Source organism: Peromyscus eremicus, chromosome 10, assembly GCF_949786415.1.
Source record: "Peromyscus eremicus chromosome 10, PerEre_H2_v1, whole genome shotgun sequence".
NCBI classification, from domain to species: Eukaryota; Metazoa; Chordata; class Mammalia; order Rodentia; family Cricetidae; genus Peromyscus; species Peromyscus eremicus.
Window position 1 is genome coordinate 95,449,415 of NC_081426.1, and position 71,391 is coordinate 95,520,805.

At 42.0% G+C, this 71,391-nt stretch overlaps 2 protein-coding genes and 1 long non-coding RNA gene across 13 annotated transcripts; 1 reads left to right on the forward strand and 2 right to left on the reverse strand.

The window, feature by feature from the left end:
• Positions 1-534: 534 nt before the first annotated feature.
• Positions 535-57,881, forward strand: Brdt (bromodomain testis associated). Of its 10 annotated transcripts, XM_059274904.1 has the most exons (20): positions 535-710; positions 1,561-1,611; positions 11,722-11,862; positions 12,494-12,733; positions 15,347-15,484; positions 16,767-16,881; positions 21,178-21,350; positions 22,294-22,644; positions 29,141-29,269; positions 29,989-30,177; positions 31,184-31,356; positions 31,491-31,771; positions 31,900-32,025; positions 32,093-32,260; positions 41,687-41,748; positions 42,455-42,629; positions 48,973-49,085; positions 50,293-50,498; positions 51,101-51,317; positions 57,631-57,881. In XM_059274904.1, exons 4-20 carry the CDS (start codon positions 12,545-12,547, stop codon positions 57,697-57,699), a joined length of 2,874 nt encoding a protein of 957 aa, XP_059130887.1. In that variant the 5' UTR covers positions 535-710; positions 1,561-1,611; positions 11,722-11,862; positions 12,494-12,544; the 3' UTR covers positions 57,700-57,881. The 10 variants fall into 10 exon arrangements, with proteins under 10 accessions (XP_059130887.1, XP_059130884.1, XP_059130892.1 ...); XM_059274901.1 differs by lacking the exon at positions 1,561-1,611; XM_059274909.1 differs by lacking the exon at positions 1,561-1,611 and having other exon boundaries at positions 51,140-51,317.
• On the reverse strand, positions 940-1,643 carry LOC131920513 (uncharacterized). Of its 2 annotated transcripts, none has more exons than XR_009381666.1 (3): positions 1,550-1,643; positions 1,245-1,419; positions 940-1,040 (listed from the first exon to the last, which is right to left on the reverse strand). It is a non-coding gene; the product is annotated as an uncharacterized LOC131920513 (long non-coding RNA). The 2 variants fall into 2 exon arrangements; XR_009381667.1 differs by having other exon boundaries at positions 946-1,096.
• Positions 57,882-69,151: 11,270 nt separating the features above from the next.
• Positions 69,152-70,240, reverse strand: LOC131920869 (gem-associated protein 8-like). The gene has a single exon (XM_059275329.1). The coding sequence runs from the start codon at positions 70,086-70,088 to the stop codon at positions 69,372-69,374; it is 717 nt and encodes a 238-aa protein (XP_059131312.1). The 5' UTR covers positions 70,089-70,240; the 3' UTR covers positions 69,152-69,371.
• Between the last annotated feature and the right edge of the window lie 1,151 nt (positions 70,241-71,391).

The following is a 71,391-nucleotide window of genomic DNA, read 5'->3' on the forward strand; positions in this document are numbered from 1 at the left end:
CAAGGAGACGACCCAGGCGTTAAAGTAACCGGCCACACCTGATGACTGGAGCACTATCCTCGGGACCCTTATGGTTGGAAGGTGAGAACTGAGAACTGACTCCTGGAGATTGTCCTGTGCATAGGCAAGCGTGTACACACACACACATATGCCAGTTGATAAAAACATAATAAAACTACCATTTTCATCTGAAAAACAAGGCATAATGAAGACCTTGGAACTGGGCACAGTAGTACATGCCGCCAGTAAGCCCGAGGATCAGTCCAAGGTCCCCCCAGGCTAACTGAGACTGTGTCCAGATAAATAAATAATAAATGCAAAACCCAAACCAATCAACCAAGCAAGCAAGCAGTAAACCCCTCACAGCAGCCCTCTACTCGCAAGCCCACAACTTCCCGGGGTGTGGAGGTCGGGAGCGAAGGCACCCAGGCTGCGAAACCTATCTTCCAAGCCTCGGCGGCGCCTTGCCTCAGGCCAGACTCACACCTCCGCAGTTTGAGGCGCAGGCACAGCCACGTGGCGAGCTCCGGCCAATCAGCAGGCCGCTCGCGGCTGAGTCCCATAAAGGCGCCAGTCGCCTGCTGCTGACAGCCGCCATCCGGGCGAGAGCTGGCGGCCACCGGAGGAGGACCCGGAGCGACGGCCCCGCACTGCTTCACCTAGTGCACACCGACAGGGCGATCGATCGGACAAGGTCCCTTTCCTAGGAGGTAAGGCCGCTGCTGCAGAGGCTCGGCCCTGGGGGGCGCCCCCGACCCCCGGGGTGCGAATAACGGCCTCCCCTCTCCCCTCCCCCCGGGCGCTGGGCCGCAGGGAGGGCAGTTGGAGGCCATTGCCCCAGCGGGTGCGAGCCAGCCTGCAGCTCGGGTGGGGGAGACCAACTGCGAGCTTGTGGTCCCAAAGGGCCGCTGCCTCGGGTTCTTTCCACGCCTAGTACTTACTCGGCTTTCCTACGCGGGGTTTGGAAGGAGATTGTCGCTCGGTCCAGGGTTTAACGGTTTTCGTGGTCGGAGGGTCAGGCCAGTCTCCGTACTGTAGTTCTGGGAGGGCAGGAGACTAGAGAGAGCGTCTTGGTTGTGTCGTGTCTGTGTTCGGACTGTGAAAACGGGGGAAGCCTGGTCCCCGACTCGGCCCTGTGACCAGGGTGTGCCCTCTCTCCAGGCACTGGCCCGTGCATGGGCAGAGTGCTTGTGCACCGACGGGAAGGAGCAGGTGGGTGGGAAGGGACGAGGGAGGCTTCTCACCGAAGGCAGCTCAACTCGATCTTGAAGAGCAGCTGGAAGCTGGGTTGTGTAGAGGTGATTCAAAGGCAAATGCTTGGAACTGGGTGGAACGGTGGATGGTCTGCTTCGGTCGGGTAGTCCATCGAAGTCCACTTGTTACTCACCAGCACGGGATCACAGATGTTTGCCACAACACCTGGCAAGATTTTTTGAGGTTTAAAAGGAATTTGTATGTGTGTGAGTGTACACCCATGTGCCTGTTTGTCCCCTAATGCCCCATTCTCACTCTGTCAAAATACTAATTATATTTGTCAAATGATAATTACCTGTTCACAAGGATCTGAAAGGAGTCTGCAGCCTCAGTTCTAACATCGGACTTGGCATCCCTGTAAGTGATTTATAAATATTTTATAAACGAACAAATAGAATTTGGAAGATGGTATCCTGGGAACCAGATAAGAGTTTTAAGAGTGTCACAATAATAGTCTAGTGAGAGACACTGACGAGACGTCTAGTCAGGTCAAATACAGCAAGAGTCTGTGGACTTAACAACTCAATGTGGTGAGTGTTAGTTAGGGTAGGGGCAGTTGTCAGGAGTGAGGAAGCCAGGGGTGAGGCAGGCAATGCAGACAATGTAGATTTTGGGGGCGCTCTATATGAGATGCCCAAGCAAATGTTGAGGCTCCAAGGAGGCAGTAGGAATAAGATAACAGTGTTTTAAGGAAGAATCAGCATCATCCGTGGTGTTTTGATTCCTGGGTATGAAGAAACATCGATGTCGTAATGCTCTAATCGTTGGGTCTTTGAAGGGAAGTTTGCTTTGTTCTGAGACAGGTCTGCTATGTAGTCCAGACAGGCTTCAAACTTGGGGTCCTCCTGCTTAAGCCCTCCTAGTGCTTGAGTTGCTGGTCTACACCACCACCTCAGACAGAGATTTTAAGATTTCAAAGTTTTTCTTTTTTTGGCTTTTGGAGACAGGGTTTCTTTGTGTAACTGCCCTGGCATTCCTGGAACTCACTTTGTAGACCAGGTTGGCCTTGAACTCGGAGATCCGCCTGCTTCTGTCTCTGTGCGCTGGGATTAAAGGTGTGCACCACCACCACCACCAACAACAACAACAACAACAACAACAACAACAACTGGAAATCTCCACGTTTTAACTAGCATAGCTGTCCTTGGCCGAGTGCCTAGTGGAGACTAAGAGTTATCAGACAGGAAGTTTCCTCACACTGCGTGGAAGGGATGGAGGAAGACTGGATGCCGAGATTGCATCACTGTGAACATTATCTGTTTGTCCTGATGGAAGCCAATATAATTCTGAAGAAATGACTTTCTCTGAGACTGCTTGTTCCATACCTGGGTGCTGGAGGTTGAATGCAGGTTTGACATGCTAGAGGCTTTGGGGATGCAGGACTCATCAGAGGCACGGGAGCTCTGTCCCTCAGAGCCACCCAGGATCCAAATGCAAGTTCCCTCTTTCTAGGCTATGTTGATTTTCTATGTGCACAAGTTCTATAAAATTCACCCAAAATGTTGTTAGAATATAGAAATAGAGCTGCTTTTTGTATGCTTATTTTTAAATAATTATATAAAAATGGTTTGTACACCATCTCAGGCAGGCATGGTGGCTCATGTCTGTATTTGGAAAGCAGAGGTAGTAGAACTCGCTCAAGTTTAAGGCTAGACTGGTCTACATAGTTTATTTAGGCATCTCTGGCTGGCTTTGCCTAAAACAAACTGTGTAGACCAGTCTAGCCTTAAACCTGAGCGAGTTCTACTACCTCTGCTTTCCAAATACAGACATGAGCCACCATGCCTGCCTGTGCGTTGACCATCTTTATTTTATAACTTTACCGAATTTATTAGTTCAGATAGCTTTTGGGTAAGGCTTTAAGATTTTTTTCTTCTTAAAAAACATGGTTAACAGCCGGGCGGTGGTGGCGCACGCCTTTAATCCCAGCACTCGGGAGGCAGAGCCAGGCGGATCTCTGTGAGTTCGAGGCCAGCCTGGGCTACCAAGTGAGTTCCAGGAAAGGCACAAAGCTACACAGAGAAACCCTGTCTCGAAAAACCAAAAAAAAAAAAAAAAAAAAAAAAAACCATGGTTAACATATGCCAGCTTATACCATCTGCAGTAGAAATTTAACATCTTGATTTTCAATTTGGATAGATACCTTTTCTTTCTTCTTTCATCCTCCCTCCCTCCTTCCCTCCTTCTTTCCTTCCTTTCTGGTCTAATTTCTCAGGCTAGGATTTCTGAGCAGATTATTTTAAATTTTATTTTTATTGAAAATATATTTTTTTCATATATTCTGATTACAGTTCCCCCCTCCAGCTCCTCCCTATTTACCCACCCACCCAAATCCATATCTTTTTTTCTCATTTTCATTAGAAAACAGATATTATAATAATAATAATATTATTATTATTATTATAAAAGATAAAATAAATAAAAACAAACCAGAATAGGACAAAACAAACAAATAATCAGGAGAGCCAAAGAAAAAGCACAAGAAACACACACAGATGCTGAAACACGTATATTCACACATACAGACAACCCACAAAAATAAAACCATAAACCATAAAATATAAGCAAAAGATCAACAAGGTTAAAAAATTTGCCCAAAGAGTTATGAGATAAAAGCCCTCCAAAAGTACTATTGAGTTGTTTTGTGTTGGCCATCTCTTGCTGGGCGTGGAGTGGCTTAAGTTTTACTCCCTTGGAGAAAACTGAATTTTCCTTTGCAGGTGGTTATTAATTGAATATAGCTTCTTCGTTATGGATATTTCTGGCTTCTTTATAAAAAAAAAAGGGAGTCCATAGGTGTGTAGACTTATGTCTGAATCTTCAATTCAGTTCCATTGATGAATGTGTCAGTTTTAATGTTAATGCCATGCTGTTTTTATTACGATAGATCTGTAATGCAATTTAAGATTAGAGATGATGTTGATAACTCTAGCAGTTCTTTTATTACTCGGGATTGTTTTTTAGCTTTCCTGGGTTTTTTTGTTTTGTTTTGTTTTTTGTTTTTTGGGGGTTTTTTTTGTGTGTGTATGTGTGTGTGTTTCCATATGTCTTAGTTAGGGTTTCTATTGCTGCAAAGAGACACCATGACCACAGCAACTTTTATAAAGGAAAACATTTCACTGGGGCTGGCTTCTAGTTTCAGGGGTTAGTCCATTGTCATTATGGTGAAAAGCATGGTGGCATGCAGGCAGACATGGTGCTGGAGAAGGAGCTGAGAGTTCTACATCTTATCTGCAGGCAGCAGCAGCAGGAGACTATGTGCTGCAGTAGATGTGTCTGGAGCATATGAGACCTCAGAGCCGGCCCAGCAGTGGCACACTTCCTCCAACAAGGCCACACCTACTCCAGTAGTGTTTTGTCTTTATAATTTTGTATTCTATTTGTACAAATATGTATGTTGTACTTGTATTTGTATAGTATGTCTGTATTTCTTCACAATCTGTTACATGGAGTCAAGTACAGAATTTTCAGGGTATTGTGTCCGATTGATGCTCAAGGCTTCACTTCGGTTGTTAGGTTTCGACGTTCAGCCTGTAGCAGTGGGTGCAGAGTGGAAGAGTGGAGAGCTGATGTGTTGGACCGAGGGAGGACAGGATCTGATGCCTTTTTAGAATGTGACTGTGACTATATCTGGGGCAAGAGCACCTCAAGCCTGACGGTGAAGGCTCAGAGGCTGGGACACAGCAAAAAACTTCAAGAAAGGTATGGCCAAAGAGACATGAGGAAGGAAACATGGTAAAGAGCAGTAAGCCTGGTCCTGGAGTTTTAGGACAGATTAGAGACTGTGACACACTCAGTGATGATTACTGGGGCTAGGAATTCAGTGGTGAAAGGGGTTAAAAATGGAGGTTTGTTCTGGTGCAGGTAGTAAAGGATTTGCCAAGGAGTTCACCAGGCTGTGGTGGGCAGGTGTGAGGGAAGGGGGCTACAGCAGACAGCAAGGCTTTGGCTGTCAGCAATTGGCTAAAGGATAGTGCCTTTCTCTGGTAAAAGTGAAGCTAGGCAGGAGGAAGCGAGGGAGGTCTGGGCTCTTTGATGTGTCTTCCTGGACTAGTGCAGAGAAAGCCCTCCTCGAGCACCTTTTCTACAGCTGCTTTCTGCTCTCATCGATAATAAAGTTCACATTCTTACCAAGCACCCCACAGAGTCTAGCTATGCCTGCATTTTTTCTCTTTTTTAAACTCTTTCCATTTCATACTTCACATTTTCTCTTCTTTTTGCTTCCATTCTTCCTGGAAGCATGCCAAGCCTGTTCCCATCTGAGGCCTTCCCACATACCGTTCCTTCTGAAGAGAATTCTTCTGCATCTTTGTAGGCACCTTGTAGCTCATATGCCTTCTCAGGGGGGGTTCCCTGCCTGCGTTTCCCGCTCTGTTTCCTTCACAGTACTTGGCATTTGCTGCCGAAAAATAAAACCTCCCCGTACTGTTGTCGCTGAGGTGTTGCCGTCTTGTTCACTGCTGTTTGAGCACCAGAGCGCCGTCTGGCCTCAAACCTGTGTCAGCAAACGTGCTGTCCACTGAGTTTGGTAGCCTGGCTTTGTAGCTTCTGGGATCCAATGAGAAGGTGTGGGGTTTACTCACAGCAGAGTTTAGACTGAAAGATGAGACAATGGAGATAAGTAGACATAGAGTATAAGAAGGAAAATTACAGAAATAGATGTTTGAAGAAATGTTTGGTACAGACTGTAGTAGGAGAGAGAGGAGAAAGCACTGTAGGAAGCACTGAAGGTCAGTGGCAGGCACATTACTACTACACAGCATTGCTGGCCAGCAGGTGGTTTCCTCTGTGGAGTCTGTGTGTGAGTGCGTGCGCATGTGTACGTGTCTATCTGTCTCCCCATGCATGTGGAGACCAGAGGACAACCTTGGATTGCGTTCTTACATGTTATGCACCTTGAGACAGGATCTCTCACTGGCCTGGAGCTCACCGAGTGTGCAGAGAGCCCCAGGAGTCCTCTTGTATTCACTTCCCCAGCACTAAGATTCAGGCAGCTGCCTCTGCCACTGCCTGCTTTTTAGTGAGGGTATTTGTGTGGCCAAGTACTTCACAAGCAATCTCCTCAGTCTCTGCAATTTCTTTCTTTTTAATGATGCTATCAATTTTATTTTTTACTCATTTGTGTGTCTATATAACATGGGTGCAGGTGCCCACAGAATCCAGAAGAGGATGTTGGATGCCATGGAGCCAGAGTTATGTTGTCAGCCACCTGATGCCAGTACAAGGAACTGAACTTGGGCCCTTGGAAAAGCAGTACATGCTCTTAACCACTGAGCCATCCCTCCAGCTCCTGTAGTTTCTTATCATAAATGCTCTGTGTCTGCAGTGTCCAGTGTATAGCCACTAGTCACGTGCAGCCAGATGTTGGGACTTGAAGGTGACTAATCATATGTATGATCACTTACAGTACCATATCAATCATCAACCAATTTGGGATTGTGTCTCTCTGTTGATGGGGAGCAAACTAGGGACCTCACTTACAAGGCAAGTGCTCTTCTCAGAGCCACGCCTCCAGCTCCTCAAACAGTTTTAGGTTAAAGAGATAGAGATAGAAGAGATAGAAGTTTTTTTTTTTTCAATAGAAGCTGAAAAGAAGACTTTTAAAGTAAATTTATTACATATGAGAACTTCAGGATTGGTCAGACGATCAGGGTTAAGTTTCCAGAACCCACATGATGGAGAGAGAACTGACTACAGGTTACCCTCTCACCTACATAAGCATGCTTTGGGACACATGTGCAACCACACAGGTGCTCATACAATAATAAATAACTTTTAAAGCTGGTTGTCTAGGCTTCCTTCTCATTGATACTTTAAAATGTAAATTTTGCAGATAGCACTTTCAAAAGAGTTACTTTCCCTAAGAGACTGCTTCTAGTCACCCTATATTTTAACTAGATAAATGTACTTCACAAACAGAACCTTCCATTTCTCTAAAGACACCATTAAGAGTACAGGTGGTTCATGCCTGTAATCCCAGTACTTGGGAGGCTGGGACAGAAGATTGCCTTTAGTTTGAGGCCCTTTTGGGCTACATAATAAGACCCTGCCTTAAACAAACAAACAAACAAACAAACAAAAAGCTGACAATTGGGAGGTAGAAGCAGAAAGGTTAGGAATTCCAAATCATCCTAGATCATATAGTAAGTTTGAGATAAGCTCAGAAATGTAAGGCCTTGTGTCCCCCAGCCCCCCTCTCCACGGTCCAAGCACTTGGGAGGTAGAAGCAGTAGGATCAAGAGTTATAGATCTTACTCAGCTTCATGAGGTTAGGTTGGGCTATATGAGACCTTGTCTCAAAACCCCAAAAGAAGAGAACACTATGTAAGCCACCGCCTGCGAGAAGATATTTGCAGTACATAACAACAAAGGTTTTGTGTTCAAAATATATGAGGATAGTTACAGACAACCAAGTAGAAATGTAGTTACAACATCTCAAATGTGCTTGACAGACAATGCCCATGTGGCCAGTAAACATTAAAAGGGGCTTTATATCATGGGTCATCAGAGAAATAGCAATCAGCATCACACTTTAGCATCTTGTGCACCTACAGATGGCTAATGTGGAAACAGGATCGGAGGCTCACACAGAGATGAAGTGGCTGGAGGTTGGTTTGTGCCTTTTGGACAGCAGGTGGTATCTTTAAGGTTAAATTGATGCATATGATTCTGTGACTTCACTTCTGGGTTTATACATGGCATAAGCACACACACACACACACACACACACACACACACACACACACACACACACACATCTTCTTAACAGCAGTAACAAACAACCCTAAAGTTTCAAATAGAACAAATAAGGTAGGTATGACAGCACATGCTATAGTTTCTATACCTGGGATGCTGAGGCAAGAAGCTTCCTGCAAGTTTAAGGATGATCTGATTTACACAGTGAGACCCTGCTTCCAGAAAACTGAAAAAGGAAAGAGAACATTTCTATTACAGTAAATTAGTGTACAGTAGTGTAAATAAGCAAACAACACCTGAATAAGCTTTATAAACATAATGAGGAAAAAAGCCAAATGAAGTATAATACATAGTAAATAATGCTGTGTCTATGCCAGCCTTGAAGTGATACGTATAACACAAGAGAAAATTATGAGATGGAGTAAACTGTAAGATTGATAATGACCTCAAATTCATTCATTCAATGTGGTGGTATTCCATCTTGACTGTACATCAGAAACACAAAGGAACTTCAGAAACTAAAACTGATTCTCATACTCTAGAAGGAAGAAAAGACAAACAATTGCCATGTGATCTAGCAAGCCTACTGTTGTGCTCTGGTTATACATCACCAAAATTTTTAAAAAGGAAGAGGAGGAGGAGCATAGGCTTGAGAGAGCTGCATGTCTCTGTCATAGCAACACTGAACAGTGTCTCACTTGTGTGTTCATTGAGTACAATCTCTAAAAGGCAGAAGTGGCCTGTTTGATGCTGGTAGATGAAGGTAAGCAAAATGCAGTACCTAAAATGGAATGTCACTCAGCTTTAAAAGGAAGGAAGGGGCTAGAGAGATGGCTTAATGGTTAAGAGTTCTTAGCTGGGCAGTGGAGGCACATGCTTTTAATCCCAGCACTCTGGAGGCAGAGGCAGGCCGATCTCTTAAATTCGAGGCCAGCCCTGATCTACAGAATGAGTTCCAGGACAGCCAAGGCTGCACAGAAAAACCCTGTTTCAAAAAACAAAAACAACAATAAGAGTTCTTGGTGCTTGCTGCTCTTCCAGAGTTCAATTCCAAGAACCCAGGTCAAATGGCTTATCACCCAATACCTTCCTGACCTCTTCTGACCTTTGAGGACACCTGCACATATGGCTACATACTCAAACACACACATACATATAAATAATGAAAAAATGAAAATACAGACTTTAAAAGAAAGGAAACTGAGGCTAAGGTCATATGTAGCTCAGTGGTAGAATTCTTACATAACATGAACACAGCCCTAAGTTCAATCTACGCCGCCACAAAAAGTATGTGTGTGGGGGGTGGGGTGGGGGAGTGGCAGCTGGCACATACCTATGATCCCAGCTCTCATGAAGCTGAAATAGGAGAGTTGTAAATTCAAGGCTAACCCTGACTGCAGAGTAGGACCCCTATTTCTTTTTTTTTTTTTAATTTACATACTGACTTCAGTTTCCCCTCCCTCTCTTACCTTTTCCTCTTCTTGCTTCCCATCTACCTCCCTCCCCATCACAACTCCATCTCTATTCAGAAAGGAGAAGGCTGTCCATGGGATTAAACAAAGCATGGCACATCAAGCTGAGGCAGGACCAAGCTCCTCCCCCTGCATCAAGGCTGGGCTAGGTAATCCAGCATGGGGAACAGGTCCCCGAAAGCCAGCTAAATGCCAGGGGCAGGTCTTGATCTCACTGCTAGGAGCCTTACAGACCAAACTACACGACTGTCACACACATGCAGAGGGCCTAGGTCGTCCCATGTAGGCTCCCTAACCATAGATTCAGAGTCCCTGAGCTCCCAGAAGCTTAGGTCAGCTGTCTCTGTGGGTTTTCTGGTCATGACCTCGACCCCCTCTGGCTCGTACAATTCCCCTTCCCTTTCTTAGGAAGACTCCTGGAGCTCAGCCCAGTGCTTGGCTGTGGGTCTCTGCATCTGCTTCTGTCAGTTACTGGATGAAGGCTCTCTGATGACAATTAAGATAGTCACCAATCTGATTACAGGAGATGGCCAGTTCAGGCACCTTCTCCACTATTGCTAGGAGTCTTAGCTGGGGTTATCCTTGTAGATTCCTGGGGGTTTCCCTGGCACCAGATTTCTCTTCTATTTCGCCTTCCCAGGGAAATCTATGCATCCCTCTTTGGGCCCTCCTTGTTATCTAGTCTCTCTGGGGCTGTGGATTGAAGGTTGGTTATCCTATACTTCATTCCTAATATCCACTTATAAGTGAGTGCATACCATGTTCGTCTTTCTGGGTCTGAGTTACCTCACTCAGAATGATTTTTTTCTAGTTCCATCCATTTGCCTGCAAATTTCATGAGGTCATTGTTTTTTACAGCTGAGTTAACACTCCATTGTATAATGTACCACATTTTCCTTATCCACTCTTTGGTTTGAGGGGCATCTAGGTTGTTTCCAGGTTCTGGCTATTACAAATAATGCTGCTATGAACATAGTTGAGCAAGTGACAAGACCCCTATTTTAAAGGAGAGAGAGGAAAAGAAAATCTGACATATTTTATAAACATGAATGAACCTTGAGGATTTTGAACTAAGTAAAATAAACCACTTATTTAGAAGTATAATGTGCCTGCAAGGTAGGTCAGCAGGTAAATGTGCTTGCTGCCAAGCCTGGTGACTCAAGTTTGATCCCTGGGACCCACACGGTGGAAGGAGAGAAATGATGGCCTCCACATGCACCCCCCCCCCACAAATGTAATTATAAAAAATAAGGTGAATGCTGTGCCGTAGAAACAAGAGCGAGCATTGGGTCTGGCACTGCAGGCCTGTGACCACAGCTGCTCAAGAAACCAGGGCTCTCCTGAGCATAGTAAGGGGAACCTTGTTTCCAGAATCATAGCAGGAATAAGAGTGGTGATTCTAAGGGTGGGGGAAGGTAAGAATTGGAGGGGCAGGGATTGTTTAATGGATGTGGGATTTGGGTTTTGTTAAAATGAAGACATTTTGGAGACTGGTTCCAGAAAGACCTGAATATACGCAGCGAAATAAGGACTTAAAATAGTCAAGGTGGATTTTACCACAAGTGAAACAGGGAAACATGATCGATCACGAGGCAGCAGTGGCAAACCAATGCCATTTCATGGATGTGGCTCCTGGCTTAGTTGTCACAGGTCCAAAGTGGACAGCTCCTTCTCATGTTGTCTACAAGTGCATGTCCTGAAAAATAAAAAACCAAGGACTGTGAGGGACTGTGTGTGCATTCCTAGCATCCATACTTTATCTCCATGGTAACAGTGCTGTCCAGGCATCGCAGACATAGCGGTGTGTACCAAAGAGCTGCATCTCAGCCCTGGCGCTTCTCTTCCTAATGCATTGTTGTCCACCTACTTAGTTATTACTGCTGGTGGTGTTGGGGCTCGGGCCGGCCCTGCCCCGACTAAGCCCATGTCCCAGGCTCTGTGAACTGGGGTTTTGTTTTGCGTCTCCGTGGAGCACGTATGGAGATCAGAGGACACGTGGCAAGAGTCAGGTCTCTTCCACACTCATGTCCTCAAGCTTTCCAGCAAGTGTCTCTACCTGCTAAGCCATCCTGACCTAGTTATTCATGTATGTGCGTGAGTGCATGCAAAGGCCAGAGGACAACTTGTGGGTGTTGATGAATTTGGATTTTAAATAAATTACTTTATTTAAATTAGTGAGAAAATTTGGGGGAGGATTAGCCAAAAAATCCTTTATGCTTTCCCCTACATTCAGTGAACAATTACAGGATACCTATACACCAATGGTACCTCTAACATTCCTGGTGCTTCTTTTTATTAGGAATTTGTAGACTTTCCTGCTAAGACCTCAATTTGTATTTTTGAAGAACAGAAAGAAATTCTGTGAAGTGTGGAAATAATTTAAGCCATCTAAGACTAAAACATACATAATGAAACAATGTATACTATTTGTATAAAAAAGGTTAGTATTTGTTAAAAAAAATTGTCATTTGTCCTTTTTGTCCCTGGCCTAAGATGTAGTGGGGTTTTTTAGAGGAGAGGATGTTTTTGTTTCTGAGACAGGATTTCACTGTGTGGCCCTGGCTGTCTTGAAACTCACTCTGTAGCCTTGGCTGGCCTTGAACTTACAGAGATCTGCCTGCCTCTGACTCCTGAGTGCTGGGACTAAACGTGTGTGCCACCATGTCTGGACATTTGTAAATGAACATTTAAACAACTAAAATGTGTCTTGAAGTAGAGTAAATCAGCTGTGTGTGATTGTTGTGTCTGTAAAACTCAGGAGGCTGAGCAGGAAAGTCTTGTCTGAGGCTGGCCTGGACTACATATAAAATAAGACATAAGACCCTGTCCCAAAATAATAGCAGCAGCAGCAGCAGCAGCAGCAGCAGCAGCAGCAGCAGCAGCAGCAGCAGCAACACAAAGCCAGGCATGGTGGTGTACTATGTATTGAGCTCCAGGCCAGCCTCAGAAACATAGTGAGACCCTGTCTCAAATTCAGAAAACAAAACAGCAAAAGCCACTCTTCTCTTGAATAAATCCTTTGGGCTCTTACAAACAGCGATTTTTAAAGTCCTCGGTTTTTTATTTCTCAGGACATGTACTTGTAGACAGCATTAAAATACCAGGATCTGAAGTGGTTGAGAATGTCTCTGCCAAGTCGACAGACAGCCATTGTCAACCCCCCTCCACCGGAGTACATCAACGCCAAGAAGAACGGGCGCGTGACGAACCAGCTGCAGTTCCTACAGAAGGTCGTCCTGAAGGCCCTGTGGAAACACAGCTTCTCATGGCCTTTCCAGCAGCCCGTGGACGCCGTGAAGCTGAAGTTGCCAGTAAGCATCGCATGACACGTTAGTTTTTATTTATTCCTCTGTGTGTGTGTGTGTGTGTGTGTGTGTGTATGTGTTTGTGTATGTGTGTGTATATGCGTGTATGTATGTGTGTATGTTTGTGTGTGTGTATGTGTTTGTGTATGTGTGTGTATATGTGTGTATGTATGTATGTGTGTGTGTGTCTGTATGTGTATGTATGCATGTATGTGTTTGTGTATGTGTGTGTGGTGTGTGTGTGTGTGTGTGTGTGTGTGTGTGTGTGTGTGTGTGTGCAGTTCAAGATACATGTGGAGTAAGAGGACAACTTGGAGGTGTCAGTTCTCTCCTTCCACCCTGGGTTCCAGGTGCCAGCTGAGCCCAGACTCAGGTGCTGGGAATCTAGTCAGGAGAGGAACCTTCTAGGAGTCCTGAAGCAAAGTAGAAGAAGGGATCAGAAAGCAGCAACCTCAACATTAAGATACAACAAGGTTTTCATATGCAGCCCATATTTTTGCATAAAGCACCCCAATTAGGAATAGGTATTTGATGAAATAGAGGAGGAGAGAACTGTCAGCGAGATGCAGCAGCCAAAATCACTCCCAGTGCCTGCAGGTATCAGAGTCCCCACTCCACCGGCCTAACTTCACAGTCTCATGTGGGAAGCGATAGAATGGGGGGGGCATGGAGGATGCTCTCCTAGAAGCAGCTCCGACATTTTTCTACAGTGGAAACTTCTAACTCTGTTCAAGCCCTTCTCAGAGAATGCTGGAGAGTCCAGGCTGATAACTTCCCTCCAGAAGTAAGCTTTGGAGGAAGCAATTTTAAATTCTAAAGACTCTATTGAAAAGCATGGGCACTCACATGCTATGGTGCCCATGTACAGGTCAGAGAACAACGTCCAAGGTTTTGCTGCTGTCCTATGCATGGCGGGCTAGCTGGCGTAGCTCTGCCTCCCACCTCACCATAGAGTGCTGAGATTACAGATGTGCACCACCACAGCTGGCTTTTTCTGTGATTCCAGCTCAGACCCTCAGCTTTGGACAGCTAGTGCTTTTACCAACTTAGCCATCTCCCCGGTCCGTAACCTGTTAGTTTCGTTGTTTGTCTGTTTAGGTATTTTACGTATCAATTTAAAAGAGAAAAATTCTACAACTATAAGGAAAAAAATTAGTTGGGGCTGGAGAGATGGCTCAGCCATTAAGAGCAATGTCTGCTCTTCCAGATGACCTAGATTCAGTTCTTATCACCCACATGGTGGCATACACTGTCTGAACTCCAGTTCCAGGGATCTAGTGAGAACTGATGGATATGTAATGGGAATGTCAGGGAGCCAATGCCCTCTTCTGGTCTCTACAGGCACCAGGCACACATGTGCACCACAGATATACAGCAGGCAAAGCACCCAAACATAAAGTTGTTTAATGTAATCTTTAATATTATAAAATATACATAATTAGATACCTGGTTATTCAGCACCCCTGAAGACTGTCCTAAGTGTTCTTCCCCACTCCCAAGATAAAACTTAATGATCTGGACACTGGCATTCTTATTTTAACAGTTTGTGATGAATTGTGTGAGGCTCTCTGGTCATAGCATGCCACAGCAGCTTTCTGAGAAGAGAAATCCTCTGAGAAGAGAAATCCTCTGAGAAGAGAAATCCTCCGAGAAGGCTTTCTTTTTTTTTTTTTTTTTTTTTTGGAGGTTTTTTTGTTTGTTTGTTTGTTTTTTTGTTTTGTTTTGTTTTGTTTTGTTTTGGAGACAAGGTTTCTCTGTGTAGTTTTGGTGCTTGTCCTGGATCTAGCTCTGTAGCCCAGGCTGGCCTCGAACTCACAGAGATCCGCCTGGCTCTGCCTCCCAAGTGCTGGGACTAAAGAGGCATGCGCCACCACCACCCAGCTGCTTTCTTAACACTACTTACTAGTCTTACTTATATCACACATCACGTTCAGCTTTAGGTTTCACTTGAAGTTTTTAATCATATAGTAACAGAGCGATCTGTGATGTAGTCAGTGAGTCAGGGAACTGGAATTTTCCTCTAAACCTGTCAGATTCCGTAAATACTGCCCCTCATCATTTTCTTCCATAAAATGTTTTAAATCTTGCCTTTGCCAATCTTTTAAATTTTTTCATTATCTGCTTGTGTGTGTGTGTGTGTGCGCGCGCGCGCGCGCGCGCCAAGGACAACTTTCAAGAGTCAGTTCTCGTTCCACCATGTGGGTCCATGTGGGTCAGGTGGTTAAGCTTAGTGGCAGGCACATTTATCCTCTGAGCCAACTCATCAGAACTACCCTTGTCAACCTGTAGAGACTTTATTTCCTCTGAAAAGTAATGTTGTGACAACTAGCTTTGGTTTTCACTACTAAAGGTTTTCAGATTGTGCCTCTAACAAAAGGTAATCATTTGCATTCCTTAGTTAGAGGTTAAGAGTTTTATGAATTAAGTCAACAGTTGTTTGTGTGTGATTGTACCATACTGAACCCAAGGCCTCAAGCATACTAAACAAGTATTTATTATTATTAATTTATTGTGGTGCTGAGGATGGAACCCAGGGTCTTTTGCATGTTATATGAGCTCTCTGCCACTGAACTATGCCCCCAGCCTCCTTCTAATAATGTAACTTCTTCAAACCTATAGGACTATTATACCATCATAAAAACCCCAATGGATTTAAATACAATTAAGAAGCGGTTGGAAAATAAGTATTATGTGAAGGCTTCCGAATGCATAGAAGACTTCAATACAATGTTTTCAAATTGTTATTTATACAACAAGGTATGTAAACTTATATTACACTGCCTAGTCTTTGCTGTTATGTATACAAGAGTGTATAATAAGTATTATGATTTCAGATTCCAGTTCCAGATTGGAAACACTTAATGTATTGTTTTGGATGGGAGGGGCAGTTTGAAACAAGGTTTCCATATGCTGCCAGGGCTGGCCTCAAGGTCTTCCTGCCTCAGCCTCTAGAGCCTTAGGATTATAGGCATGTGCCCTTATAAGACTCAGTTTACATGTCTTTATTAGATATGCTATTTTGTAACGTTTGTTATTTTTCTATTAGTGGGTGAGCCTGTGTGGTGGTCAGAGAACAGTTTTCAGGAGTTGGTTCCCCCCTACCATGGGTGTGGGGTGGAACTCAGGACGTTACTAGGCATGCTCATATGGCAAGTATTTTTTACCAACTCAGAGTCACCTCGCTGACCCCAATTTGCATATTTTAAGTAAGTTATTTATTATTGGATTTCATAATTTTCATATTTCAGTCTATTTGCTGAATTTTTTTTTCAGCCTATTGACTGTATTTTTGCCTGAGTAGCTGAAATGGTCTATCCTTAAACAAAGAAAAAAGAAAAAGAAAGGAAGGAAGGAAGGAAGGAAGGAAGGAAGGAAGGAAGGAAGGAAGACAGACCAAAGCCAGACTGGTAACTCACCTATAACCCAGTGATTGGGAGGCTGAGGCAGGAGGATTTTGTGAGTTTAAGGGCAGCTTGGGTATAGTTTGAGCCCCTGTCTTGAGAAGAGAGAAAGAAAAGCATTATTGATGGTCTGGTTCTCTGTGGCCCTCTTGATGTTTTAATTATGAGTGGTGACCTGGTAACACATTTAATTCAATCTCGGTTAAATTTCCTACCTATTGCCTAAGTAGCAAGCTACATGACAGCCTGCGTAGTGCTGAGGACTGAGCCCGACACAGTTGAGTCACTTAAATTTACTTCAGGCAGTGAGGTCATGCTAGAAGAATACAACAGGGAGAGCAGAATTCAAATCCAGTCAGTGTACACTGTCATGAAGTCACCTCAGATCATGAAGTTCTCCAGGGGAGACATTCTAATTGCTAACACTTTTTGTATTGCTGGGTTGGTTAGATTGCATTTGTTTGGCATTCAGAAAATTCACTCTGATCCTTTTTAAAAGGCAAGAGATGCTAGAATTTAAGTTTGTTTCTGCTCCAATATTTTCCAAATAGAGATAAGTCCTACCTAAGCATTCTATAAAGAAATGTGGTGCCACAACTACCCTGTGTAACTTAACATGTCTTCAACATGTTTTCTAGCCTGGCGATGACATTGTTCTTATGGCCCAAGCTCTAGAGAAGTTATTTATGCAGAAATTATCTCAGATGCCACAAGTAGAGCAAGCTGTGGGTGGTAAGGAAAGAATAAAGAAAGGTAAGCCCAGAGTGAAAAGTGTGAGTGTGTGTGTGCGCACGCGTGCGTGTGTGGAATAAAACATAAATAAAAATAAAATCCTTCAAAGGACATAGACATGTGGAAGTCCTTTTATATCCAATTCTTTTGGAATAGCATGTCCATTTAAATGGGCTCCTCCTCCTTAATTATGGAAGAGGACACATATTGCCAAAAGGACTGTAGCTAAGAATGAAAGGTTATTGGGTTTAAGATTCCTTTTCTTTCTCCTCTAATTAAAAATATTTTACTGACTGAGCTATCTACCTATACCTCTTCCTTTTTTTTCTTTTTGCTTTTGTTTTTGGAGACAGGGTTTCTCTGTGTGTAGCCTTGGCTGTCCTGAAACTTGCTCTGTAGACCAGGCTGGCCTTGAACTCAAAAGTTCTGCCTCCTGAGTGCTGGGATTAAAGGCACTGCCCATCACCACTGTGGTGATGTATTGTGTCCCCAACATATTGTGCACCCTAATAAAGTTTATCCGAGGATCAGAGGAAAAAGCCAGCCACTCTAGTAAACATAGAGGTCAGGCAATGGTAGCACAGGCCTTTAATCCTATCACTCGGGAAGCAGAGATCCATCTGGATCTCTGCGAGTTCAAGGCCACACTGGGAACAGAGCCAGGCGTGGTGGTACATACTTTTAATCCCAGCACTAACCATAAAGGTCTGGAGGTCTGTACAGACAGACAGGAAGTGACAGAGCTGGGCAGGAAGAGGAAGTGCTGTAGCTGGGCAGAGAGGAAATGAGATGGCAGAACAGAAAGGCATATAGGCATGGGTAGACAGGACGTAGGTCTCTTTGGAGACTGAGGTGAGGTTGTCTGTGGCTTGTCCTATTTCTCTGATCTCTCAGCTTTTCACCCCAATATCTGGCTCGGGGTTATATTAATGAGACTGTTTAGCAATTCATCTTACACACCACCACTGCCTGGCACCACCACTGCCCAGCACCCCTTTGGGGATTTATATTTTGAGACAGGGTTTCTCTAAATTGTCCAGGCTGGCCTTCAGCATATGGTCCTTCTGCCTCTGCCTCCTGAGTACTGGAATTACCAGCCTTCACCCATATCTGGCTATAGTGAAAATTTTTAGAGTTGATCATGTTACTCATGTGAAGACATGAAATTAATCTTAATATTCAAATGGTATGATAGAGCATCATCAAATGTTGATGAATTTGTATATCACTCAAATTGTATAATATTAGTAAGTTCCTTAGTCATTCCATGTTAATAGCTTTATCTTTTACAGGAAAATATTTATCCTTTATGTTTGTAAATGTTATACATTTATAGTTAAATGGCTGGGGTATAGGAGATTATAGTGGGTCTGTACTAGACATCATTTTTATAAATGGTAATGTGTACTTTTTCTTTTTTGACAGATTTTAAGATGGGTTATATCCACTTATGAGGGTTTCCTTGATCAGTCATGCATGACACTTACTGATCATTAAAGTTCTTATGTTTGTCTTATTAAGAAAGATGTTGAACTGAGCGTGGTGGTGCAGCCTTTAATCCCAGCACTCAGGAGGTAGAGGCAGGTGGATCTCTATAAGTTCAAGGCCAGCCTGGTCTACAGAGTGAGTTCCGGAACAGCCAGGGCTGTTACACAGAGAAACCCTGTCTCAAAAAAACAAAACAAAACAAAACAAACAAACAAACAAAAAGATGTTGATCTTAAGTCTGACCGTGTAAGACACAGGCTCCAATAAGAGGGCTAATAAACCCTTTTGAGATAGGCAGCACATACATGAGTACAGTATTTCAGTTGTTAAAACAAGATGCTAATTTTTGCTGATTTAAATTATAATCTCTACCAAGGGAAAATTATATTTGTTTTTTAAAAATTTATTTTATGTGTATGAGTGTTTTGCCTGCATTTATATCTGTGCACCACATGTGTCCATGCCCATGGAGGCCAGAAGAGGGCATCAGATCCCATGGAACTGGGGTTCCAGATGCTTGTGAGCCACCATATAGAAGTAGGAGTCAAGCCTGGGCCCTCTGGAAGAACATATAGTGGCTTTAATCACTAAGCCATCTCTCCAACTCCTACATATTTTTAAATTTTCTTTTTTTTCTTCTCCCTCTGTCCCTCCTTTCCTTTCTTCCTTCCTCCCTTCCTAGTTTTGAGGCAGGATGTCATGTGACCCAGGCCAGAATTCCTGATCCTGTGTTGTGTGTGTGTGTCTGTCTGTCTGTCTCTGTCTCTGTCTCTGTCTCTCTCTCTCTCTGTCTCTCTCTCTCTCTCTCTCTCTCTCTCTCTCTCTCTCTCTCTCTCTCTCTCTGTCTCTCTCTGTCTCTCTCTTTCACATACACAGAGGCCAGAAGAGGATGTTGAATCTCCTAGAGCTAAAGTTACAGGCAGTTGTAAGCTGCCAAGATATAGGTGCTGAGAACCCAAACCTGAGTCCTCTGGGAGAGCAGGAGATTCTTCTTCACCACTAAGCCACTTCTCTGGTCCCTTGAATGTTGTTTTTAAAGAAGCATTTAATTTTTTTCTGTTTTTCATAAGTAAGGTTTGAAGCCAAGGTTTTATGCAGGCTAAGTCTGTGTTTTATCACCAAACTATATCCCAAACCCTTTTTATTTTTCATATTGAGACAGGATCTCACTAAGTTGCCCAGGCTACTCAAATTCATGATCCTCCTACCTCAGCCTCCAAGACATGATTTCATTCTTCTTACGGCTGAATAATGCTCCATTGTGCATATTTCCACACCATCTTTTCCATCAGTCTATGGATAAGCACTTACACTGATTCCATACTTTGGCTATTGTGAATAGTGTCGGGACAAGCATAGGTCTGCAGTTATCCCACTAAATGATGACTTGAGAAGTGAGAGAGCTCAGTAATATGGTAGTTCTATTTGTAGTTTTTTGTTTTTGTTTGTTTGTTTGTTTGAGGAAGCTTCAAATGGATTTTGAAGGACATACTAGTTAACATCCCAACTAGCAGGCGTAAGGGCTCCTTTCTTCCTCAGCCATTCTGACTCAGTGAGCTAGAATGGCAAAGCAATTTTTCTCTGTTTTTGTGCTTTTTTTTTTTTTGATAAGGATTTACAGGCCAGCCTGGGATATATACGACCTTATGTAACCATGGTTGCACTTGAACTCCTGATAGGCCTGCCTCAACCTTGCCAAGAGCTGGGATGATAGGCGTGCACCACCATGCCTAGCTCTTCCTTTTAAAAATGTAATGGTGATTTCCATTTTTCTAATTTTATTTATGTGCATATGTTTGTGTCTGCATGTCAGTGTGCACACATACATTCAGTGCCCATGGAGGCAAGAAGGCCTCAGATCCCCTAGAACTAGAGTTGGAGACATTTGTAAGCTACCCAGTGTGGGTGCTGGCAGTCAATCTCAGGTCCTCTGCAAGAGCAGCAAGCTCTCTTGACCCTTGAGCCATCTCTCCAGCCCATGGTCTACATTTTCCTGATGGCTAGATATTGAGCACCTTTTCCTGTGTTTACCAGCCTCCTTCCTTGAAAGGTGTCTTCACTTTTTTTCAGTTCATTCTCCATTTATGGCATATAAATAGAAAAGCATCTATAGAATTGTTCATTTTAGATGTTATAATTTTTTAAAATATTTTTTAAAAGATGTGTCTATGTGAGCATATATGCATACATGTGTATGTGCCCCTGTGTGCACACAAAGGCCTGGAGAGCCTTGGATCCCTTGGAGTTGGAGTTACAAGCATCCATGGGCCACCCAGGTTGTTCCATGAGTGCTGGGATCTGAACTCTGGTTTTCATGAATGAGAGCAAGTGCCCTCAACCTGCTGAGCCATCTCTCCAGCACCAGGCATTTTATTCATTTAGTTTTTTAAAATCTACTCTGGATATTAATCTCCTGTATGATAAACAGCTATCATTTCACTTTGTTAATTATTTCCTTGGGTATGTAGAAGCTTTTAAGTTTGAAATGATCTCATCTGTCCTTTTCTATTACCACCTCTTGAGTGACTGGAGTCCTATTAAGAAAGTCATTGTCTGTGTCTCAAGCTGGAAGGTCTGGCCTGTCTCCCACACCTGGCTTCAATTTAACTTTTCCAAAATTGTAATATATATATATATGGGAGTTTTAAGCTTTAAGGATTTTTGCTCTCTCAGGACTTCAGCATCTTGGACCATGTCTTTTGGAAATTAGGACCAGCTTGTCAGCAGCAGTGGACTGGGCTTACTTTGCCAGCTGGATTAGAGTGGAGGAGGAGTGGGAAGATGGTGTTGTGTGCCTCTCAGGTGTTTGACTCTGTTCACGTTTGCTAGATCCTCAGCAAAAGACACCAGTTTCCTCTGCTAAGGATCCAATCCCTTTCAAAGTGGCAGAAAATGTATTTAAGTGGCAAGAGATTCCTTCTGGATTTCCTGACATCTCCCTCTCTCCCTTAAACATGGTGCACGAAGCTCCCCCCACCTCTGACTCACAGACTGTGGTCCAAGTAAGTTTTGTGTGTGTGTGTGTGTGTGTGTGTGTGTGTGTGTGAGAGAGAGAGAGAGAGAGAGAGAGAGAGAGGCGGGGGGGAGGGAGGATATGTGTGTGTGTGTGTGTGTGTGTGTGTGTGTGTGTGTGTGTGTGTGAATGTATGTCACGTGTCTGGGTTACCCTGGAGGATAGAAGAGGGCATAAAATCCCCTGAAGCTGGAATTACAGGCAGTTTTGAGCCTGATGTGAGTGCTGAACACTTGTCTATATGCATATTTAGGACAAAGACCTAGACTATTAATCAAATTTTAGAGATTTCTTAAGTAGAATTTGAACCATTTTAGTATCTTGATAGTATTGCTATTAAAAGCTGTCTAGTTTGACCCAGGTTTCGTAGTATAGTCCTGTGGTGCTAACAAGTTTGAGGGCAGCCTGGACTACAGAAAAAGCCCTCTCAACAACAAGCAAAACAAGTTATCTAAAGTTACACTGGTGTTTTTTGTTTTTCTTTTAATGTAGCAATTACAATTGTACATAGATTTTTGTTTTGTTTTGAGACAAAATCTTACTATTAGTAGGCCTTTTTCTAGAATCCTCACTCCTGCGGTAAGCCTCCAACACTGTGGGTCATGCCGCCGTACCTGGCATACACAGTTTGCACTTTTGTATGTCCCAGCTAATTTCCTGTACTCAGAGACACTATTGGTATAACTATGACTCTGATTTTCCATCTTTCATTTGTCTTTAAGATTTGTGCCAGATTGTTCTCCTGGTGTGAGAAGGGAACATCAGAGAGATTTGTTCTGTCTGTAAGGGGGAGTTAACCTCTACTAATAGGTATATGTGAACTGACGGCAGTGTGTGAAAATCCTCTCATAGAAACTTGGGTCAGTGATTGTCTTTGTTTATCAATGGATGGCACCTCCTTGAGGATCACTTCTTGTTGGACTGTTCTTCAGGTCACAAAGGGTGTGAAGAGGAGAGCAGACACAACAACCCCTACCGCATCCATAGTTAAAGCAAGTAGCAAGTCTTCCCCGACCCTTGGAGAAGCAAAGCCAGGGACTGTGCCAGTAAAGGAGAACATACTGAAGAATGTTTTTCCAGACTCTCAGCAACAACACAGAGTTTTAAAAACGGTCAAAGTAACTGAGCAATTAAAGTACTGCAGTGAGATTCTTAAAGAAATGCTTGCCAAGAAACATTTGCCATATGCATGGCCCTTCTATAATCCTGTGGATGCTGATGCTTTGGGACTCCACAACTACTATGACATTGTCAAAAATCCCATGGATCTCGGAACTATCAAGGTAAAATACTGCCTGAGTGGGAAGAGCTTTCTTTTCTTTTCTTGATTGTAGAAGTGTTTCGTCATTGCAAAGAAAGCTAATCTAATATCCAGAAAGTTGTGAAGAAAATTACATCACCAGAATTGTAGCACCTGAAGTGGATCATCTTTTCATTTTTCCTGTAACCACATCCATCTTACAGGCCAGTGGGGATCGAACTAGGGTCCTCAGCCTTGCACAGCACCTCCTCAGCCCTGGTTCTCTTTTAAAGCACAGTTTGTTTCATCATTTTTATCAACATAGTAAAGTTTGTTAACATGTTACTAAACTTTGTGTTTGCCCTCATTTCTTGTATTCTGCTGTCCCCCTCTGAATTTGTTGTTAGTTGACATTCAGACTCAGTAGTCATTCTTTAAGAATTTATAGAGAGCAAATTCAATTTATATATAGAAGAATCATGAATGATTCTTTAACTGACTATAGAATTCAGAATGACAGTCATTTTCTCTTAACACTTGGAGGACATCCCACCGTCTCTCTGCTGTCAAGAAACTTGTCATTCCTTTGTGTATAGTGTGTCTTCCTCTCTCTAGCTGGCTCCGGTTTACCCATCTTTACTGGAAATTATCCCTTTTCAGTCTGATGAGCCATGTCACAGTTTGTAACCGTTATGTCTTAAAATAGTACTTTTTACTTTCTCACATACGCAAACTCGGACCCAGAGGTTAAAGAGTACCATCTGGTCAGGTGGTGGTAGTGCACACCTTTAATCCCAGCACTCAGGAGGCAGAGACAGGCTGAATTCTGTGAGTCCAAGGCAAGCCTGGTTCACAGAGCGAGTTTCAGGATAGCCAGGGCTACACAGAGAAACCCTGTCTCAAAAAACAAACAGACAAAACAATAGCCATACGTTGAGATAAATAGGAGTTTGTAGTTATATGGTGTTTCAAGTGGAGAAAGTAACTTGTAGAATGGATAGGAGGTAAAGAAACATTCAGAACAGGACTTTGTATGAACTTGTATATACAAAGGATGTGAGGGAAACCTGGGTCTTAAGCTGCTGTAGAGACTCAAAGAAGTCATTAAACACGAGTCATGGCCTTACATTAGGGTTTTGTGGTATGTTCTCCAGGAGCTGGGTACACATGGGTCAGAAGGCTGTTAGAGGACTCCAGGAACAGGAAGATGTCGACTTTAATTTCTCTCTGAAATCATTCTCAGTTGTCACTGATGTGGTTGGAAGAAAATTATGTTCTTAGGGATGGAGAGATGCCTCAGTGGTTAAAAGCACTTGCTGCTCTTGCAAAGGACCTGGGTTCAGTTCCCCACAACAACATAGTGGTTTACAGCTGTCTTTAACTGTAGTTCCGGGAGGCCCAGTGCCTTGTTCTGGTCTCCTTGGACACTAGGCATGTACATGGTATACCAATATACATGCAAGAAAGACAGCCATATACATAAATAAAGTTTTAAAAGAAAATTAACCAGGCATGGTGGTGCACACCTTCAATCCTAACACTATCTAAATGTCTGCTCTACATCTCACCCTCTTCATGCAGCCACCTGAGCCTGTAACCATGTCCTGTTACTCTTCAGACTGCTTTTAACATCTGTTCATTGCTTTCTTTGTAAAACAGCCAAGACAGTCTGGAAACACTGTTTCCCATCCATTGTGTCTTGAGTGCCTCCTTCATTTCTTTTACTTGTGAACATTAGTTGATTTCTTTTCCAAGTGTAAAATTGGATAATATAGCACAGTGTTTGATATTTGTTTTTAAAAAAAAAAAAAGGTAAATGTCCTCTCCCCCTCCCTCCTTCCTCCTTCCTTTTAGTTTGCTTTCTGGTTAGCATATAAAGAAATGGGTTCCTGTGACTCTTTCCTTTGTTCATTTGTTTGTTGAAACGGGGTTTCATGTAGCCTAGGCTGACCTCAAACTTGCTGTATAACTGAGAGGGACCTTGAACTCTTGAGCCTCATGATTCTACCTCTCAAGAGCTGAGTTTACACACATGTACATCATGTTGGCCATGACATTTTCAGACATGCACACAGACATGCACATTCTGTTCTCACTTGTCGTTCCGTGGTTTCTGTTTTACTCCTCCCTTTATTCCCTCTTTACTTTCATACACTATGCATTCCATTACCTTCCAGTGTTGCCTTTCTGCATTCTTTAGTTCCTTTCTACTTTCCCATTGTACATATGCACATAAATGCATACAAATTTAAATCTAGATTCCTCACGTAAGAGAAAACGTATTTATCTTCTGAGTCTGTCTTATTTCACTAATCTCCCCACAAAATTGACAATTTCATTCTTCTTTAGAGCTGAATAAAATTCCGTTATGTGTGTGTCACATTTTCATCAGTCATCCACAGATGACCATCTCAGGTGGTTCCACATCTTGTCTATCATGCACAGAATAGCAATAACCGTGAATGTGCGAGTGTCTGTGGGACGCTGGTGGAGAGTCCTTTGCGGACTTACTAACATGCTGGCCATGTTTTCTTTTTGGTTTTTTGAGTACACTCCATACTGACATCCAGAGAGCCTATACCAATCTACATTTCCACCAACAATGTATAAGAGTTGCTGTTTCCCTGTATGTTTCTCAGCATATGCTGTTTGTTTTCTTGATAATAGCCAGTCTGACTGGGGTAAGATAGACGATCCATGCTGTTTTAGTTTTACTTTCTCAGATGGATAAGGACATTGAACACTTTCAAATATTTATTGGCCATTTGGTTTTCTTGCTTTAAGAACTGTACATTAAATTCACTAGTCTGTTTGTTTTAGATGTTTTAAATGTGTTTGCATGCATATGTGTGTGGGGAGACTATATAGATTCTAGCTCTAACCCTCTGACTAGCGGCCTAGTGTATGGTTGGCCAAGCTCTTCTTCCATTCCATAGGGTGTCTTCACTCTGCTGGCGGCTTCCTTTCCTTCAGAGCTTTCTGACACCACAGGGTACAAATGACCCATTCTTGCTTTTCCTCTCTTGAGCTGCTGGAGTACTTCTTTTCAGAATGCTTTTTATGGTTATGTTATGAAGGAAAACACACACACACATACACACATGCACACACATACACACATACATGCACACACATACACACATACATGCACACACATACATACGTGCACACACATACACACGTGCGCACGCACACACACGCACACACACACACATACACATACACACACACCCATACACACACACACATACACACGCACACACACGATTTCCTTCTCTGTGAGTTCATTATTGGTGTGCTAGAAAAGCTACTGGTTTTATATGTCACTTCTGTATCTTGCTGCATTGCTTACAGTGTTGATGAGGCCTGGAGGTTTTCTGATAGAGTCTTGAGGGTCTTCTAGGTACAGGATCATGTCATCTACAGGTAGGGACGATCTGACCCTCACTTCCCTGTCTTATTTACTTCCCTACTCTTACTGCTCTAGCTAAGATTCAAATACTATGTTGAATAAGAATGAAAAGAGTGGGTTCCCTTCCTAATTTTATTGGAAATTCATTCGTTCCCCATGTAGTATAAAGCTGGTTGTAGGTCTGTTGTATCTTTTGGGGTTTTTTTTTTTTTTTGTTTGGTTGGTTGGTTGGTTGGTTTTTCGAGACAGGGTTTCTCTGTGTAGCTTTGCGCCTTTCCTGGATCTCGTTCTGTAGACCAGGCTGGCCTCAAACTCACAGAGATCCGCCTGGCTCTGCCTCCCAAGTGTGGAAATTAAAGGTGTGCGCCACCGCCGCCCAGCTGGTCTGTTGTATCGTAAATGTTGGGTGTCATCCCTCTCTTCTTAGAGTCTTCTGGGATTTTACCATGAAAGAATGTTGACCTTTGTCCAAGGTGTTTCTATCTCTTGAGATAATGATATGGAGTCTTCATCCTTTTCACTTTCTGTCTCTTGAGATAATGATATGGAGTCTTCATCCTTTTCACTTTCTGTCTCTTGAGATAGTGATATGGAGTCTTCATCCTTTTCACTTTCTATCTCTTGAGATGGTCATATGGAGTCTTCATCCTTTTCACTTTCTATCTCTTGAGATAATGGTATGAAGTCTTCATCCTTTTCACTTTCTATCTCTTGAGATGATCATATGGAGTCTTCATCCTTTTCACTTTCTATCTCTTGAGATAATGATATGGAGTCTTCATCCTTTTCACTTTCTGTCTCTTGAGATAATGATATGGAGTCTTCATCCTTTTCACTTTCTGTCTCTTGAGATGATGATATGGAGTCTTCATCCTTTTCACTTTCTATCTCTTGAGATAGTGATATGGAGTCTTCATCCTTTTCACTTTTTCCTGAGTCGCTGGCCTTCCTCTGCAGGTCTGTGATTGACTTCTTTATTCCTGTTATTGTGTCTTCCTCAAGGTCACTGATCTTTTCCACTAGTAAACTTCTGAAATCTTCATGCAGTGTTTGACTCCTTTCAGTGTCTTTGAACTCAGCAGCTAAGGAAAGTTACACACTTTCTGGAGACATCACCTTGCTTTCTGCTGGTTTTATGAGAGTGTGTGTTTCTGTGTGTTGTGTTGTACATCTGTTTCTTTTATGTCTCGAGTTGAATTTTTTTCCTAGTGAACAGTTGCCCTTTAGGGCTCAATTAATCCCCACACTGCTAGGACAGGAGAAAACGACTTTTAAATATGAAATATAGAAGTACAGTGAAAACTGATTAAAGATCACTAATATATCATTAATAGTCAGGAAACAAAAAATAGCAAAGCTAATATATAGTATGCTTAAAGTTAAAAAACAGTAATTAAATGTGAAAATGGCTAATGAATGAGGCTATGGGAGGGATAGAGAAAGTGAAGAAATAGAAGCCAGGGTAAAAGAGGGGAAGGATGTTCTGAAGGAGGAAAGTACACATTAGGGAAAATAAAAAATGGAAAAAATACTCAATAACAAGAAAGTAAACAACAGTTACATAATGTGAGTGGCATAGAAAATAAGAACATCAAAGGTTTTTTTTTTTTAAATAAATCAGGTAAGATAAGTCCTATTGGAAGCATAATAGGAAAAAGAGAGAAGGGGGAACTAGTAATTTTTAAAAAGGTAACAAAATTAGATAATTGTGTGAAAATGAATTTAAAAATGAAGGCTTGTCCTGAAAATTAAAACCATAGGGATAGAGGGCTTAGCAGGTAAAATTGTAACCTGAGTTTGACTCCTGGGACACACCCAGAAGAGGGGACGCTGACTCCGGCAGGCTGTCCTCTGACTGCCACAAAGGATTCACGGCACACGTGCGTGCGTGCGTGCGTGCGTGCGCAGGTGGTGGAGAGGCAAAGCAAGAAGTGTTGGCTTCTCTCCTGACGGTTGGAAACTGGAGATGGCTAACGATATCCAGGGACAGGTCAGCTGACTCTGTGGACTCCTCATTGGACTCGTGTGTCCATCAGCGCTGTCCATCAGCGCTTCCCTCATCTTAGCATCTTCCTGTCTTTGTACATCGGGGTCTCCGCTGCCAAACTGAACACTGTAGTCTGTGGATGGGGCAAGTTGTCCTCTCTGGAAACTCCCTAGTTCCTGGTCCATGGGGTGGCTAGTGTTCTGACCCAAGAGTTTCTTCCAAGTGTGCTGGGAGAAGGCAAAGCAACCAGTACTGAGATCTGCAAAGACGGGCCTGCCTCCATTTTCAAAATGTGCAAGCGTTAGTCACCTGCTAGAGGGATGTGGCTGCAGATACCAGGTTTGTCCACTGTAGCTGCAGAGTTCTTGGACCAGATACATGGACCTCATGGCAGACAGGTGGCTCCACAGGTTGATCTACTCATTGACCTCAGGCTCAGGAGTATCAGCTCCAGTTATTTTTAGTTGACGAGGTCTTCTCCAGGGACCTAAGAAGGCGCTATCACTCTCTATACTTCACTGCCAAGTCGAGTCTCCTGCTGCTTGCTCTTAGTCTGTATATTGTCCACCTGTTGTCCATGACGGCTTCCTAGACTTGTCTCTCACATTAGAGCCATGACAGATTGAATTTAGGCTCTAAGGGGACCTAGACCACAGCCCTCTGAGCCAAGGGATTTCTCTCCCACAGCTGACCCCGCCTGCCTAAAAGGTCACTGTCTCAGCAAGGGCCACAGTTAGATTTGAGGCTTGTGAGAGCTGTGGGTAGAACTGCCCAGCATCTTTCTTGCTGGGGCTACCTGACTCATCTTTTGGATGTGGCTTCTGCTTCCTCTTCCCTAACCAGGGAACCATAGTTTGTGTTTGCCTTGGCTTCTTTTTGCTGTGTTGCTCATCTGTTTCTCCAGTGTTCAGCCGCCTTATCATTCTGTTTTTGATTTTTGAAAGTTCTTCCCCTCTTTGGAATGAAATCTAGTTTTTTATTCTCCTGACACTCACAGAGGGAACTGCTAGTTCACCATCTTATCCGGAAGTTGAAAGTATTTTCTCTGTGTTATTTTTCTGCATTTCCCTGTATGTCTAAATTATTTCATGTGAATTGACTTTAGTTGTTTGTGAATCCTTCTGATTTTTCCTTAAATAGGGGAAAATGGACAACCAAGAATATAAGGATGCATATGAATTTGCTGCAGATGTCAGATTAATGTTTATGAATTGCTACAAATACAATCCTCCAGATCATGAAGTCGTGGCAATGGCTAGAATGCTTCAGGTGAGGCTTCATTCATGGAAAGTGCTTTCCTCTGAGCTTAAGTTATATTTTCTGAACCATATCAAGAGACAAAGGATACCTCTGTCCTTAAATAGTACTAAATAATTTACAAATGACTTATTAAACTGTGGAGGTTTATCCTTTGAGTTACAACATTTAGTAGCACATTTTTTTAATGAAGTTGCCTACTTTGCAGAAGAAATAAATGAATGGTTAGTGAGAGAGGACAGTCAGTTCCTTGTAGTATCAACTGAGCACCCATCCTGCTTTAGAAAAGGGCCCAGTCTTGAGTCACTGAAAGGTAGAATATATATATTACATAGCTTACCTTAACTACCCAGCCCTTGAACAAAGTTTCCCTTAATAATGTGAGCAGTTGATACTGCTGAGAAATGATGAGGACATTTGCTGAGACAGACAGATAGACACACAGACAGACAAAAAGGTCATCTTACATTTCTTCTGGTGTCTTAAAGAAGTCTGCCCCAGATACATCAATGTGTGTATTTTAAAGCATTCTTGTTGCACTAAATCAGAAATGGAGTAAACCAAATCAGGTGGCACATGTCTACAATCCCAGCACTCTGGACGTGGGCAGGAGGATTTCGAGTTCCAGGCTAGCCTGGGCTACATGATGAATTCCAGGCTAGCCTGAACATGGTAAAACTCTGTCTCAAAATAAACCAAAAAAATGTGAACAGGCTAATTTTCCATTATAGGATGTTTTTGAAATGCATTTTGCCAAGATTCCTGACGAACCTGTTGAGTATATGCATGCATATCACCTTCCAACAAACAGTGCAAAAGCCCTCAGTAGAGAAAGCAGCAGCGAGGCCTCCTCGGGAGACTGCTCTTCTGAAGATTCTGAGGATGAACGAGTGCAGCATCTCGCCAAGCTTCAGGAGCAGGTGGCCGAATATGACGCAAGTGTTGATGGTCCCTGAGCTGCAGTCTGTGATGCAGTCCTTGTAGACGTACAACTGTGACATTTAAGTCACTTCATGTCTATAGCCTTAGTTATGTTTTGGCATATTTGCCATGTTAAATATTTCTTACTCAATTATCTATATGCTCTTCAATCCTAGAGCCACACCTCTTCCTCCTCCTCTTTGAAACTGTCTTGTGTACCCTGGCTTGTCACGAGCTTCTGATCCTTCTGCCTCTACCTCTCCAGTGCTGGGACATGTGTGCACCATGATGCCTGGGGTTCTTTACAATCCTGCATTCCTAGTCTGAACAGTTGGTTCTTACTGACATCTTATGGTATAATGTGGGACCTTTTATAAATGAGATCATTTGCTACTTTCTGTGATAAAACTAGCTTTTTTCTGAGGTCATGCCTGAAGACTGGGACTGGAGAGATGGCTCGGCAGTTCCAAGCCCTGGCTGTTCTTCCAGAGGACCTGAGTTCAGTTCCCAGCACCTGTGTCAGGCTGCTCACAACTACCTGTAATTCCAGCTCCAAAGGCACTTGCATATATGTGACCACACACACAATTATTTTAAAAAAAATCTTTTGAAAGAAACCTTAACACCTAGAGAAATGTTAACTGTTCTTGGGCTGTATTAGTTTTATTACAATGCTATTTACTTATTTGTAATTTTGGATTCAAATACAGGACCTCGCACAGGGTAGGAAGGTGCTGTGTTATTGAGCTATGTTTTCAGCCCTCCTGGACCAGTTTTAGAGGATAAATTTTTAGGTTGAGCATGTGCTAGTGTTTGAAGTTTTGTGAACACCTTTTAAAACACTGGACTTCTAAAATGAAGCAAAATCCTGAAGGAAATAGAACATGAAATGAATTTCACAAAGGCTGGGCATAACTTTGGATTACCATATTTTTCTAGTGTCTTTAATGGTTTAGATCCATGAATGCTTAAAGGTTTTTGTTTGTTTGTTTTTTCCTTTCCCAGCTTAATGCCGTTCATCAGCAGCTACAAGTTCTGTCCCAAGTTCCCTTACGTAAGCTAAAGAGAAAGAATGAGAAGTCTAAAAGGGCACTAAAAAGAAAAAAGGTTAACAACAGAGATGAAAATCCAAAGAAAAAGCCCAAGCAAATGAAACAAAAGGAAAAGCCCAAGAGCAAGTAAGTATGTTTGATGGGAATTGATTTTGCTAGAAGGGTAGCGTTTTATTTTTAGCCTATGCGAAACCCCTGGGTTCCATCCCCCTACCTAGATTAATTGATTAAGATTAAACGAATGTATAATTTTGTTACAGTCAACCAAAAAAGAAGAAGCCACTTTTGAAATCTGAAGATGAAGACAACGCGAAGCCCATGAACTATGATGAGAAAAGGCAGCTGAGTCTGGACATAAACAAACTTCCTGGGGAGAAGCTTGGACGCATAGTTCATATAATACAGTCAAGGGAGCCTTCCCTGAGAAACTCCAACCCAGACGAGATCGAAATCGACTTTGAGACTCTGAAGGCGTCAACACTCAGAGAGCTGGAGAAGTACGTCCTCGCCTGCCTGCGGAAGCGGTCGCTGAAGCCCCACGGTAGGCCGTGCCCCTCCCCACTTCATCCCGCCCCCCGCCCCGGGCCCCTCCCCGCCCCTCCCCCAGGCCCCGCCCCGGGCCCCGCCCCAGGCCCCGCCCCGCGCTCAGGGTTGCTCCTCCTCTCACAGCGAAGAAGGTGGTCAGGTCCAAAGAAGAGCTCCATTCCCAGAAGAAGCTGGAGCTGGAGCGGCGGTTGCTGGACGTCAACAATCAGCTGAATTGTAGGAAACGGCAAACAAAACGTCCAGCAAAAGGTAGGTGGCGGTTTCTCAGTGCCCTCCCGTGACCTCTGACCGGTGTTAACACTCCCCTGTTTTGCAGCGGAGAAGCCGCAGCCGCCGCCGCCCCCGCCGCCGCGGCCCCCGGAGCTGGTGAGCGGGTCCCGCCTGAGCGACAGCAGCAGTAGCAGTAGCAGCAGCAGCAGCAGCTCGGGGTCCGCGAGCAGCAGCAGCGACTCGAGCTCCTCCGACAGCAGCGATTCGGAACCAGGTTAGCTGGCCCCTAGGCGCCCGCCGCGGTGGGGGGAGTGGCCTGTCCCTGTAGAGTCGTGAGAGTATTTAGAAGGAGGGCCTCTGCTTTGGGTGCCATGATCCTTATTACAACGCGTGAGACGCATTACACTTTCCTTAAAAGAGATACTGTATGAAAGGAAACGTCGTAGATATATATAGGACGTGACTTGCAGGTCTGTCGTGCCAAAGGTGGCTTACTTCCGGCAGGGTGGTCTCCTAGGAAATGTACTAGATTTAAAAGCAGAGTGCTGCTTTAGTACTTCTTTTTAGATACTGAAAACGTTATTTGGGATACCTCAGTGTGTTCCCAATGCACTTATGGTCACTCTAATGTTGTAAAGTATGTCCTGTTTGGACACCGCTTTCTGAGTTGAACTGTCATTTTGAATTAAGAAGCCACTGGTCCCAAAATTTGTAGAGCGTATTTTTTCACTTTATGTGTTTCTTAACTATAGAACATTAGCTTTCATCTATAGGAAAATAGATGGACGTACTATGTTCTCTTGTCCAGCTTGTCAGTGGTGTTGAACCAGGTCGCTCCTATTTTGTTTGTCTTCCGTGACTAGTTACGTAGCTGGCATGTGATCACTGCCCACCCTACCAAGATGCTGGCTGACAGTGCTGTTCTGTTTTAACCAAACAGCAAATGCAGAATACAGGGCACTTTCTTCCCTAAAATTTGCTTTATTGTAAATGAGATGTTTCTTGTGAGGTTCAGTCCTCCTTTTTAATTAAAAAGAACCCTATAGAAACTCTAGCTAGAGGAATTGCTGGCATTTGCGAAGACATGCTTTCTGTAGTCCGCAGTCAGGGCCTGCTGGCTTGCAGGAACTCTGTCTTCCTTTGGTTCTGTTTCGTTAGCTTTTCTGTGGAGCTAACTGCTGCATTTGGTTTTCACATTTCTGAGTACGTAGTGGTAAACAATTTTGTAAAATTCAAAAGAATTTTTACTTTGGTTAGAATTTGTCATTCTAATACATTTTAAAAATCATTTAGAGCTCTTATTATGAGGTATTTCTCATATTTGACTTCTGAGCATAAAACAATACTGGAAAAAATCCAAGTTGCATTTAGTATTTTAAATTGTAACAATTTACAATTGTAATTTTATCAAATAAAGCATTTGTGACCTAATAAGTTACAGCACTTTGTCTTTTATTTGTAGGATAAAACTATTATTCTATTAGTTTGAATTATTTAACTTTAAAAATTCAATAGATACTTTGAGTGTTAGAAAAATACTATATATAGTTTTTTGATGTAGTACTTTAATATTTAGAATACCTTCTTTCCTTCCTTCCTTCTTACTTTTTTTGCCCGGCTCACTATGTAGCCTGACCTTGCTTTCTAGAGCAGATTGGACTTGAACTCAGCAATCCTGCCTCTGCCTCCCAAATACTGAGATTACAGGCATGCTGTACCACACCAACTCTTGACAGAATTTCTTAGTATGTTACTTGATGAGAAGAAAATGTTTATCACCAGCCATATGTTCTTAAAATGGTATAATATTTTTTCTAACTTTTTAACAGAACATCTCATCCTCAGAATTCTAATCTTAAAACATTGCTGAATTTGTGTTTTATGACCAGCATTCATGGTTGATGTCATGTTTCTCAAAGAGTTTTGGTTTTGTTCTGTGGTGTAGAGACTAAGGTAGTTGTACTTTTGCATACAAAGCAAGCACTCAGGGCTGAGCTCTGTCCTCACTGAGTTTCCTTGGTTGGTCTGGAACTTACTCTGCAGCCCAGGCCATTCTTGAACATCACAAAACAATTTTGTAAAATTCAACATAATTTTTACTTTGGTTAGAATTTCTCATTCTAATGCATTTTAAAACCATTTTGAGCTCTTATTATGAAGTATTTCTTATATTTGACTTCTAAGCATAAAATAATACTAGAAAAAATCCAAGTTGCATTTATGACCCCAAGGAGTGAAGTCATAGTCCTACACCTGTAGACTGACCTAGAAACTGTTCAAATATGTATATTATTAAAATAAAAGCAGCAAATTCTCTCCCCTCCTTTGGTGCTGGAGATTGAACTCGGCTCTTACATACCAGGCAAGCAATTTAAACACTGAGCTGTATGTATACCTCAGCTCCATTTTTTAATTTAATTTCAGACCATCTTATGAATCATGTGACTTGTTACGTTGAGATCTGTTTGTCTTCTCAGTGGATACTGTAAATTGTCTTTTGCTGTTGCTTGAGGTAGACTCTCACTGTGTAGCCCAGGATAGACTCAAACTTTTCTTACTCCTCTTACAGCCTCCTGAGTGCTGGGATCACAGGCATGTGTTGCTACACCTGGCTCTTGAAATTTTAATTATTTTTGAATATACAATCTATCCACTTTGTTGAGGGAAAGCCCTGTTTAAGTGTATTATAAATTGCAAAGTCTAAAGTGGGAAGAAATTACATCTTTGCTTTCAATAAGCAAATTAAGAATAGAATCTTTTAATACTTTAATACTAATATGAATATTTAATGCTGATACTAAATACTTTAAAATGGCATAAGGCTTCTTAATTGCTAGTATGTAAACTAAGAACGTTTTTACTTCCCAGAGAATAACAATAAAATTTTTTTTTTAGCAGGGTTGTAAATTGTAGAGAAAAAAATAAGGCAGACCACATTAATGCAATGTTTTTTCAAAAATAATCAAAGCACCTCTGTTCTTGATTGAGGTAGCCATCTCAAACACTAGATAGCAAACATGTTGCCAACTTTCATTGTTTGGTGGAAATAGCTTATTTACTTCCCCAAAGGTAAAAGTCAGGTGTATTAACAAAACATCTAAAAAAGTCAAGCCAGGCATGGTGGCACACACTTGTAATCCCAGCACTCAGGACGCTGAGGCAGGAGTGCTGAGTTTAAGGCCAGCATGGACTAGTAATGAGACCTTGTCTCAAAAAAAAAAAAAAAATGAAAATATCAGTAAGATTTTACATGATTTGTTTAGAATGGTTACCAATGAATGTCCTGATCCTGAGAGTCTCGGTCTAGAAGCAGCTGAAGGCTTTGGTGGCATACATACTTTCTATTTAAGCTAATCCTTACTTTTTAATTTATCTACCTTTTAATACTTGTCATACTGGATTTTAAAAATTTTATTAGCATATGTTAATTATACTTAATAATGAGTTTATTATGACATTTTCATACATGTGTATATTTTGATTATACTCACCACCACTTTCTTGTGTCTCTCTCCTGCTCCTCTTCCCAATTGTCCCTTCTATGTGTGCGTGTGCATGAGTATGTGTGTGTTCCCGTGTGTGTGCATGCATGTGCGAGTGTTCTTCCCAGTGAGTTTGTGTTTGAGTGTATGTGTCCCAGTGAGTGTCATTGAGGGTGAAAGTTTACCCTCAAAAAAAAAAAAAAGCATGAGTCCCTTACTGGCGATTACCCACTGAGGAAAAAGTCTCTTCCCAGTGAAAGGTGGGGCCCCACAGCTCCTTCCTCTTCCACAGCAGGGTATCAATGGGCTCAATCCTGTGGCAGTTTCTTCCTAGGTTATTTCAGACACTTGACTATAGGCAGTTTTGTTTTGTTTCCTTTAGTTAGTCAAAGTTTTTAGGACTTTAGGTGTCTGGGTCAGGTCCAGTTCCTCTTCTGATTCCTAAGTTCCTGTTCTTGCTGCCCTGTGGGTTGGCTCCTCAGCAGTAGAATGCTGTTTAGGTGTGGCAAACATTTTAAAGGTAATGAATGTCCTAGTTAGGGTTTCTGTTGCTGTGATGAAACACCATGACCAAAGCAGCTTGGGGAGAAAAGGGTTTATTCAGCTTACACTTCCACATTATAGTCCATCACTGAAGGAAGTCAGGACAGGAACTCTAAACAGGGCAGGAACCTGGAGGCAGGAGCTGATGCAGAGGTCATGGAGGAGTGCTGCTGACTGGCTTGTTCTACATGGCTTGCTCCCCATGGCTTGCTCAGCCTGCTTTCTTATAGAACCCAGGACTAGCAGCCCAGAGATGGCCTCACCCACAATGGACTGGGCCCTCCCCCATCAATCACTAATTAAGAAAATGCTCTACAGGTGTGCTTAATCCCAGTCTTTTATTTTCTCAGTTGAGGCTCCCTCCTCTCAGGTGACTGTAGCTTGGGTCAGATTAACATAAAACTAACCAGCATAGGTAATATTGAAAACCACATGAGTGTTATAAGTAGCTTTAAAGCTGTTTGTTCTGAATCACCCAAAGAGCTACTGCCCATTATTATGACTTCAGTTTGTACATTTTTTAAAAACATACTCATTTTTTACTTGGTTAAGCAGGACTAATTAATTACACAGTGGAGTACAAATTTCCAAGGAATGTCTTGTTGAAAAATCTAGGAGATTAATTTAATTATCATTTCAAGCAAGATATTAAATCTGTTTCAAGATAAGACTTGCTAAAGAAGTCCTAAATCCTTCTAAAATAAACATGAGAACCTGTGGGCCAAAGGTAGTTCTTCATTACAATGTGATTTGATCATTTATATTTTCTTTTTGACTGACATCAACATCTGCAAACCATCATGTACAGATAAATCAAGAACATTTATTAAACATTGGTGTAAATATAAACCCTTTAAATTTATTTTTCATATCTGTCGAAATACCAAGTGTCAGATTCAAGATACAGATGAAGCTTGAAAATAAAGTCAATTCTGCCCAGCCTGCATTGGCTGCATTGGTGCTCTTGTGGGAGCTGTTACAACAGTTCTGAGACTCACAAACTACTTTTTTTTTTTTTTTTTTGGTTTTTCGAGACAGGGTTTCTCTGTGTAGCTTTGCGCCTTTCCTGGAACTCACTTGGTAGCCCAGGCTGGCCTCGAACTCACAGAGATCCGCCTGGCTCTGCCTCCCGAGTGCTGGGATTAAAGGCGTGCACCACCACCGCCCGGCTTACAAACCGCTTTTGAGTGACATGATAAAGAGGAATATAATTAATTGCCTTTATCCTGTGACGTAATCCAATTATTGAGACAAACAGTCCTATGGCTTAGCTCCTCGACCACTTTGGCCAGGCTGGGTTGTGAAGGGCAGGAGTACGCCAGAAACTCAGGGTTCTGGGCCGCTTCGAACTGCATGAGACCCTGGCTCAAAAGTTAAACGAAAATAAATAGAACACTAGTGCTTCTGTTCGGAACCTTACAGGAAACAATCCAAGAAACTGCGTAAGTGTAAGCTCAAATTCTTAGTGTAAAGTAGAATGTTTGAAGCATGTTTAATGTGATTGATATACAGTTAACACAAAGCGACTCCATAGTAATAACATTAGTTCTATCTTTTGTCAGTGATTTCAAAGTAGGAATAAAGTAATTTATCACTTCACTGCCATTGAGGTTTTCTGCAGAAGCACAAAGAGTATGATTGTATTTCTCTCAATTAAAGTCTTTTGATTCAAAGGACTAGAAGGGTGTAGAAAGATAAAAGCCAAGGATTCAGGCTTGGTACAATAAAATAAAAATAGACTCATACACTGAGGTCTGTATTGAAGTTGGACCTTGCAATAATCATTTCTGTCCTGTGCATTTTTTATTTTTTCTACACAAGCTATGTCTTCCCGGATAAATATATTATCTGTAATAGTACTTCCCAGTCATGGCAGTGTTAGAATGAAAGGCCTGTAAGCTTTTTATAGTACTGTGTCTGAATCTGAATTGGAATGAACAAGGGAAACAGGTATGCATAGTCTTAAAAATACACCGGGTTGGGCTGGCACAGCTACAGTAATGACTCAGCACTGGCTGCTCTTGCAGAGGACCTGGGTTCAGTTCCCAGCACCCACATGTGGCTCTCAACCATCTGTAATGCCAGGGGATCTGATGTCCTCTTCTGGCCTGTGCAGGCACCAGGCTCACATGTCACACATATGTAAAATACTGGCAAGTAGTCATTCACAAGAAATAATTAAATTTTAAGGCTTCTAAGGTACTATCATGTTTGAGAATACCTGTAGTTGTTGGCTCTTCTGTGGCCGTCCCTCTTCTAACTCAAGTTGAAAGACTCATTGTAAAAGGAGCGAGTTTTTATGACTGGTTTATTTTAATGTTAAGGAAACCTCCGAACACTACAAGGAAAATAGCCAAAGGTTCTTAAAGAGACCAAATTGCTTAGTGTAGGACCAATTGTCGGGGTTTGTAAACCATAGAACATGGTCTGGGCAGTACTTTTGGACAAATCCTCCCATACCTCAGGGCCCACTGTCTCTGTAGACTACGATGAAGCTGCCACACAAACAGTGCAGTCACTTCCGTGGACTGTTAGAATGGGGCGTGGTTTTTCTAATCTTATACATTTTGGTAATTACTTCTTGTGTGTGTGACATCATGTTCATGTTTTGCATTGTAGTTTTGAATTCATATTCAATCTTTTGGGATTTTATTCCAAACCAGCTTGCTGGTGACGTTGGTGTCTCTTGAGCATAGGCTTCAGGGCTTTCATAGGTGACTAGGTACTGAGTAAACCTGTTAACCAACTCTCTACCAATTCCAGCTATTTTATTTTAACTCTAGTAAGTTTACTGTGTAGTTCAGAATAAAAGCTTTATAATCAAAATTTTAAATCAGGTTTTTGAGAGATGTGAAATCATATGCATTTGATTTGTGGTTCATTTACATTACTCAATAAGTGTGTCTTAATATAGGCATGTATATTGTGGTCGTAATTGTTGTCAACTTAATCTATGTTTCCCAAATCTGGCAGATCATTATTACTAATTGAAATACAATGTTAAGCTTAATAGCAAAAATGTGCGTATATGCATTTCTATCCACCATGTTTCTGGAAGGCAGTTACTTAAGATGAGGATGAGAAGCAAAGCACTGAGCTGTGGCTCTCATTATTCACCTGTTATATCCTATAATGCATTTAAATATTAAAGATGCTGTAGTATAGTATTAAATATACTATATGTACTAGGTAATTTTGAAATTTCTATTTAAAGTTCTTTGCCTTTTGCTAGTGTCTCCAGATCTTGAGGTACTAATTTTTATAAGCCTAAATGTTAGTTGTATATGTCATAAAACTAAGGAGATATTCTTAAGTTTTTCTTTGCAAGACACCAATGTGCCATGTCATATTCTTATTTCACTAAGGTGTCTACATTGTAGGACATTGTAGTTTAGGTGCATGTTTAAATAACTAAGATTAATAGATTTGTGTATTTTTATATTAATGAAATGTGTTTTTGTTTTTTGTTCAAGCTGAAACTGTAGTTTCTTCTTTAAGTGTGAAGGACCCTGGATCTCTCTAACCTCAGTGTGTTCAGTCTCTCCCCGTCACCCCTCTACCCAATCCCAACACTAAAATCAATCTTGGCTGAGTGATACTGGCTCGTATCATTTTAAATACTTGAATTCTTTAAATTAAAGCACGGCTTTGAGTGCCATTTAGAAATTTTAACAGTGTCCAGCATCAAATATTTTAAGAGAGGAAAGAACAGTAACACATCCAGTGGAAACTGATGGCATTTCAGGAGGCAGAAGGTAACTATTAAATTAGAATGTTTTAAGTTTGAATAATATTTGGTGTTGATCAGCCTCGGTACCCTTGGGCTTGAACCAGACACCATTCAGGTGGTTCGTGATGGCTGACTTGGAGTGATGGATCGAGGCAGTAACCTCCAGTCTGCTGCTTTACCACGTGGCAGAGGCTTGTGCCAGGGAGGATGGTACCACAGTCCATTGTACAGTAAACAAAAAGGAACCTTGTCACACCATGACAGGCAGAAGGGCAGAAAGATTTTTATATTTATGTCTACTGCCAGTGCCAGCTGAACAGATATTTGTAGGGTAAGGAGGCCCTATGAACCCATTGGTTCCCTGGGGGCTGTAGGTTGTAGGTGATGGAGGACTTACCTTAGAAGCGTGCACACAGCCCTGGGTACCATTCCCAGCATCACACAAACTAGGTGTGATGATGTCTACCTGCTGTCCTAGTACTTGAGAGGTAAAGGCAGGAGGAGGAGTAATTCAAGGTCATTCTCAGCTACAGAGTGAGTTTGAGGCCATCCTGGGCTAGATGAGACACTGTCTCAAAAACAAACAAAAAAGACAACTTATTTGTTACTATCTAGTAGAAACTGCCAAGTAGTTTTCAAGTAAAGGGTTATTAATTAGATGGGTCTTCGAGTTTAGCAGGGGTATAGGATACTTCACTTATAGTAAATTCATCCTCTGTATCCTCGCAGATAAATAAGTAACTCTTGTTTCTCTTGTGGTGTGTTCTCAATGATTTAACTAAGGCCTGTTATGGCTTCTTAGCTGGTATAATTGGTACTACTGTCTGAAAACTGAGCTCTGTTTTGTAACTTTGTTTTTAAATTCTCACATAAGTTCCTTACACTGAAGGAGCACTGTTGGTTTTTTCCTGAATGTAATCCAAAGTGGAATTTCTAAGTGAGTGTTTATTCCATCACGAGCAAAGAAGATTGGGGAAAATATCTTTTCCCATTTAAACTAAAGTGGCCTGGTTTAAATAGGTCAAAATATGTGACTATGAGAATTTCTTGGTATAAGAGATTGGTATTAGAGGCATTCTTTTGAAGTGAGACCTTTCTTTTTTTTCATGAGCCCCAAGAGTTTTACTTTATTTCTTTCCTTGAAAAACAATAATAACGGGGCTGGAGAGATGGCTCAGCGGTTAAAAGCATTGGCAGCTCTTCCAGACGTCCTGAGTTCAATTCCCAGCAACCACATGGTGGCTCATAGTTCTCTATAAGGGGATCTGATGCCCTTTTCTGGCATACAGTTGTACATGCAGATAGAGCACCATAGACAATAAATAAATCTTAAAAAGAAACAATAACATATATTTAGGGTGTCTGACATGTTTTTGATATATGCATGTATCTTAAAACAATTCAATCAATAACATGAACACATCTGCCACTACATATTTTCTGTGTTGAAAATACTTAAAATCTGCTATGTTAGCATTTTTTAAATATGCAACTTATTATCAGCCATAGTCACTTTGTAACAGAGCTCCTGAATTTGGTCTTCTGTCCACCTGAAAGCTTGTGCTCTTTGACAGACATTCTGTGACCAGGGCTGAGTCCTTTGACTGATGTCCTGTGACCAGGGCTGAGTCCTTTGACTGATTGATGTCCTGTGACCAGGGCTGAGTCCCTTGACTGATGTCCTGTGACCAGGGCTGAGTCCTTTGACTGATGTCCTGTGACTAGGGCTGAGTCCCTTTGACTGATGTCCTGTGACCAGGGTTGAGTCCTTTGACTGATGTCCTGTGACCAGGGCTGAGTCCCTTGACTGATGTCCTGTGACCAGGGTTGAGTCCCTTTGGTGGGTGCTCAGTTTCATGCTACTTCATTTCTAATATGGAAAAGTTGTAAATTGATAGTTTTTAAGCTTACAAATATTGAAATAATTATCTATATACATTTTCAGAAACATTTCCTAAATTTACTGGCGTAAAACAGAATGATTTGCCTCCAAAAGAGAATATAAAGGTAAGCTGAATCTTTTAATGTCAACATTGAGAACAGTATAGGTGCTGTCATGGCTGCTGTAGTAGTAACTTTCTTTAAAACATCTGGGGAGTCTGGGTGTGGTAGTGCCCATAAGTGGTGTCAGCACAGAGGAAGCAGAGGAAGGAGGACCACAAGTTTGGGCTTGTCTGAGCAAGAGACTCAAAAAGAAAAAGAAAAATACCACATTTTTTTTTTTTTACATTAAAAAAGTCACTGTTCTTAGCTTATCAACTAGGTGTTCAAAGATGTCTTTTTAAAAGATGTTGACTATAGAAATGACTTGTCTTCCTCCTTCTTATAATACAATAACTGTTATATGTCCAACAATTAAATAGAGTAAGTTCTAGAAACTCTAGCTCAGCCTCAAGATTAGGGATACAGAGAATCCTTGTGTCTTGGTGCATAAAAAGGGTGTGCAGAGTCCTGTGCAGAATCTCTACAAAACTAGGAGATGATCCCTCAGGATTCTAAGATCATAGGCATCAGGCAAGCTATTTAAACTTCCTAAACCGTGGTCTCCTCATTACAGGGTCTTCTCGAACAGGTCTGTGTGACTTAAGTAATGCATTTTCAAAAGGTGTAATTTAAGCATCATGAGTCTGTTGCTTACCTCTTGTGGTCCAGTTCTCTTAGTTATGCTTCTTGTGTGGTAAGAACTCTGAAGGATAACTTGATCTTTGTCTAGCAGATACAATCTTCTGTGCAAGACATAGCCTCTGCTGAACCTCCCCTTGCTCAGTGGACTACAGGACCATGTGGAGCATCAGGGAAGCAATCCCAGCAGGTGCATGGCTACCATGGGTCAGAACATCTGCAGATCATGGAGAACATTGCATCTGTGCAGACTTGGCCTCTTTCAGGTAAGAACACAAGTGAGGCCGCATGTGAGAACGAACACTAAGGGCATTGCCAATGTTACACACCCGAGAAACACTGAATGAGCCAGGTCCAGGCTGAACTAGTCACTGACGTGTTGTTAGAAACTGTCTGGCTTATATACATAAGCACTCACTATATTTATATAATTTGTAGTCAATTTGCTTGGGTATATAGATGATGAAAACCTCTTCACTATCCAAGCTTAGCACCATATTTTAGCTACCTTGGTGAATGGTGTTCTAACACCTATGTGGAGAAGGTAAGCTACAGTGGTGTAGGGAAAACATCGTAGGTTTTCTGTTTTTCTTTTTGAGGCAGAGTCACAAACTCTCCATATTCTCCAGACTCTCACTGTGCACCCAGGGATGACCTTGAACTCCAGATTAGGAGAAACACAGGGGTTTGCTTCTCTTGTTGCTTCCAGTGTAAGGCTCCATTCTGTTTTGTCTTTAATCATGTTATAGCCATCCTTGTGGGGAAAGAAATGGAGATCAGAGAAAAAAATAAACCAGGGACTAGACTTGTAGCTCAGTGGTAGATCATATGGTTAGCATATATGAGGCCCCTGGTTCAATTCCCAGTACAAAACAACAATAAAAAACCCACAAACCCTGAATAAACCATAAACAAGAGAGAAAGAGGAAGACAGACTGGTGGGCCAGGTGAGGCAGGGCCAAGTGTGTCCAAAGGATGAGCACAGTCCCCAGGGTAGAGCCATGTGTCCTGTCCTGGAGATACACGTTAAAATGCTTAGACCAGAGAAAGAAGACGTGGTTGTTCTAAGTCAGAGTCTCAGACTATTATAGCATTTGGGCTTGGGCTGGAGAGATGGCTCAGTGGTTGAGAGTACAGGCTGTTCTTCCAAAGGTCCTGAGTTCAATTCCCATCAACCACATGGTGGGTCGCAACCATCTATAATGGGATCTGGTGCCCTCTTCTGGCGTTCAGGCATGCATGCGGACAGAGCACTCATGCCTTTAAAAAAATATGTAAATAAATAAATTTTAAAAAAAGAATTTAGGCTTTTTATTTTCATGAAACAAGGAACTTTTAAGAGAAACGTGCGTTGGCAGAGCACTTGCCTAGCATGCATGAGCCTGAGGTTCAGTGTCCTGCACCAGGAAAAAGGAAGGAAGATTTATAAAGAAGAAGGCTGCTGCTCACTAAACAGTGGGTTGAGGTGAAGATGCTCTGACTAATTAGGACCAAGAAGTCTAAATCGAAGTTGCTGCAATTAAAACTAATGTCATGACCATGGAAAGATTAGGTTAGAAAGATAGTTTTGTAGCAGAATATATAGACAGCAGGAGAATAAATGACAAGCCAGAGTATCTAACAGTTGGAAATAAGAGGCAGAGCTCATTTGGATATCTAACTGGAAATATCAAAAGCAGAAATGGGTATCTGGGACTAACAGGAGTCTAATATGATTTAAGCGTCGCCACTAATAGTTAAGATAAATTAGATGTAATTTAGGAAGCCATGAGAATGCATGAAGGGAGGAAAATGTGCAAACTAGGAGAAGAGTGGCTAAAGACAAAATTCTAGAAAAGAAAATCTCAATAAAAGAAATGAGCAAATTAAAAGTAGTGGTCCAGATGCTGTGATGTGCCTGTCATCCCAGCTACCCCAAAGCTGCAGCAGGAGGCTGTGTAAGCCTAGACGTTCACAACTTCTTCAAAGAAGAAAAGGAAGAGGAGGTGATGAGACAGGAGGAAGGTCGTGAGGAGGAATGCCGCCTGGGCCACTAACTACAGAGCATGCATGTGGGTGGAGGGACAGGAGAGGCCCCAGCTGACCACGGGGCACTGCTTTTCCAAGTGTGGGTAGGATTATAGGAGCTGTTTCTACATCTGCGATGCAGTTGGCCCTGGGTAGGTGCTTGAGTCGGGACAGTGGGAATGGCTGGGCCCTCACACAGATATAAAGCTTTTTTTCTTTTTGAACTCAAAGGCTTGAATGTTTGAAGGCACGTTAGTAAAGAGTGAGCGGAGTAGGGAGAAGCTGCTGTTCTGCTGGAGTGTGCTTGTAGACAAATGTGAGAACAGCATCACCCTCAAAAAGGAGGGAAAACAAGAACAGACGTGATATTCTTTTACTCCCATTTTGAGAGAACACCTTGTCTCTAACAAGGCAAGCTTTTAATGACTGAGTCTTCAGAAAGGGTAACCCAGCTATGGGCAACGTGGTACATAAGGCAGTTTCGCTGGACATTTTATTGTAATGTTTGCTAGCTGTAGGTGGCAGTATGCCCAAGGGAATTGTAAATGTATAGAAACTGTAAAACTATGAAGTTTACTTCTCTAGAGTTTTAATTTCAGTGTAAGTCAACTTTTGCTTAAAAATTACTTTAAATTTAGATGATTAACAATTTTCTTTTCAAAGACAAGACTACACTATGTAGCTCAGGCTGGCCTCAAACTCACAGTGATCTATCCACCTGTCTCTGCCTCATGAGTGTGAGGATTAAAGGCATGCACCACCACATCCAGAAATTAACAATTTTTATTCTTCAAATTTCTTTTCTTTTTTTCAAGATTTATTTATTTATTGTGTATATAGTGTTCTGCCTGCACGCATCCCTGCAGGCCAGAAGAGGGCACCAGATCTCATTACAGATGGTTGTGAGCCACCATGTGGTTGCTGGGAATTGAACTCAGGACCTTTGGAAGAGCAGCCAGTGCTCTTAACCTCTGAGCCAACTCTCTAGCCCCCCCCCAAAAAAATTTCTTATTGAAAAGATAGTATATTATTAACTTTAACCCTCTCTGCCATCATCTCCATATGAAATGAAGTTTTCTCTCATTAAATTGAAAATTTGTGTCTTAAAAAATGACAAAAATATCATTATAGTTTACTCTTTCCCCATCTCAAAAACATCTCCATTAAATTCTGCTCAATTGTTAAAAACAGACAGTGAGCTGTCATATCAGCGTGAATTCACATGCAAATAAAAAGGTAAATCAGAGACGGGGAGGAAGTAACAAAAGCTGAATCAGTAAGGCAAAAGTAAGATGGGCAAAGGCGACACCGAGGAGGAGGAGGAGAAGTCAGCTGGCCTGGTGACTCCCTGGTAGGCCTCTGAGCTGTGCAATGGAGATAAAAGACCTCCCTGTAGACTTCCGTGACTGAGCATTCCAAATGGAAGAAACAGAATGTGTGAAGGATTTTAGGAAACTGACCTTAACATGACTAAAGCTCTGGTTTGATGAACAGGAATGTAGAAATAAGTATGAACAAGTGACAGGGGCAGATCACAGAGAACCTAGCAGCTGAAATGCTTTGTTTGGTCTTGGTGGTAAGAGCACAGTCATTGGAAAGCTGATGGTCGTCTTCTGAGTGAAACTGCCACGATGGTAGGGGGGAAGCAGAGGGGAAGACAATAGAGATGTTACAGCTGTATGGGGAAGTGAAGTAAGTGGTAGGAAGAAGGGGAAAAAAAAGGTTAAAGACTTGGCAGATGGCCTGAGTGCTGCCCACAGGCCCTTGAGCTGTGTTAATTACAGGTGGGTCAGCTGTGTTAATTACCAGGCTGGCTCAAGGTAGCAGGCATGGAACAGAGGTGAGGATTCGAGAAAGGACTTTCATAGTATTTGATGTGTCAAGTGACAACTTCCATAAAAATTATTTCTCAGAATTCGACCCTTGCTATCACCCTAGCCTTGTGACCCTGTTCTCTTGATTGTCCCACCTCTCTGAATGTTTCCTACAGTTACCTTTTTATGTGACTACCTTTAGATACTAATAACATTCTGAATTTATATCCTTAGCTTCTGTTTTCTTTTGAGACAGGGTTGTGCTGTGTATGTAGTCCCTTACAATCCTCCTACCTCAACATCCCAAGTGCTGGGATGTCCTGGGTCACTGACCTCCAGCTGCTTCCTTTTCACTGTAGAGCTTCCCATCCAGGCTTGCTGAACAAGTACTGCTCTCCCCTCTCAAAATGGTGTGCTCACCACAGCCTCCCTGTTTACTCAGGTGTGCTGTGTGCCTTCGTTATTCTCTAGATACCATGACATGGAAAAGGTTAAGAAACAATGTGCTGTATATTGATTCTGGGTGATCTTTGTTTTTTCTGTTGTTATTTGCACAATTCAAATGTATCTGGCCTCAGGCATGCTTATACAACACTAGTGAGCATCTTTATTTAAATATCATATAACCAGCTCAAACCATGTAAAAACAAAATTCCCACTTTTCAATCCCCAGATTTTAAAAAGGGAGCTATTTTACTATTTTAATTTTTATGTATCTGAGTGTTTGCATGTTTATCTGAGCACCATATTCATGCCTGGTGCTCACAGAGGCTAGAAGAGGTTGAAGGATCCCCCGGAACAAGAGTTACAGAGGGTTGTAAATCACTGTGTGGGTGATGGGAACTGAGCCCTCTGAAAGAACAGACAGTGATTTTAACAGTTTGTCTCTCTCTTCAGCCCTTCAGTCCTCAGATTTTATCTTTCCCTTTTTAATTAGTGATGACAAGGCTGTTACCACTTACCAACAAGTTGAGAATCCTCCTAGAATTGTCTTCACTTTGCACACACACTCTACTTCCTCCTAAGACCTGGTGCAGCTGAGACGGGATGTAATTCTGCCCTTCAGCTTTTCTCCTCACTTTGCTGTTCCTCCTTGGCTTAAGAAAATGCATGCATGTTGGGCTGGACAGGGTCTGAAGTTAAGCTCTGTTCTTCAATCATGCCTCCTTGGACAGTGTTCTGTTCTCTCTATGATCTCTCTGTTTCTAGCTGTCCTCTAGCCTCAGTTTGGAAACAAATGTGATTTAATCAAGGGATGGAGGGGTGGTAGCAGCTTTGATATAAGTTCCCACAGCATATGAAAAACTAGAATTTTGTGAGTTTGAGTAAGTTAATAAAGACGGTTTTGGTTTTTTATTTCTCTATGCTGTTGATCAACCAATCAAAGTTGATTAGCATTCAAACTGGATTATAGTATTTTGCTATATCTGTGCTGTCCCATCCCCTCCAACTCCACTTGAACCTCTCCCTGCATGCCTCCTCCCAACTTCATGTCCTCTTCTTCTATTTAATAAAAAAGTAATCTGAGTCCGGTTAATGCTGATTGGTGTGGGACCATCCACTAGAGCATGGGGCAACCATGAGCAAGCAGTAGCCACATTACCAAACCAATAGGACTCTTCTCCCAGCAGCTGTCAACTGCCAACAGCTCCTCAGCTAGGGGTGGGGCCTTGTGAGCCCTTATTCCCCATGCTGAAATGCTGACTGGCTTGATCTTGTGCAGGTCTTGTTCAGATAACTATTGTGAGTTCATGAATGCAATATCCGTATCCAGTCCAGAAGACAGCCCTTCACAGTGCTCCCTAGACCCTGCACTCTCTCTTCTATGGTGTTCCCTGAGAGGGAAGTGATACAGTGTAGCCTTTAGATCTGAGCTCTCACACTCATCTGTTCTCAGCACTTTGAACAGTTATGAGTCTGCACTGCTGCCCACTACACAAAGAGAATCTCCTAACCAAGGTTGAGAGCACATATCTATGGGTGTAAACATAAATAATGAGAAGACAATATGACCATTTAACAAAATAGCAGTAGATTCTCCCCTGTGGTCCTTGATGCCTCCAGCCATGAGCTTTTGACCAAGTTTACACTGCCCAGTGTGAATTCTTCCTGTGGAGCAAACCTCAAATATATTCAGAAAGTAGCTGGTTACCCCATGACAGTCCCACACTGTTGCACCAGTGGGCACATTTGCCGGGGAGGTTGGTGTTACGTGTGTACTGTCCTGTCCTCTGTATCTGTCACTCACATGGCTGTCTAGAGAGTGCCCCGCCCCGCCTTCTTGGAAGCCTTTCACTGGTCTGTGGTGTTTTACTCACCACGGGGAAGGCAGAATTTTCATGATAACTTAGCCTGATCCAGATCTACCTCTGGAGCTGAAGCTAGTCTGCACACTGGAGAGCTCCATACCATGAGAACAGGCTTGCTCCACATCATGGTGTGTCAGCCATGATGTCAGCCACCCTTCATGGTCCCAAAACAAAAACAAAGGTCACCTTCAAGTGAGAAATGTTTATAACATAACCTAGTGAAAACTTAGTCATTTTATTTATTTCATAAATCTGTGTGTGAGTGAGTCTTTCATTATTTGATTTTCTTTTTCCTTAATCAAGATCTTATAAGTAGTACAAACTGACCTTGAATCATGACTCTTCTGCCTTAGCCTCTTGACTATTGGGATTAAAGACATGTTGTATCTGACTATTTTTATGATATCTGACATGGAAAGAAAAAGAAAATTAAACTCTGGATAAGTACCCTGAAGTATTTCCATTATGCCTTTCTAAAGGGTGTGTGCTTCTAGATGATTCCAAACAAGTCTCGAATGGCCCTACTGTGGTGCATACCTCTGCTGAGAATCTCACAATGTTAGAGCCGGACTGTCATGTTCCTGTGCAGAAGGTAAAAATTATGTGATTTTTCTCAAATGTTGAAGGGACTTAAGATTTAATATGAATTATAGGAAAGATTTGTAAACACTAACTAAAATAAGATTGGATCCCTAAACCTAACTTTTGCTTATGTCAAAAAAAAAAAAATGCGTGTAAGCAAATGTACCTCCCGCCTGCTCTAGTCAGTCTTTTACTTACGTTAACAGCCTGTTATGAGAAGAGTCTGTGGAAGAGTTCTGTGACCTTCAGAGCACACACGGCCAGCATCTTTTTCAGCCTATCTTGTGATGTTTGGGATAATTTAACTATGAGGTCTTATTCCAGGCATTTGAGACTAATTTTCAAGCTATGACGGTGCTGAATCCTTCTCCCTCCTTAGAAGTACTCAGGGCACAGGCCTCAGCCTCACTGTTTAAGAAACAGTGCTTAAGATTGTCGTCTGGACACAAAATCTAACAGTCCCCGTGTTAATGTGTAGAAGGGGACCACACTGAAACCATATGCAACCTTTTTTTTTTTTTTAGTTTGCTCTTAGATAAGTAACTGAGTTTAAATTATCTGTTTTCCCCAACTGAAGTCAAGAGTCCACGAAGGCCTTTCCAACCTTAGGCTGTAGCAGGAATCTTAAAAAGTTCTTATTAATAAAACAAACCCGGAGCCAAGTTTTGGGGTGAACACTGGAAGATCAGAGAGACAGAACAAGCCACAATTAACCTCACCTGGCCAACTTCTCAGCTGGTCTTGTTTCCTCAGACTGGAAGCCTCTGTGTCCTCATCCCAATGGCTCTCAGCTGAACTGTGCTGCTCTAAACCTAAAAGCTTAACCAGCCAAATGCTTAACCAGCCAAATACTTCTAGTTTCTGGTCCTCACGCCTTATATACCTTTCTGCTTTCTACCATCACTCCCTGGGATTAAAGACTCACTTTCTGGGATTAAAGGCTCTTGTTACCATGCCTGGCTGTATCCTTGAACAGATGGATTTCTGCCTCTGGAATGCTAGGATCAAAGGCGTGTGCTACCACTGCCTATCCTAAGTATCTAGTGGCTTTTCTGTTCTCTGACCCCAGATAAGTTTATTAGGGTACACAATATTTTGGGGAACACAATATCACCACATTAGGCTGCTCTGTTACTGAGACAGAAGATCCCATTTTTCTTCCAAAATTTGATTGATATCTATAAACATAAGCTGAACCAAATATTTGTCTACTTTAGGATATAAAGATTAAGAACGCAGACTCTTGGAAAAGTTTAGGCAAGCCAGTGAAGTCATCAAGTGTACTGAAGTCTTCAGACGAGCTTTTCAACCAGTTTAGAAAAGCTGCGATAGAGAAGGAGGTCAAAGCGCGGACACAGGAGCAGATGCGGAGGCACCTGGAGCAGAGCTCAAAGGAGCCGAAAGTGTCTCAGGAGACTCAGAGGTCTGTGGCTTACTGGCTTTATCTGGCTTTGGGAGGCACAGAAGTGTATTGACAATTTGTCAAGTACCGTGATTCAGTTGTCTAGTAGAACACACAACAAATTGTATCTTATCAGTATTTCTATAAATGGTTGTCTCCATTTTTAAAAAGAAATAGACAAGAAATCAAGCTAGTACAGATGTAAATGTTACCAAATTATAATGACCTTATTTCCCAGAACTGTCTTGCAAGTTTTTCCATTCTGATGTAGGAAGATAGTGCTCTGTGCGGGCCATGGTTTTCAGAACTTTCCTTTTTTGTTGTTAATATAGATTACCATAGAAAGCCTGTCACATCAGAAGGAAAGGTGAGGGTTTGGGGACATAGATAAGTTAGTACACTGTTTGCCAAATGTGTCTGCGGTCCTGGATTTGATCCCCATGTGGTAGTTCTTGCCTGGAATCCCAGCAGCGGGGAAGGTGAAGGTCATCCTTAGCCACATAAAGTCCCGTCAAGAAAGGAGGGAGGGAGGAAGAGGGGGAGAAGGAGCTCTGAGAACCTGGGACCCGTGTGTTGCCTTCTGTTGCCATTGTTTAATCATGTCCTTGTGAAAAAACTTCAAGGAACTGGAAACCCACTTGGAGCCCTCCTGTTTATTTAAGGGAGCTTGGAAATGGATTGACTCTAGAATCTTTATCAAATAAAACGGAAAGCAAGTGTCATGGAGAAGAGCAGGGTGAACAGCAGCCCTCAGACACTCAAGACAAAAGCAAACTCTGGCTTCCCAAAGACCGGAATTTAGCAAGGGAGAAGGAGCAAGAACGGAGGAGAAGAGAGGCAGTGAGTACCCTTGACCTCACTAAATCTGACCATCTCTCACCTTGAGTGCTTCCCAGAGACGCTGGGGCCACTCCGGGGGATCAGGTTCTAAAGCTTAACATACAGATTTCACCATCAAAAGAAACCAGCTGGATGTAGTGCAGACCAGCTTGTGGAGCCACAGGACTTCCTGGGGTCCCCTCTTTAGTAGACTTTTCAAATTTTCCTGTGACTTAAATTCCTCATTTAAAAAGGGAATAATAATTCCCTGTTATAAGTAGATTAACATGTACTGAGTGCATAAAGAAAATGACTGGCATGTAAATAAAGTAATTCATTGTTACTACCTTAAAAACCTGTAGCTCATCTCAGACCTGACATGGCTTCCTGGCCAGTGTTTCTTGTGTCTCTTTAGCCGATGGCTAGATTAAGAAATTTGGGAAGAGTTGGGCAATGGTGGCACACACCTTTAATCCCAACACTGGAAAGCAGAGGCAGATGGATCTCTCTGAGTTCCAGGCCATCCTGGTCTACAAGAGTTGAGTTCCAGGATAGCCAGGGCCACACAGAGAAACCCTGTCCTGGAAAAAGAAAGAAGTTTGGAAAGAAAATCAGCAAGGTGAGAGTAGGCAGCGTACAAGTGCACCTGATGTCCTGGGGTCAGATGACCTGACTTCAGAAGCAGGCCTCAGCACTCACAGGGGCAATGATGCAGCTGTGCTGGGCGAACTCATGCTCCTGCTTGAGTGTCAAGTGTTGTATGGTGTGTCTCTTTTCTCCAGTAAGGACAGACTAAAGAATCCACTCCAGGCAAATCTCACTTGGTGAACCCATGAGTTTAGCTGTAGTTGTTCACAGGAGCAAGCCTGGGTGAGGGGTTATTCATAAGAACATGGCAGCTGTACACTTTCCCATGTCCAACAGTAGTTAACTGCTGCTATATTCTCAGGAAGGGAAAAATGTCATTCACCTTTGAGCCCTCTCCTCTTCCATGAGGAAGGAAGTGCCTGATCTTGTGAGGGTCTCGTGTGTAAGTAATAACTGCTGCTCTAACTTCACATGGCCCTGTGTCGTGCCAAGAGGACAGACTGTAACAACACCACTGCCACCATTAGCACCAGCACATCACTATGAACTGGAGTTCCCTAGGTCTATAGTTTGGGGCTGGAGAGATGGCTCAGTGGGTAAAGAGCACTTGCTGAGCCAGGTTGAGGACCAGAGTGCAGATCCCCACAACCTCCATGAATGCAGGGTGAGCACTGAGACCTGCCTGTAATCCCAGCACTTGGGAGGTGGAGACAAGGAACCACCAGAGCAAGCTGGCTAGCTAGGAAAGCTGAATCAGTGAGCTCTGGGTTCAACTGAGAGACCTGCCTCAATGTGGAAGATGGAGGGCAATCAGGGAAGATACTCAGGTCAACCTCTGGCTTCCACATGAATGTGCACACACCCCCACACACAGTAAGTCCGTAGTTCCCGTTAATATTCACTCCGTCCTTTCCATGTTTGTACATTTTATTGTTATTTGTAAATTATAACTAGTTTCATTATGAATATACCTTGGTCATATTCACACCCCACAACCCTTTGTTGACTAAAATCCTTTCTGATTGGTCTCTTTGTCAAATACTTTCCCTTCTGTTTTCACGACTTTCACAAAAATCCAACTTCTACATATTCTGTTCTTTCTCTTTCTGAGTCTGATGTATTTTGCTGAACATAATGTTTCTCAATTCTACTTATTTTCTTGCCAGCACATGATTTCACTCTTAATAGTTTAGGGATGCTCCATTATAGATGCAGATATATACATATCACATTTTATTTATACATTCATCTGTTGATGAACACCTAATTATTGTGAATAGTGTCACAGTAAATATAGATGTTCGGGTTTCTCTATTTCTGTGGTGACTCTGATTCCTTTAGGTATATGCCCAGGAATGGTAGAGCTGCATCTTTTTAGTTTTTTTGAAGAACATCCAGATTGATTTCCATAACGTCTATTCTAATTTATATTCTCAGCATTCTTTAGATCTCCCTACCTCCTTGAGATCATTTGTTGCTTTTTGTTTTCTTGCTGATTACCATTCTGATCATGGTGAAATGAAATCTCAGTGTAGTTTTGATTTCCACGGTGGCTAAAGATGCTGAACATTTAGTTCTGTATTTGCTGGCCATTTGAACTTGCTTTTGTACTCTCCTTTATGGATTAGATTATTTGTTTTCTCATTTATACATTGAATTATTTGTCCTTTAGGTGTCCGAGATTTTGTTTGGTCTATATATATATATATACAATATATATATATTCTGAATGCCAGTCCCCTACACAGCTTGCAGTTTTTTTCCATTCTATAGACTGTCTCTCCACTCTTGTTCCCTGTGCTTGGTGAAGTGTAACACGAATCTTAAAAGATCTTATAATTAAAAAAAAAACCCAGAGCCAAATATTGGGGTGAAAGCTGAAAGATCAGAACAGCCAGCCACTAGCTTACCTCTATGAAGTCCTCAGCCTCAAGAGAGTGAGTTCCTGTTTCCTCACGCTTTATTTACCTTTCTATGTCCTGCCACATTACTTCCTGGGATTAAAGGCGTGTGTCACCACTGCCTGGTTCTGTTTCTCTCATGTTGCCCAGTGTGGCCTTGAATTCAGAGATCCAGAGGATCTCTGCCTCCTGAGTGCTAGGATTAAAGGTGTGTGCCACCACTGCCTGGCCTCTAGTTCTAATTTAGTGGCTGGCTCTGTCCTCTGATCCCCAGGAAAGCATTATTGGGGTGCACAATATATCATTACAGTGAAAGTTGTTAATTTAAAGCAATTGTGGTTGCTAGTTCTTGCCAGATTTCCTAGACTATAGAATCCTGTATGGTCATTATCCTGTGCTTACATATTGAAGTGTTTCCCGTTTGCCTCTAGTACTTTCAAACTTTCAAGTTTATTCATTTGAATCTCATTCTAGATTTTCTAGTCCCAGTCCCTTCTTCAGTGATACATTGGTCATTCAGGTGAATTGTTCTGTCTCTAATGTGTTTGTGTGGTTTCTCTTACTTTTAGTTTTAGTCCATTATGATTTGGATGGTACACAGAGGTTATTCTAGTGATTTGGGATTTATTAAGACTCACTTTGTGGCCTAAACTGTGTTCTGGGTTGGAAAAAGTTACATGAGCGCTTACTGAAAAGATCATGTTTTCTGTTGCTACTGGATGAAATCAGTCTGTGATCTCAAGTTCGTTTGATATCTCTTGCAACACTCTGCAGCTTCTTTATGACCCGTTGATGGAGTGTTGGGGTCTTACTGCCACTGTGCATCGACGCATGCCTGTGTTTGAAACATTCTTCTTTGTAGTGTGCTTTCTCGTCAGACTTTCTTTGGAACTCCAGCCTGCAAATAACAACACAGAGATTTATTATTAGTTATGAAAGCTTGGCCTTTAGCTTAGCCTTGTTCCCAACTAGCTCTTAGAACTCAAATTAACCTGTGTCTGTTAATCTGTTCTGCCATGTGGCTTTTACCTCTCTCTCATTCTGTACATCTGACTTGCTCCACATCTCTCGTGTGCCTAGATTCCTCTCCGTTCCTCTCTCTCCCTGGAAGTCCCATCTATTCTCTTCTGCCTTGCTATTGGCCACTCAGCTCTTTATTAAACTAATCAGAAGGTGCTTTGGCAAAGACACATCTTCACAGTGTACAAAAAGATTATCCCACAACACTTGGCTATGGTATTGATTACGGTACAAGTTAACTTTCCTAGGAAACAACAAACAAAATTCTGCCTGCCTACCTTCCTCCCTACTTCCTCTCTCACAGATAGAATCTTAGCTTTGTAGCCTGAGTTCTCCTTGAACTCCCCATGCTCCTGCCTCAGCTTCTTGAATATTGGGATTAGAGGCCTTGACCTTAAGCAGACATGAATGGCATTTAACAGTGTTATACAGAGATTATTTTATTGTTTGTGGTGCTGCAGATCAAACCCAGGGCTTTACACCTGTTATGAGCACCCTTAGCACTGAACTACGTCCTCTGTCCCAGAGTTTACTGTAGAACACTGCTTTTGTGGAACTTTCTTCTGTGATAGGTGTGTTCTGTTGTCTGTTTCAAACATTTATGGGATTTTTTTTTCTTAAAAATTCATGAAGTCCTCTTGTTGACACAAAGACCTGACTTTAGTCACCTTCCAGCACTTTTACAAGAGTCTAGTGCCCCCTAACTACCCAGCTCAACCTGATGTCCTTCCCGATATCGTAAGTACTTTTCAGGAGCTTGACTAGTCCTAGAACATTTAACAGCACCCAAAGTCTACCTCAGCCGTTCCCCTTCATCAGCTCTGTGGTCTTCCATCTGGATTTGGCTCAAGTGTGATTGGGACCACAGAGAAAGGAATATCCAGCCTACGGTATCTGCTGCAAAGTCATAATCCCTAATATTAACTGGTGGAGACATTGGTTCTCTATTTGTAAGTAGTCTACATGAATCGATTTTAGCTAAGATAGATCTGAATCTAAAAAAAGATTCTACATGCAACCTTTAAAATAAAAATTTTCATTTTTACTTAAATATAAAAAAGGTTTTATCACATTTTCTTCCAGTTTTCCAGTGTGCCTGCATCTAGAGCAGCATCACACGATACTCAGACCGGGCCAACTTCCCAACTCTTACATGGCAAGCTAAAATAAGTTCTGAGGAACTACTTAGGCTAGACAATTGGCAGCCTAGGAGCTGAACATTAAAAATAGTCCCGATTTAAGTTTTGTTGTTGTTTGTTCATCTCTAAGGCAAACTTTAAGAATTTCGTAAAGCCTCTCAGAGTCAGACATTCCCCAGCCCTCTCTGTGGTACCAGACAAGTCAGCCTCTGTTATCCTTTAGTGAGTAGGCCGTCGCTCTAAATCTTTTCCTATACAACTAATGAAACCACCAGTTCACATCAAGACACCATCCAATGTGCTGCTGTGGGGAAGGGGTGGAGCCCTCAACTGTAATGTCTGTTGTGACTTCCCATGGCAAGGAGCATTTAGAAAGATCTTGAAGGCCTGTCTCCCTTGGAAGCAGATGCGCACACGAGAGCATTTCCTCTCACATGGCACTCATTCCCTCTTAGAATGCTTGTGCTAAATCTATACCAAAGCCTTAATGGAGTAGCCATGATTCTTTTGACTCAGCGTTTTCTGCACTTCAGATCGTTTCTTCTTATTATTATCATTAAGAGATTTTCTATTCATTTTACATACACAAATCTCCTCCTCCCTCCTCCTGCCCCCCATCTTTTTATTATTATTAAGAGATTTTTCTATTCATTTTACATACACAGATCCCCCTCTCCTCACTCCTACCACCATCCCCCAGCCTTCCTCCCAACCCACCCCCCATTCCCACCTCCTCCAAGGCAAGGTCTCCCATGGGGAGTCAGCAGAGCCTGGTGCATTCAGTTGAGGCAGGTCCAAGCCCCTCCCCCTGCACCAAGGCTGTGCAAAATGTCTCACCATAGGCACTGGGCTCCAAAAAGCCGGCTCATGCCCCAGGGACGGGTCCCAATCCCACTTTCAGCTCATTTCTTAAGGATGGCTAGCATGTAAATGAGCGCTGTTTCCAGTACTGCCCTGCAGTTTGATCCCATTCTCATAAATAGTTGCGTGGAGAACACACTTAGGTTGAATTTACTACTCAGTGCCAGAATCAATGAAAACCCATAGCTTTTACATTACGTGTTAGTTCTCTCACATAGAAATTGTATTGCTAAGACTAAACTTTTTGAAAGATATCTCTCTCTCTCTCTCTCTCTCTCTCTCTCTCTCTCTCTCTCTCTCTCTCTCTGTGTGTGTGTGTGTGTGTGTGTGTGTGTGTGTAGCACATGCTCATGCCCACAGAGGCCAGAAGAGTCAGTCTACCTGGTTAGTTACAGGCAGTTGTGGGCCACCTGACATGGGTGCTGGGAGTTAAAGTCAGGTCTTTTGTCTGGACAGTGCATGCCCTTAACCACTGAGCCATCTTTCCAACCAGGTTAAGGCAACTTCCTGTGCCTAGTGCTATTTTGGTCACAGGAACAAGCAAGATGCTGTGCCTTCAGCTTGCAGCCTAACTGCTGCTCCATAAGTATTGAGATACTCTTCTTCTTGAAGAATTAAACTTAATATTCATGTTCTTGTGGCATTTTATTACATATATAGTATATTAACAGGAACCACCTATATTTTTAATTAAAAATTATATATACAGTCATTAAGTTAATTATTTATATTTTGTATGAAATGTTTCCAATGTGTAAGTATTTGTATAAAGCTATAATAAAGGCATGCATCTTAAACTAATTAGAATCTTCTTTTTTTCTACAGATGGCGGGTACCATTGATATGACTCTTCAAAGCGACATTATGACAATGTTTGAAAATAACTTTGATTAAAACTCAGTTTTAAATTAACTGTCAACTTTAAATGAATGATACAAATGTTTACAATGCATGTGGTAAAGTGATTGATTACTTTCAACCACCAAGATACCGATCATATATTGTGTTTTGACTGCCCTAAAATTAAATATTTTGCACTTACATTTTTAATAAATATGTTCATTTTAATGACATAATTTATAAAAGTTTTATAATTTTGATCTCTAAAAGTGAGTAGATTTTATTCATTCTTCAGAGGACTGTCAGCTGTGTATCATAGCCCTGATCTAAGCAAGTCTGAAAGGGAGCATCTGATTGGGGAAAAAATGAAGACTATATAAAAGTATTTAAAAACAGGTTCTGTTGAGTTTTAACTTTTGTTTGTTTATCTGAACCAGTTTGTTTGTTTGTTTGTTTGAGACAGGGTCTCATATACCTCATGCTGCTGTGCTGAACTCAACAATGTAGCCAAGGATGACCTTGAACTGCTGGTTCTCCTGCCCTTGCCTCTCCAGCACTGGGGATACAGGAGCTGCCGTCATGCCTGGCTGAGTTTTTACTTTTCAAAGAGATACTTTGTGCTGTCAGAATTACCTGAGCATCTAACAAGCATCACAATGTCAGATTCTCTGCTGGGTCCATGTTTAAATTCTATGCTTACTTGTTTTATGATTTGAAACAAAGTAATAGTAAATATTTATGTGTACAAGCTTCTGTAGGGATATGTGAGACATTTCTTAAAATGTATAGATGATGGCAGTGAATATTTGCTGAATTACAGGAAGTCATAGTCTATAAGACACTTCTGTTTTGTCATTTTCAAACTGCAATTATATCTAAACCACTGTATTCTCTTTTTGGATTTTAAACCTTTGAACTCTTGAAACAGAACCTAATTTAGGCACTGCTGTGACTGTCTGAAGTACAATGTCCAAGTGTGTCCAGACAAGGCAGTGCACACCGGCTCTGGTCCCAGTGCTTGGGACAGAGGCCGAGGAGGCCGAGGAGGAGGCTCTGCTGCAGACTCAAGGCCAGCCTGGTTCACACAGCAAGTTTCAGAGCAGCTAGGGCTCCACAGCAAGACCCTGATTCATAAAAATGAGAGTGCATGCATGCACGCACACATGTGTGTTAGAAAGAGCATGAGAAGGTGGCATTACTTCCATGAGACAGAATTAAAGTGATAGCTGTTTTATTATGGGCCCTTTTTCATTTTTTTAATTTAAAATATTTTCATACACTATATTCTGATCATGGTTTCCCTGCCCCCAGCTTCTCCCAGCTCCCCACCCACACAACTTCACCCCTTCTTTCCTTCTCTCATTGAAAAACAGACAAACAAAAGACAAGACCAGAATATAAATAAATAGGTAAAAAAGAGAAAGTACAAGAAATATACTCACACATAAAATGACAAAAATACAAAATCAGATAAAAATATAAGCAAAAGACCAGTAAGATTTAAAACAACAACAACAACAAAAAGCCCAAACAAAGCAGTATCAGACCAAAATGTCTACAAAGACACCACTGAGTTCATTTTGTGTTGGCCATCTACTGCTGGGCATGGGCCAGCCCTTAGGTGTGCTAATATATCATGAGATTCCATTGAAGAAGGCTAATTTTTCCTTTGTAGGCAGATGTCAGTTTCAATTAACTTCTTGGTTAGGGGTGGGACCCAAGTCTGTCCCTCCTGTCAGTGCTGGGACCCTGTCTGGCTTGAACCTGTGTGTGCCGGCACAGCCTCTGAGTTTGTACGTTTGTTGGTCCTGCTGTGCTGGAGGACACTGTTTCCTTGGTATCATCCAACCCCCCTCCCTCCTCTTCCACAGAGCTCCCTGAGGGGAGGGTTTGATGAAGACATCCCATTTAGGACTGAGCGCTCCAGTCTCTCACTCTGTGGACATTATCCAGTTGCAGGTCTCTGTGTTGGTTCCCATCTACAGCAAGGAGAAGCTTCTCAGATGATGGCTGAGGGAGACACTGATCTATGAGTACAGCAGAGTGACATTAGGAGTCATTTTATTGCTATGTTCCTTTAGCGGAACAGTAGTATTTGGTTCCCTGGGTCCATTGTCTCGGATTCTTGGCCACCTGGGCAGTGTCAGGCATGGGTTCCATTTCATGAAGTGGGACTTAAATCCAGTCCGAGAATGATTGTTTATTCCCACAGCATGGGTTTGTAGCTGGGTTGGTGGTTACCTTTCTCCTCTGGTAGCAAGCAGAGTACTAGTCAGTAGAGGTAAAGACTCTAGTTAGGCACCAGCTTGACTTCTCCATACTCAATGAGATATGTAGATGTTGTTGTTAGCAACAGGGCCTTAACCTCAGTTTGATTTCTTTCATGGGTGTATTTATCTTAATAAGCTACAGTAGTGGATTTTCATATGACCCCTCAAATGGCCCCTAATGTTAGTTGTCCCTCCCCATTTTCTCCCTTTACCCCCCTTTTCCTCTCTATCCCTATTTAATGTTCCCACTCCAGTCTCCCCGTCTCTCTGTAACTATATAGTCCATTCCCCTTCTTTCTAGTCCTTACTCTGTATCTAACATCTGTGGTTATAGAGATTACAGCATGCCTATCTAAGGCTTAAAAGCTAACATCCATACATAAGAGAATACATACAGTATTTGTCTTTCTAGGTCTGAGGTACCTCACTCAGAATGATTTTTTTCTAGCTCCATCCATTTGCCTGTAAATTTCATAATTTTGTTTAACAGCAGAATAATATCCCATTGTGTAAATGTACCACATTTCCATTATCCATTCTGCCACTGATGAACATCTCTGTAGTTGGGTTTTTTGTTTTGTTTTGTTTTTGTTTTTTACTCTTTGCTCTTGGAGGACATACCACCCAGCTCCCAAATAAATACACATAGCCTTATTCTTTCTTATGAATGCCTGGCCTTAGCTTGGCTTGTTTCTAGCCAGTTTTTCTAACTAAAATTATCCTGTCTGCCTTTTGCTTCTGGGCTTTTACCTTTTTCTTATTCTGTATACCTTTCTTTACTTCTTGCTCCATAGCTGGCCGTGTGGCAGGGGGATTAGCCCCTGACGTCCTCCTCTCCTCTTTTTCTTTCTCCTGCCTTTCACGTTCTCCTTCTATTTATTTTCTGTGACTGCCAGCCCTGCTTGTCCTTTCTCCTGCCTAGCTATTGGCCATTCAGCTCTTTATTAGACCAATCAGGTGTTTTGGGCAGGCAAAGTAACACAGCTTCACAGTTAAACAAATTCAACGTAAAAGAATGCAACACATCTTTGCATCATTAAGCAAATATTCCACAGCATAAATGAATGTAACGTATCTTAAATTAATATTCCACAACAAGAGTGGAACAGCTGGATCTTGGGAGTAGATCTATTTCCAGCTTCCAGAGGAACTGCCACACTGATTTCTATAGTGGCTGTACAAGTGTGCATTCTCACCAGCAATAAATAATTGTTCTCCTTTCCCCACATCCTTGCCTGGGTGAACTTTCATTTGTTTTATTCATCTTGCACATTATGACTGGTTTAAGATGAAATCTCAAAGTAGTTTTGATTTGTATTCCCTATTGACTAAGGATGTTGAATATTTCTTTAAGCGTCTCTTATCCATTTGTGTTTCATCTTTTGGAAACTTTCTACTTAGTTCTGTACCCCATTTTTTAATTGCATTGTTTTCTTGATGTTCAGTAACAACTGAAACATCAGTTCTTTATATATTTTGGATATTTGCCCTCTATTGAATGTGTAATTGGTAAAGACCTTTCCCATTCTGTAGCCTGCTGCTTTGTGCAGATGATAATATCCTTTGCCACACAGAAGCTTCTTAATTTCATGAGGTCCCATTTTTTAATTGTTGATCTTAGTGCTAATGGTGTTCTCTTAAGAAAGTTGTCTCCTATGACAATGCATTCAAGGCTGTTCCCCATTTTCTCTTCTATCAGATTCAGGGCATCTGGTCTTATGTTGTGGTCCTTGATCCATTTGGAGTTGAGTTTTGTGTGGGGTGATAAATATGGATCTATATGCATTCTTCTATGTGCAACTACCAGTTTGACCAGCACCATTTGTTAAGGATGCTATCTTTTTGTCCAATATGTATTTTTGGTTTCTTTGTCAAAAATCAGGTGCCCATAGGTGTGTGGACTTTTGTCTGAGTCTTCAATTGATTCCATTGATTTTATGCCAATACCGTGTTGTCTTTATTACTATTATTCTATAGAACAACTTGAAGTCTTGGATTGCAATACCTCCAGCAGTTCTTTCATTATTCAAGATTGTTTTTAGTTATCCTCGATTTTTTTGTGTTTCCATATGAAGTTGAAAATCATTTCAATTTCTGTGAAGAATTGTGTTAGAATTTTGATGGGAATTGTGGGAATTGTGTTGACTCTGTAGATTGCTTTTGGTAGGATGTCCATTTTCACTCTATTAATCCTACCAATCCATAAACATAGGAGATCTTCATATCTTCTGATATCCTCTTCAGTTTATTGCTTCAATACAAGTCTTCCACTTTCTTGATTAGAGTTGTCCTGAGGGTTTTCATCTTCTTTTCTTTCTTTCTTTTTGCTACTGTGAAAGGTATTATTTTCCTGGTTTCTTTCTCAGTCTGTTTGTAATTTGTACAAAAGAAGGCTACTTATTTCTGTGTGTTATTTTTATATCCTGCTACTTTGCTGAAAGTGTTTATCAGTTGTAGTTTCCTGGTGGCGTTTTTAGGTTTTTTGTTGTTGTTGTTGTTGTTGTTGTTGTTTTTTATAAAATCATATCATCTTGAAATAGAGATTCTTTAACTTCTTCCCTCCCTGTTTGTGTGCCCTTGGTCTCCTCCAGTGTCTTCCTGCTCTAGCTGAGCCTTCAAGTATATATAAATAGTATGGAGAGAGTGGACAGCCTTGTCTTGTTCCTGATTTTAGTGGAAATACTTTCAGTTTCTCTCCATTTAGGTTGATGTTTACTGTGGGCTTAAAATGGCTATACTCTATTGCTTTTTGGGTCTATTTGGAATATCTTTTTACCTTGAGGTGATGTCTATCCTTGATATTAAGGTGTGTTTCTTGGGTGCAGCAGAAGGGTGGATCCTGTTCTCTAATCCAGTCTGTAGCTTTTATCTTTTTATTGGGGAATTTGGAACTGTTATTGAGAGTTATCAATGAGCAGTTTATATTGATTCTTGTTATTCTGTTGTTATGGTGTGAGTTTTCCCTCCTCTTGATTTACTGTTCAGGGACTGTATATTTCTTGTGTTTTCTTGGGTGTGGTTACCCTCTTCAGCTGCCTTCTGTAGTGCTAGATTGGTAGATAGATTCTGCTTAAACTTTGTTTTATTATGAAATATTTTTCTTTTTCCATCTATGGTGATTGAAAGTTTTGCTGGGATCTACAGATCTGTAGATAGTCAGCTGTTGTTCTGATGGGTCTGCTCTTACGTGTTACGTGTTTAATATCCGTTCTTTGTTCTGTGTGTTTAGTGTTTTCGTTACTGGGGAATCTCTTTTCTGGTGCTATTTGGTGTCCTGTGTGCTCTTGTGCTTGATAGGCACCTCCTTTAGGTTGGGGAAATTTCCTTTTATGATTTTGTTGAAAATATTTTCTGTGTCTTTGACGCTGCATTTCTTCTCCTTCCTCTATTCCTATTATTCATAGATTTAATCTTTTTATAGTGTCCCGGATTTCCAGGATGTTTTGTGCCTGGATATTTTTAGATTTAACATTTTCTTTGACTGAGGTATCCAATTCTTCTACTTTGTCTTCAACACCTGGAGAGTCTCTTTTCTATGTCTTGTACTCTGTTGGTGAGGCTTACCTCTGAAGGTTTTGTTTGACTTCCTAAGTTTTCCCTTTCCAATTTTTCAGTTTGGATTTTCTTTACAATTCTATTTGTACCTTCAGGTCTTGAATTGTTTTATTCATTTCCTTCTATGCATAGACTTCATTAAGGGGGTCCTCTTTAGGGTCCTTGACCATGTTCATAAAGGCTATTTTGAAGTCCTTGTCTTGTGCTTCAGCTATATTGCCTTTCTCATGGCCTACTGGAGTAGGGTTCCTCAGTTCTGCTGGAGACATATTATCTTGGCCATTTGTGTTTGTGTCTAGGTCTGGGGTTAGGATGGTTGAATTGCCTGTAATGTTGATATCTGGTCTCGTCTTTGTTGAGTGAATGTTGTTCCATTCCTTGGTTTCTGTTGCCTTCGCTGGATCTTAGGTAGCTGTGGGTTCCCTGGTAGGGAGAGCTTCTGCAGGTCAATGGGTGGCAGAGAGGAGTAGAGATAGGCTTGGAGAAGAGGCTGAGATGGGTTTCAGGAAGAAGCTAAGGCTATATACCAGATCTAGAGGTATAAATAGTATAAAGATCATTTTTCCTCTAAGCTTCATCTTTAAAGAGAGCCCCTAGCATTTGATGCAGACATTTGTTCTGCCCAGGTACTGAAGGAGAGAGCAGGGGAGGGTGATGAAGGGGGAGAGGCAAAGTTAAAGACAGATGCATGAGCATGGAGGTGAGAAAGGTTTGCCAGGATTTATCTTTAGTTCTGACATGATCTCTCAAAATTTATTTCCTGATCCCTAACATTTTTTAAAATATTGATAGTCTCTAAAATACTTATTTCTTAAAAAAATAGAAATTTCATCATTTCTTTAAGACTCTTAGGAAGAGTGCAGTCAAAGCAGGCCACCTGTCTCACAGTCCTTGGTCCTGTTCCCTGGGAATTCTTGTTTAGTTTGCAACAAAAAGAGCCAATTTGGGGACCCAAGAACTTTTTAGCGCTTGCCAGTTCAGTTATCACCGTCACCATACGTAGGACCAGATGGAGTACCAAATGTCTTTTTTTTTCTTTTTGACCTGAATAATTTTTTTTCTTATCTTTCTGTTTTCCATTTCATCTTTCATCCCCTGAAAATTGCGGCCTTCTGTGTTAGCTGGAGAGATCTGTGGTTTGAATCTGATTTCTGTGCTGCTTCTAGGAGTAGCTCATCACTCCAAGCTCTGTTCTTCCCACTGTGTCTGGAGTTTATCCTACAGTTTTGGGAACATGTGTGGGCTCAAGAACATGCATGGGTGGACTCAAGAAACTTGCCAATAAGGTTCCTTCCAACCCAGGAACAGAGCATGCTGTATGTTGTCTTGAGTTTCCCTGTGAGGCCATTGCACATTCTATGGAATTTCCTTGACATCTCTTCTTTGTTAATCTGGAAAATGACTGGCTCTTATCTTGGAAATCTTCATGATCAGGAACTCATAAAACTTCTAAACCAAAGGGGGAAGCAGGCACAGAAAAACATCCCAGAATTAAAGATGGATTTATGTGTACGAGGGCTTTGTCCACACTGTTGTCTGTGCACCACTCACGTACCTGGTACCCATGGAGACCAGAAGAGGGTGACAGATCCCCTGGAACTGGAGTTACAGCTGGTTGTAAGTTGCTGTGCTGAGAACTGAACCCAAGTCTCATCTTAACTGATGAGACATCTCTCTAGCTTCAACAACCCAGAATTAGATGTTAGAGGAGCACCAAGAAAACCAAAAAAAAAAAAAAAAAAAAAAAAAAAAAAAGAGAGAGACGTGGCTGAATGCTAGTAAATAAATGAGAGTTCTGACCAAATGTTCTGAAAACAAAGGAAGAGGCTACCCACAGTCAGCTCAGAATGGACTGTGGACCAAACCAAAGGGAGATGCAGCCCAGAAAAACCAACATCATCCAGGAGGCAACGTGGGTGGCTGGGCACCAGGGGCCATGCTGGTACCTGGTGCTGGTATTACCAATGAGAGGGCATCACCCATGGGGCCCCATATGACAGGCTAAAACGATTACAAAAATCACAGCCACACCTCAAAGAGCGTAAGAGATCATTTATTCTGAGCCAAATAAAAGTGATCATGAGCCGGGCGGTGGTGGCGCACGCCTTTAATCCCAGCACTCGGGAGGCAGAGCCAGGCGGATCTCTGTGAGTTCGAGGCCAACCTGGGCTACCAAGTGAGTCCCAGGAAAGGCGCAAAGCTACACAGAGAAACCCTGTCTCGAAAAACCAAAAAAAAAAAAAAAAAAAAAGTGATCATGGCCCAAGAACATGGAATCAGATTGCCCCAACTAAGAGTCTACCATCATGAAAGTGATCAAAAGAATTCCTATAGTCACCCCAAAAAAACAGTCTTGAGACATTTTTAATACACTGGTGTGAACTCAGGTGTGTAGTTTGCAGTGGGGGAGGGTACTCTGTTACATGTTTTAGATCATACATCATTTTGTGGTGGTCTTGCTAGTACATTTCAAAGGTTTTTACCTGATAGTTGAAAAGGATGTTAGGCTAGATATAGAAGTGGGCAATGAATGCTTTTTAAAGTGAATTAAGGTAGTCCAAGATAATTAAGTCTATTGATCTGCAACATTCTAACTCTCCATAGTAAAAAATTCTCAGTCAATTATCCTGGTAGGAGCTTTTGACTTTCTTGAGCACCCAGAAATCCAGTGTGCTATCCATTGTACCACACAGCCCATCTATTTCCTGGTAGGATTTTGACACGTATGTGGCTTTTTTTCTGAAAACTTCAGTCCATCTAACAAAAGAACAAAGCAAAACACAGCAGTTCTCCAGTTGATGCCCTCGGTGCTCTGCTTACCCAAGTCCCTGCCTGGTAAATAGACCCAAGACTGTATGTCAAGAGTGGCGGTATTTTTAAGTATTTCACTTGGTTGGTTATTTTCTTAAGACAGTTTTGCTTATCCTAAGCTTGTAGGAGGTTATTCTAACTACTCCCTGGCCTACCTCTCAACTCTATTTGGTTGTATTCATTTGACAAAACCCAAACCTTTATGAACTCTGCCTTCCTACTCTGCACCCACAATGCTGAAAAAAGGAAACTTGTAACTCTGATAACTATAGTCACTTCACACTTCTGACTTTAACTCAGATGAGCCGTGTTGGCCAGAAGTCTGAGAGTTTTCGTCATTTCTTCATTGTCCCTGGACTGTCAGCTGTACTTCACATCCCCACTCCCTTCAGGAGAAACCACAGGACAACCCACCACCAGTCTCTGCTGCGCATTCCCTCCTGCTCCTCCTTCCTCCCCCAGGATGTGGCTGTGGCCTCCTTCCTGGAGCTAATTGCCGACATACAAATGGGTTTTTCTGAAAGATGAAGGGAGGGAAATGGCATTTTCTTCTTTATGTTGGCTCCTCACTTTCTTGGCCCTTTTTTAAAGCTTCTTTATAGAAATTTTTAAAAATTAAGACAGGGCTGGAGTCCTAGGTCAGCAGTGAGGTACCTCCCTAACATGGACAAAGCCCAGGGTTCAATACCCAGTACTGGGAGAAATATATTTTAAGACAAAACCTACCCCTTAAAATTTAAAATTCAGGGGGCTGGAGAGATGGTTTAGCGGTTAGGAACACTGGCTGCTCTTCCAGAGGACCCAGGTTCAATTCCCAGCACCCACATGGCAGCTCACTGTCTATAACCCCAGTTCTGGGGGATCTGACATCTTCTCACCAATGCACATAAAATAAAAAAGTTAAATAAGAAAAATTTAAAATTCAGAGTTTTTTTAGTGTAGTCACTATAGGAAAGTTAGACTATTATCTATCTAATTTATTTATTAACATATTCAGAACCTTAATATTTTGTTTTACAAATCTTTTCTCTGCATCATATGAATTTATATATTATTACTCAGAGGCAATTAAAATTCAAATTTGCCTGCTCAGAAATCAAAGAAATGTATATACAAATATTATATCCAAGAGTAAGGTCTACCTACTTTTTAATAAAAATATTTTGGAAATTATTTAAATATAAAATGTAGAGACATTAGGAAAGTTTATCTCCTTGTATCCCAATTATAGAGAGAACAAAGTTTGTGTACTCTCAAATGAGATTATAAATCTAATTCAAATATGAACATATGGAGGATTTAACCGGTTTTTACAAAAATATGGTTATTTTTCTTTCTTCATATCTCATGACTTTGCACACAAAACACAGCTTTGCCTCAGGTGTAAGAGATGATTTGTTCTGGAGCCCAGTACGAGTGACCATGGACAGGGAACATGGAACACAGATCCAGGTTACCCAGCACCACATTCCAACATGGAAACAGTTTCTGAATTTCTCATAGTAACAAAGCCATAAATCAAAGAATCGTTACAGTCCATTGGTGAGAGCATCAGATGGTTACGGCAAAGCTGGGAAGTCTGCTTCAGGCCTCAGAAGCTGTGTAGATAGTGGAGCCCAGAAGGTCTGCCTGTACCTCCCAAGTGTTGGTATGACATGCCTTCACCACCACACCTGGCTTCATGTATTTTTGTACACCTAAAATCCAGATGTACTTTCATGCTAGAATGTCATGCATATTAATGCAGTTTTGTCTAAGGCCCTTTCTTCCAAATATCTTGTCCTCTATGCTCACAACTCATTTACTAAACTTCCACAGGAGATTTATGGTCACTTTATCTGACTTGTAGTAGTCAAATGAACTGAAACACCATTAGGATTTTAAGTTAGATTAGATCAGAATTAAATTTGGAGACTGACCAATTTCCTTTTCAGGCATCTATGTGCACCTGCCTGTAACTCCCCCCTCCCTCTTCCCTTGAGGATTTCCTGTCTTAAAAGCAGCAGAGGAGTTCTCTCTGGTCTCCCACTCCAAAATCAGCTGTGTACAGAAACAGAAAGCAACTGAATTGATACAGGATAAAATGGGGTTCCCTATTGGGGTTCTTAGTCTCAGTAGTGAAAAAACCAACTCAAACTGAAGCACAAGGATGGTTTATTAGAGTTTACCCAGAAACCTCAGCGCAGATAAGCTGTAAACCTGCCTGATGGCAGGTTTATGTAAAGATGCCTCAGTGGAGGAGAAGGCAAGTAGACACTGTGATCAGCCACGAGCTGGGCAAGGAGAGTTTTAGAAAAATAGGAAGCCCAAAGCCTTAGGGAGTCTAAAAACATACTTTTATGTTTTTTATTTTACAAATAAAGTTTTATTGGAATAGAGTCACATCCATTTGTTTACTCAGTATCCATGGCTGTTTGTATGCTATGAAGTCAGGGTTAGGCAGTTCTGAGACAGACCACATGGCCTGCCAAGCCCAAACTATTTACTTTCGGGCCTTTTATGGAGCACGCAGGCTGACACCTGGCCGAGTGACAGTGGCATTTGTCTTACTGTACAACTGCATTATTCTCAGAGGGATCCAAGGGTCACAGTCAGTGAGAATATGTGGATCGGAGCCCAGTGTGGGGTGCACACCTGTAAGCTAGCAGCTGGGAGGTGGAAGCAGGAGGGCTGAAGAGTTTGAGGCCAGCTTGGGCTATACGTGAACTAGTCTCAAAAAAAAAAAAAAAAAAAAGACACGTGGCTTCAGGCTTTTGTGACATCCAGGAAGGTTTAAAGAAGGAAATTACAAACACAAACCACTGGACAGTATCTCTAGGCAAGAATTTCAATGAACTATTAGAGAGCAAATCAAGAGCCAGTACAATACACACGATTATCACTTTATGGCATTCCTTGTGTTGGCAACAAACAGTACACCTCCTGCTGACTGAATTCTAAGTGGCTGACAGATTGCATCCACTGTGTCGGTATACAAGCCTCCTTCTCTGAAAAATGTCCCGGAGAGATGAAGAGAACACTCCAAAGGTAGGAGGGAGAGGACAGGAACTGTGTCCAGGAGGCACTTCCCAGGGTCCCTGTGCCCAGGACTCAGAACTTCAGGGGAATGACAGGCCAGTATTTCGGCTGCTTTTTGTCACAGTACTTGTCAAAGCTCAGCTGCACAGCAGCCTCCATGGCCAGGATCTTGGGGGCACTGTCCCCATACAGGCGCTGCATCTCGGCTCGGCGCCGCTCCCCGGGCTTCTCGGATGGGGGCTCCGCTGACCGGCGGTGGTTGTAGTACAGACCGTGGTCGGCATTCACATAGTCTTCCAGGCGCTGCGCGTCTACCTGCTGCTGTCGCCGCCGTTCCTCTCGGTGCCTCTCGGTCTCTGCGAAGTACTGGCGGAGCTCCTCGGTGATTTCCATACTGCTCACATCGCATTCTACTTCGTTATCTGAATCGGACTCCATCTCTTCGTCTTCATGCGGGGCTTCACCTTCTCTTGTGGAGGTCTGGGTTCTACTGCGATCACACAGAGGCAGCCCAGAGCTTTGGAGATGTGAAACTCTGTAGGGAGGCTCCTGCCAGGCCGTGTGCTGGCCTTGAAAGTTCCAAGGATGCTTAGCCTCATAAGCAAGAGAGTTCCAGGGAAGAACTCCAGGAGGGGAGAACCACGGGGAAGTGAAATAGGAATCCCTGGACTTTCTGTAGGCATTCTGGTGGCTTCGCATCCAAAACATGGCTTGGTGATAATGTCGCCAGTATCTGGCATATGCTGGGTGAGAATACCAAGATGCAGTAGCGCTCCATTTCGATGCCATTGCTGCTATCTCTGCTTGCAAGAGTCCAAGTGGGTACTCGTGGGCATGCAGCGTGCAGATCTCAGGCGGTGGGCAACCACAGGCCCAGTTCTCCGTGGAGGGGGCCTTTTATGTTTTTAAAAACATGCCCTGGAAGAGTCCAAAAGAAAAAGACAGAAGGGAAGGGAAGGAAATAAGACCTTTTGAGTCAAGCCTCAGGCAGACAGACCAAGCCCGACCTCATGACTGCTGGTGAGAGGTCAGGAATTCTGGGCAGGGAAGTACATTCTCTTATTGAGATAAACCTGCCTTCCTAGGGATGGGCCCTCAACCGGGTCCCAGATGGAGGAGGCAACGGTACACCTCCTAGAGTAGATTCTCATAGAAATCAGGTACTTGAGTCCAGCCTCCTAGAGGCTGAAGGTCCTGGCTGGCCAGAGGCAGCAATAGGATCACCACTGATGAAGATCAAGAAATCCCTCCACTACAGATGAATGACCAAAAAATAAAAAAGAAGCACAAAGAGTGAAAAACAGAAAGTATAACACACACACACACACACACACACACACACACACACACACACACACACACTGTGTGTACTCCCCCAAGGACATCAGTAGAACAGCAATTTGTAAAAAGAAATAAGACTTTATGTAAGATGAACTGCTAAACAGTCTTATTAATAAAAACCCCGAAGTCAGATATTGGGATTAAAACTGAGAGATCAGAGGACTAGGATGAGCCACAGCCAACCTTACCTTACCAACCCTCAGCCTCCAGAGAGACCTACTTCCTGTATGCTCATGCCTATATGCCTTTCTGTTCTACTATCTCACTTCCTCTCTCCATCCAGCTACATCACTTCCTGTCTGTCTGTACAGACCTCCAGACCTCTATGGTTAGTGCTGGAATTAAAGGCGTGTGCCACCATGCCTGGCTCTGTTCCCAGTGTGGCCTTGAACTCACAGAGATCTAGATGGATCTCTGCCTCCCAAGTGACAGGATTAAAGGCATGTGTTACTACTGCCTGACTTCTGTGTTTAATATAGTGGCTAGCTTTTTCCTCTGATCCTCAGATAAGCTTTCTTGGGGTACACAGATAAAATATCACCACATTTCCCCTTTTTTTGTCTAATATATAAAAAGTTATAATTAATATAAAAAACTATATACAATAAGTACAATAACTGTACACAATATATACAGGCAATAAATACATCAACAATGTCTAGTCCATTTGCTTTTGACAAATTCAGCAAAAACATTCCATTATCTATCTTATCTTGGTGAGTCCAAAATGTAAATAATTCACTTTCTATCC

Coding starts and splice junctions, on each gene's coding strand:
- LOC131920869 (XM_059275329.1), bottom strand. CDS start 70,088: ATGGCATCGAAATGGAGCGCTACTGCATCTTGGTATTCTCACCCAGCA.
- Brdt (XM_059274904.1), top strand. CDS start 12,545: ATGTCTCTGCCAAGTCGACAGACAGCCATTGTCAACCCCCCTCCACCG. Junction 16,882..21,177: donor TAAGGAAAGAATAAAGAAAG/GTAAGCCCAGAG, acceptor CACGTTTGCTAG/ATCCTCAGCAAAAGACACCA. Junction 31,772..31,899: donor GCGGTCGCTGAAGCCCCACG/GTAGGCCGTGCC, acceptor CTCCTCTCACAG/CGAAGAAGGTGGTCAGGTCC.